Source organism: Papilio machaon, chromosome 22, assembly GCF_912999745.1.
Source record: "Papilio machaon chromosome 22, ilPapMach1.1, whole genome shotgun sequence".
NCBI lineage: Eukaryota > Metazoa > Arthropoda > Insecta > Lepidoptera > Papilionidae > Papilio > Papilio machaon.
The window spans coordinates 2,163,735-2,235,823 of NC_060007.1; the positions used below are offsets into that span (position 1 = coordinate 2,163,735).

A 72,089-nucleotide genomic window follows, 5' to 3' on the forward strand; every position below is an offset into this window, starting at 1 on the left:
TGAATTGTCTAATTCATAGTATAATTTTATGTGGTCATAAGATGATAAAAGTTATGATGACAAATTAAAAACATTTCATGGTCACATATATATTTAATGTTTATAGAAACGGGATAAGCGAGCGTGCAAGGGATCGCGGTATTTTTCTCGCTTATAGAGATTATCCGTCGGGACAGAACAATAACCCTCGTTTACAGAGGTTTCTCGCTTCTTCAGGTACGACTGTATTAAGTCAAACCATTGAATAAATGTAGAACCCAGGTACTTTAGCTGATTTCTTAAATTAAGCAAGTTATTTGCTTTTTATTTCCAATTCAAATAATAATTGAATAGTTCACCTATTCAATTTGTAATTTTTACTTTCATTGAAAAGTTTCCAGAATGTAGTATAACTATTGTACTAACATGTTGTCTTATTTCTTATTTTTAAAGGCTTCCAGTAGTCGAATATCTTCGTGTCTTTTTCTCCCGGAGATTGAATAAGGCTGAAGTGAAGTCGAGTCTGGATTTATGAGGATTCTCGCCGACGCCGCACTCCTCCGATTGCCAGTTTATTTTGTGTCAAAGTGCGTGTGATGCCGGATTGGCTTGAAACTCCCTAGCTTAATCGCTTCTTGTTTGAATTAAAATTTACATTTAAAATTCCAGAATTAAAGTACTTCATTTTTTGTTTTACGTTTTTAAACTTTTGTACCATGTGATGGAAAATAATATCGTAAAATATGTTTTTTTTTTATGAAAAACGTAGAAAAATTCTTCACCTTCTTCCTGACAAATTCTAAAAATTACATTACGATAAGATTATTATAATCGGATTTTTTTAATCCTTAATAACTTAATAACTTTGGATAATATAAGTTATTCTATATAAAAATCGTCTTTTATTACGAAAATATGTGTATTTTTTCATATAAAAAGCAATGTCAATGAACACACTTTGCAATCTCAGTTCGAAGGCGACAGTTCGACGACAGCTTGCGCGGACATTTTATGGTCTTCATAAAATAAACGTCGGTTATTACTTACGGCTGCACCTTTCACCTGTCTTTAATGCATGTAACACAACCTTTATATTCTTTACAATAACACTATGATACACAAAGTACGACAACTATCGTGAAGTTTTCTATTACAAAACAAATTAATGATTTTTAGATAAAGCTATCGTTAAAATTGACTGTGATTCAAGTAATTTTATTCATAACTTAAAAGAAACAATTCAATTCATTTTAACTTTTGAATTTAGATAGCTTAGTATGTCTGCTAGTAAGTTGTCTGATGTTTATAAAAGTATTGCCTTGTTTAAAGTCGATGAAAACTTTTGATAAAATGTCAGACTTAAAAAATTATAGTCCTGTCAGTCGGGCGAAAACCTTCATGTAAGTCAATAAAAATATTGTAATATTGAAGGCGAAAGAACGTCAACGCGGCATTTCTGAGTCGTTGTCAAAAGCCATATTCGTAGCTCCCGGCCCCCGCCTCGAGGCGCGTTATCTAATCTCCCAATGCATAGAGAAGGGTACTCGTCATCTCGACGAATATTTTTTTATCTCTCCCCAACGATCCACTCGACAAAGGATCGGCCATTTTTCCGGTAATTTCAGACTAGAGAGGGCATTACGTGAAGTTATGTGTGTGATTGTATAATACATTTTACGATCGCATAACTGTGAAATAAAATAAAGGGTGCGACATTTACGGTCCATTTTGTAAATTAAAATGTTTAGTGCCGTCGACAGACTGTACTGATTTGTAAGTATAAATAATATAAGTAGGTATACGCTAAAAATATTAACTTCAAACATTTACTTAACTGTGACCCCGCTAAAGTTAAGGATTGAATAGTATAGGAAAATTTAACTCAAAAAAATATCTACAAACAATATTTTTATCTTGAAGTAAATCTAAATTTTGTTTAGTTTACTAAAACTTCCTTAAGAAGAAATCTAGTTGTAAAAAAGGGCTCGTCCGGGATTTGAACCCGGGACCTCTCACACCCGAAGCGAGAATCATACCACTAGACCAACGAGCCGGGTGGCTTTTAGAATAAAAGTATACAGTTAGCTTAATCAGGAGACTAAATATAGTATAACAAAAACTTGAATCAAATTTGTGTTTTTTCTTGTTAGAGGGCTGTAATATAACCCATTCCCTTCTGCGGGTATAGAAAAAAAATCGATTGGCACTTATGCTTCAAAAATACATTTTTAAGAAGAAATACATTTTTTTTATTGCATTGTTGGTTAAAATATATTTTATTTAAGGGTTACATTTTCCAAGAATCTTTGAAACCGCACTAGTCAAGTTCATCTCGAGTGGCTATTTGTTTTAGTGGGAAGAGCGCTGGACCGAGGCACCGCGTGTTTGTGACTGTACAGATTATAAAACTTTTAGTAAGTGGACACGACTGTACCGTCAATTTTATATCAGTTTTATTATTCGATTCAAAATTAAGCCTTTGAAAATACCGTGGATAAGAGTTCTTACACTGCATATTTAATGTAAGAAAATAATAGCAATTAAATTGTATTAGCCGAATAAAACTTTTAATTTAGATGTCTAGAGATTTAACAACCATGTAAAAAGACTGATTTTCGGTTCATAATTATAAATATAAAGTAATTTTAACAATTTTCACCATTCACCTAATGTATAGTCGAATTAATTGGAAATGTGAAATAATATTTACAAATTTAATTGGCTGACAATATCATTGTCTATGGATTAAGTTCTATTGTTAGAATTAGTACTATAAAAAGGTCTATTTTAATAAGTCGGTGATTACAGTCATATAAAGGTAAAATGAGTACATAGGTTTCTTAAAATTTCTCATTTCTATTGAATTCAACAAATTACAAATAATAGCTAATGCAAATACTCTTTGAAAACTAAGTTACTTCAAATGTAAAATTCTATGAAAGCCGAAAGGAAATAGAAGTGAAACAATTAAAAGCATTGAATTAATTCTTTTCAAATGTAAACTGTATTCGTAGCGGAATAAAAGCGTACAAGTTTCATTTGAAATTTAAAAGTTAAATTAAAATTCTTATTATTAACTCCTTGTTCATTAAGTATTAGGTCTCTCGTTTAGAAGTTGTACTTGGTGTACAAAAAATTTCTAGGAACATCTCTTATGAAATGACTTGAATGTGACTTGTTCAATTGCAATACACTTTTTTACAAACATATTGATTGTTATTTTTATTTCTTTAAAGAGAACGAGCGTCTTATGTGAAATGCCTTAATTTAGTTATAAGAAATGTATTTTGAAGAAAATTTTTAGAAGATTTGAAGATTTTTATTTAAACGTGATTTGATAAATTCAATCCTAAATTAGGCTTGAACCCCTCACTGAGGGCATGTAAGCTGACCACTAAAATAATGAAGTACTTTTAAAAATACTATAAAATGTAACATTTTACAAGTTTTTTTTTTAATTCTTTTATATAAAACATGAGAAAACATTTGCCGGAACGTAAGTTATCAAATCTTGTGCAAGTGACGTGAAGAGGTACGAAGGAAAAACAGTGTATTTTATATTCCTACAGTGGCTGGAACATCTAGAATTTATTTTTATATTTCTAAAGGGGTTGAAACATCTAGGTAAAGCCGAGCGTCGAAAAAAAAACGTCGAAAAAGAAACTGCATTAAACGTGTCATGTGCAAGCTACTTTTAAATGCAAATGCTTACTTATTTTAGAAATGCTTGTTTTTCACGTGTATTTATTTCGCTTATTTATCTGATTTGAGTTGTGAAAATCTCTTTTAATTTTCAGTACTTTTAAAATAAACAAAATTTTCATTCCATTTGCAAGTTTTATTTGAATTATTTTTGATTACATATAGAAGGTTCTCAATTTATCTGTTTGTTTTATTTTGTAAGACGAAAAACACACAAAAATATTGGTAATGATAATTCCAAGTTATTTAAAAAAAAAATATATTCCATAATTCTCGGTGTTCCAGCCACTCCTTTGCCCCTTTTCTTATAAAAAAAATTCGATGCGAAGTCAAAGTTGAATAATGAATTCATTTTTAACAATGAATATTTTCATCGCCTTACAATCAAATAAAAAGCACTGTGGCTCCGCGACACTGAATTGATTTTAAACTTTCACAGTCTTTAACATTGATTCCGGTTTAACAATGCCCTTAAAATTTTAACTAAGTTTATTTCAATATTATGAGATTACAGTTAAGTACAAAAACGTATGAACTTAACATTTGCCCGACTGAATAAAGAGTAACGTTTTAGAGAATATCTAAGTATGTTTTTTATGTGTGAGTTTCTAATAAAGTAAATTTAATATTGTATTTTTTTCATTTGTTTATTCTAATACTTAATACTCATCTGCTAATGTTGTGTTTACATAACAAAGTCTAAAGAAAATCGCATAAAATTCCTACCAAGAGAGCGATATACAAAGAAATAGTATAATCAATTTACGAGACTGGTAAATTCTGGTTAATTAATGCCTGTAAAAATATACGAGCATATTAAAACTCAACATGTTTATTTATTTAACACTAAAATTAGTAAGTTACTAACGTACTTGACTAATAAAGTAATGTTAGTCATCGTTTTTTTTTCTAATTTTTAACTTGAGACGGACCACAGCTTTGGCTGATAGTTCAGTATTAATTCAGTATACAACTATACTTCCAACTGTTACTTCAATAACTACTTTGTTCTTGTTAAACAAAAGTTCGACGTTCATTTTGAAATCAAACATTGTTTTGCTTGATTTAATCATGTTGTCTTTGTCTTTTACTTCCCTTCCGAGAAAACTTTATTACGAGTTGTGTATATTTGTTATGTTTTAAATCTAGTTTTTAGTAATATTTTTCCTTTACATTCTTAATCTTTTGAACCGTAGTAAATAACCTACTTCTTCACCTACTTACTTAATCCATCTGTGAGATTTTAAGAAGGAATGTTTTTTGTTGATTAAATTTACCGTTGGTTTCTGAGACCAAAATATCCGTTTAAAACATATCGTTATCTCTGTTTTGTTAAAGATAATGACAAGGATGTCGATGAGTTTAATAGAAACATTTTGGTCTCAGAAACCTACGGTTAGTATTCAAGTTAAATTTATATAGTACTATTACGCATAAGATTAGGAATATTTTATATCTTACTCAACGAATAAATTATCCATAGTTAATCTTCCATATAATTCGTTACGAAGCAAACATCTCGCGATAAGATTTTTCTTGTCTTAAGTAAATAAAAATCCAATCAGACGCAAATTCAATTTTCATTCCGCCGTCTGCTGGATTCATCCGAGAATCTCCTGCCCTCATTTTTTTAACGCTCCTTTTTCATTTCCACACTATTTCATTTAGACGGTATCTTTTTAAAATGCACAGCTAAGTTTAATACGCGAAGTTCAATCTTTGTTTTGGCATTTTAGTATAAGTTATATTTTGTGTAACTTAATTATTCAAAGTTTAATAAATAATAATTTCAGAAATAATAAATACGAAACGTGACAGCAAAGTTAGTTAACAAAATTTATGTGACATTTTATCACCTAAGTGCATCGTTACTTAGTTAAGTGTTCCGTATTTTGTTTGTATTTATGTATTAGTAGTGCTTATATATAATTATCAGATAATTCACCTTTATATATTCACTACTTCCAAAAGACTAGTTATGTTTATATGTTATTTTTTAATTTAAGGAGCGGATTTTACGTCCGAATTATTACGAGTAAAACAAAAAAATCGTTCCGTGTTCGTTTTAAATTAAGGTCACTTCGTTTATTCTTGGGATATAAATTTCCTCACAGTTATTTATGGTAGATAGAATTTAAAAATGCGTTAATTTTAATGAGAGTTTTATTTCGTAAGGACAATATTTTACCAGATACAGTTGTATTTTTTACACCGCGTACATTGTTACATTCTCTGAATTAAGAAGTTATTATATTTTTTTGTAAAATCTATTTTTTTTTTTTTGTAATATGTCAGAAAAATTTTACAATTTATCAGGCTACTTTACCAAAGCCACATTAAAGTAATTGTTCTTTATAATAGAACAGTCAAAATTGTAGCAATTTCACCAAACCCGTTCAAAGGGGAGGAGTACCAATTAGTAATTGAGATGCGTGGCTCGGATTCCGCAGAACAAAAGGGGTACAAATAAGCGAAAAACATCTATAAGTGTTCAGGCTTTGAGTTCCGTTGGCGTGTAATTGCTTAGCCCAGGGCGGAATTGGCAAAGATTAAACCACTGTACAGATATGACATTTAAGACGGTAACTGTTACATAGTGGTAGTGCTACGGTGGGCGTAGCATAGCTACGGAATTCACGGCTGTACTATGTACGGCGTAGCATACATACAGAAAACGGTAGCATTACTTATTTCAGAATGTTACTACAAGTCGGTTTTATATATACAATGTTCATACGTATTAGCTAAAATGGAGGTGTTATGTAGTGAATATAATGGTTTTTAATTATTCTAAAGTTGTAAGTAATTTGTAATTGTAATTAATGAATGATTATAACCTTATTTGGTATTGGTACCCTACCAATCGGTTATCTAATCTCTGAAATATTGACGAGCTTAGCTTCCATCGTAAGATGCCTACTTAAGAATCAATCAAAGAAAACCTCGTTTTAAAACATGAAACCTTTCACGCAATTAGTATAATGTTTGGGAATTGTTTGTTTTTTTTTATAATTGATTTATTAGAACAAAAGTCAAAATTTTATTCTCTTTGCAATAACTGTGAAAAGTCACAAGAATTATACTACAATATCTCATCTTATTTACATATTATGTAACATTGTAATGTGAAACTTTAGATTGATATTTCTTAACACTAACTCCAAATCGGCTAAACTGATGTGCGTGAAATTTGGCACAGAGATAGATCGACTTGAACAGTGCAGACGCTGCGGTCAAAAGCTATTTTTTTATAGATTCAATGTTTTAATTCAAGAGTGTTATTGTTTTGGCGCGTTAACGCCGTGTTCGCGGTTAGGTCGCGGCGTATGCGGAGCGGCGGTGCGTGAATGACGGCTGTCGACCGCTTTTATTGAAATACAAATTTATTTGTGGTTGAATTTTAAATACTATTTTCATATATTCTAACTCTTAGGAAAGTTCTTTAATTAAATTCCTTTTTATGATTTAATGTGAACATATTTCAATGTTCTAATCGATAATATATCATACAGATCCAACATACAATCTTACTAATATTATAAATGCGAATGTTTAGATAGATGGATGGATTGATGGATGGCTGTTTATTTGAAGGTATCTTCGGAACGACTCAACGGATCTTGATGAAATTTGGCACAGATATAGAACATAGTCTAGAAGAACACATAGGCTACTTATTTAGTTTTTATTTAATTCCAACAACAGCAACAGCTAGTATACCATATATTCTTCAGATACGAAAAAGTGTGTACATTTCTTTCTTAATTATTTCTTTTGAGCCTAACATTTGTGTATATTGTTTTAGCTGAATTTAAATAAAATAAAATCATAAATTGTTACCGAACTGTTATCTGTGACGTGATATTGCCGCGCATTTCCATAATATCCGTTTTATGGTGATCAGGAAATCGCATTCGGTTTTTTTAATAACGATATTGTGATATTTCATTTGCTGTGTAAAAAATTAATATTTTTTACGGTTTATATACAATGACACACGTATAAAATATGTAGATTTTTTAAACCTATTCTATTGTTCAGTTAATTTTTCACTATTTGGTTCTTTATTTTGATTTGATTATTTCTATTATAAATATTGAAACATACTCGAAGTACAAACTGAATTAGTTAGTTTAGGCATAATTAGTGTACATTTTTGATCACTATTTTTTTTATAAAAAGTTTAAACGTAACATTGATTTGAATTGTAGTATATTCTCGGTTTTAATGATATTTTAACATCTAGATTTTGTATACCATAGGTTTAACTTTAGTATAAATGAATCGATGTTTCATTAAGGTAAGTCCCCCTGGGCATCGCCTCCCAGTCACCGGACGAACTTTGAAAAATTCTCAACTGGTTTATTTTGCTGAGACTGTACAGTGTTCAGAACTAAACTAAGTTAAGGAATAAGTTACCACATGGCTCCTGTGTTCTAGAAATTTCATTATTAAGTCTTCTAACTTTCGCAATGATGATATTATAGGTATTATATAGAAATAGTATGGATTACATAAAATCTTTACAATATCCGAGTCTCATTTATCTCTTTTTAATTTATCTCAGAAAGGATTACAACAAAAAGTAAAACAAAAAATATGTTGAAATGTCATACGACTTTTATTCGTATAACCGCTAATTTTATAAATCTTTCCCGTGCAAATTAATTAATTTTTAAATTAAAACATCGCAGTATGAAAATATGTTGCCGACAGTCAAAAATTCTGTTATATTTTAATTAGTAAGGCTTTAAAATATAACGATAAATGTATGTATATAATTCTCAATTTATACTAAAGTACATATTACGCTTGGGTTATCAATTTATTTTCGTATTACGTATTACAACTCAGGTTGAAGTTTCAAGTAATTATTCTATACGTAATTCAAACTGTCACATTGGTATTATACGTAATTAAACCGGAGATAGTTGTACAGCAATACATATGTATTGACAATGCTAAAGTGTTACAAACTGTTTAACAATCTTAACGACAATATTGTAACGCATAATTGTACTTGAGACAATTTGACACAAATTAAATTGTGTATCTTGCTTTCACTTCACGTCTGTCTTCTATGTGGTCGTGGTATTTAATCTATTCGTGCACCCAACAAATATTGTTGTTGCGGGATCTGCTACAGTAAAGCTAGTTATAAATTAAATTAAAACGAGTGAATTTACGCAAAAAAAAATATTTAATCTTTCAACATGCTCAATAAAGAAGCAGTGAAGATTAACCGAGGCCCGGTAGCTTAGTTTGTTCATTTTTATTCATTCAGCATTCACGCCGACGTTGCCAAATGTATTCATGAGTAAATTCAGTGGAAAATTTTGCTACGAGTTTCATTTCGAATTCCTGTTTAGTTGTTCGCACTTAGAAGGTACATTGTATGTATTTTTAAAGTTATTTAAGCTTTATTTTCCACTTAACAATGTAATAAATATAAAACAGATTATATACTAAAACTAGTTGTTTTTCATCTATTTGTTGTGTGGTATTGTTATTGGGTAAAAGACTCCTCCACCCATTTCCATTTTTGAAGCTATATAGATACATAGATATAGATTTTTGTTACCAATACTTACTGCCATACTCAGAGTCTAATAACGCAAATCGTTGCTCAATGTTAAAAAACATAAAACAAAATATGACTTGACTTTAAGCATATTTTCAAGCAATAACTTATGTAAAGATACACGGAAAAATAACTTAGCTTTAACTATTGAGTAAATTATTCATTTCTATTTCATTGTCTTGTGAGTCAATAGTATACTACAGCAAGTATAGAACTTTATCTTAATACAAAATAAATGAGAGCTTATGTTATTAATCTAAGGTTGTTGTCAAGTAATCCAGTTTGCGAAGCCGGTATCGTCACATCCGGGTACTGCGAGCTTCGACTAAGTGCACCATAAACTGATTATGTTCTCAGTCGCCCTTAGCTCAAATATTATAAATTCTATTTACTTATTTTGTATTAATTTTACTATATTTATATTGATATCAAATGAAAAAAGTATGTATTTTATGAAAGATGAAATGTATCTGAAGGAAGCGATTTCAGATACAAGGATAGATAGAGATGTATGGAAAGAAAGTACAACTGACCTTTTGTCGGAAAAAGGAGATGATGTTATTGGGAACTATATATACGAAACAATTTATTCTTAATATATATAAATCTCGTGTCACAATGTTTGTCCTCAATGGACTCCTAAACCACTTAACCGATTATAATAAAATTCGCACACGATGTGCAGTTCGATCCAACTTGAGAGATAGGATAGTTTAAATCTCAAATTATAGTCGCAATTTTAATTTATTGCTAATTATTTGTCTGTTATTATTTGACAGTCACAATTATCTGTTAACTCCAAATGATTCTAACAGATGTCGATACCTTTCGACTGGGTTGAGTAAGTAATCAATAGATGACGCTACTATGGTAAATCTAACTAACGTGTCATATAAGCTTATTAACTGCGCGCGGACGGTTTCGCGGGCGACAGCTAGTGTTATTAATAGAAACCTATTTTGAATTAAGCTATCTTGTATTTAGATTATGAACTAACCCGTGAAATATATTCAGGAAATCGAATATGGCTTCTGAGTATAACATACGTGTCTGAACATCCGGCTATTGAATAGCTGGACCAGAGTTCGATTTCCTATGTACATTGCTATGTATACTGGCTACTTGTTTAGTATGTAATAAAAGTTGATTCAGTATTACTTACATATTACGACGGTAGACGATTACACGTTATATTGTAAATAAATTAAATATTAGCATCGCGTAAATATATTTTCGAATTTTATAATTTCGAATTACTAATATGTTTTTCGATTTATTCGATGCTTATTCGACGTTTTTACGGTGAAAGAAAACATTATGACCATGAAATATCTGTGAAGAAATTCAATGATACGAGTATGTGTGAAGTCAATCAAGTCGCAATGAGCCAGCGTGGTTGACTAGGGGCTAGTCACCATATTACCTTCTAGTAGATTAATTTAATAAGCCATATTAATTATAGGTATTAGTTAATGTCTTTTCTTGAACTAAGACATTTATTCGTTGTTTTCGGAGAATAGCAATAAACAGATCATATAAGAATTCTCAGAATAAAAGATTGCATGTATATCTCATGTTCATATCGACAAGTCTTGGAAGTCCCTTTGTACTGAACTAAACTATGTTGAGATTAAACGTGTGATATGATATGCAATGTATTTAATATCAAAATACTATATTGTATCTAGAACACTAATTACTCCATCTATATATTAGGTCCTTACATATGAAATTGGCGTTTTTCGTACTGGCCACTTTAATCACGAATTTCTCCTCTTTGGTAAGGAATTCCAAATTCAAATTTGTACAGCTATAGACTCATGTATTTGTGGTTCGATGAGCGTCATTCATTTGTTTTTTTTCTTCTGTTTTTTTCTGTTTGCGTCACTCATTTTACAAAATGGAAAACTTAAAATATCGCATTATTTACGAGTACGAGTTCCGCCGTGGTACTAGTGCTGCGGAAACGACTCGAAGGGTGAATGATGTGTATGGCGGTCGTGTTGCAAAAGAAAACACAGTTCGTTTTTGGTTCCAACGTTTTCGTTCTGGAAATTTCGATCTGCAGAACAAGCCCCGTGGACGGCCTAAGACTCAAGTTGATAATGAAGAGTTGAAGGCTATTGTGGAAGCGGATCCATCGCAAACCACGTCCGAGTTAGCTGCAGGCTGCGATGTTAGTGATAAAACTGTTTTAATTCACTTGAAGCAAATTGGGAAGATTAAAAAGCTTGAAAGGTGGGTACCTCACGAATTGACTGAAGCAAACCGGCAAACGCGCGTCGACTGTTGCGTTACATTACTGAACCGGCACAATAATGAAGGTATTTTAAACCGAATCATTATCTGTGGTGAAAAATGGGTTCTTTACGATAATCGGAAGCGCTCAGCGCAATGGTTGGATCCTGGCCAGCCAGCCAAATCCTGCCCCAAGCGAAAATTAACCCCAAAAAAGTTACTTGTAAGCGTTTGGTGGATTAGTGCCGGTATTGTTCATTACAGTTTTCTCAAATCTGGCCAGACTATTACGGCTGATGTCTATTGTCAGCAATTGCAAACCATGATGGAAAAGCTAGCGGCTAAACAACCTAGGCTGGTCAATCGCTCCACGCCACTGCTGCTTCACGACAACGCTAGACCACACACTGCGCAACAGACGGCTACTAAATTAGAAGAGCTTCAATTGGAAAGTCTAAGACATCCTCCGTACTCCCCGGACCTTGCTCCAACAGATTACCATTTTTTTCGAAATTTGGATAACTTCTTGCAAGGGAAAAAATTCAACTCCGATGGGGCAGTCCAAATCGCCTTCAAAGATTTTATTGATTCCCGTCCGACTGGTTTTTTTAGTAAAGGGATCAATGAACTACCTATGAGATGGCAAAAGTGCATAGAAAATAATGGTTCATACTTTGATTAATTAAATATATTATATTAAAAAATATTCGACTTTTTGTTCCTCCCATACAAAACGCCAATTTCATATGTAAGGACCTAATATATAAAAGAAAGTCGTGTTAGTTACACTATTTATAACTCAAGATCGGTCGAACTGATTTAGCTGAAAATTGATGGGGAGGTAGCTTAGAACTAGGAGACGGACATAGGAACTTTTTTATCTTGTGTGCATTTTTTTTTTATTCCGCGCGGACGGAGTCGCGGGTAAAAGCTAGTTTTAAATGATTAAAATAATATTTATTCAGCCATTTCGTAACATTATTACAACTGTTAAAATAATAATATATATTTATTAATTCTATGTATTATTGTTAATTCTATGTAATGATTAATTTATTTTCATCCGTTTTGTTAAATAACAAAAAATATAATTCATCATTAATCATAGGAAGAAACCTGCGGAGCATTTCAATATCAAAGCGATACGATTTCAGCTTCAAAGACCATTCTAGAATCTTCCTCTTGGAATCGATAAGTTAGTCAGTGTAACCCTGGGATTCCATGGTCGAACTCGTATACAAAAACCTATTGATACCTATATTTTTCAAAGATAATAAGGGATTTGTATCATTCTGCTTTTTAAAACTGTTTAGACCTCGCGGGCATTCACGATGGAACTTTCGAAATTATCTGTTGCGATAAAAACTGAAGGAATATAAGAATGAAAAAATAAAGAAACGTCAATTTTAGTAACAATTTTGGTTCCTCTGGTGCTGCATCCATGGGCAATGTATAACCTAAAATTATTCCTTACTCCTTTCTCCTCCAAAAAATGCAGCGCTTTAAAAAATAAGTGACAAAAAAGGCCTAGTTTCGGTGGTGGAAACTCATAGAAACTATTCGGAAAGCACAACGCACAGCGAGTTTATGCTACAGTCGTATTCAATTTAGTGTGAAACTACAATTCGGTTTATGGTAGTCTCGAACTGTATGTCCCTGGGGCGGCCGTTGTGCATCCGCTATAACTGCGTTCAATTGAAATTTGTGGTAAAAACTTATGTACACGAGGCCAGAAACATTTCAATATATGCAGATTACGTGATGCCTCTTTGATATGTATGAGTCTTCACGCTTCAATTACGTGTTTGTTTTGATGATTGGATGCTTATATTCCGCTATGAGAGATTTTTTTTAATAAATCTACATAACAGACACTGGTTCTGTTTTAAACATCAATAAGTAACTATTATTTGGTACCAAATGTCATGTTTTAATAATAAATTTCCAGACGTGAATTGCTTTTACAGTTTTAAGTTTGCGTGCGTATGGTACAAGTCCAGGGCTTTTCATTTTTTTAGGTATAGTATATACTATATCTTCTATTACAAATAATTATAACTACTCTAATTCCAAACGGATAAGCAGAGACAGAGTGCGAAACAGTCAGCCAAGGCAAGATTCATTTTGGTTCACTGCGCCAGTGGATTAAGTAGTGCGAATATTTATCGATAGAGATATTTTAAAATGTCCATCTCTTCTTTATAATTTATAAAATAAAAAAAATCAAATACAACCTTTCGCTAAAAATTAATAGAATCAGAATAAAGGTTATCATAGCAAAGCTTACATATCAAATGTAAAAGGTATTAGTTGGCAGCACACTTGAGTGTAGAGGGTATATATTTTCACTTTGAAGTGTCCGCTTACGCCGCGCCGCTGTGCGACTGACTGCTGGAGTTATTGCTCTTCAAACGAGTACGTTCGGAACATGTTTTATAGCGGTATCAGACACTGCTTCGCTCTAGACGTTAGTAGACGTTATTTTTGCTATCGTGCTGATGAGGTATTTTTACGAGTTTTAACTTCGTGATAAATGAATCGTTTTAATTTTTGTCAATGTGTATTTTATATAACAAAAGATTTAAAATTAGATAGCGTATGAATTTTTAAAATTTTTGGTAACGTTTTAAGGAAGTGAAGCAGTTTTTGGAAACTTAATTATGTGGATAGATATTTTACTTAACTAGACTAGATCATTTCATTTACAATCAGCAAAAGTTGGATTTTTTAGTTCTTTAAAAACCAGCGAACAAGTTTTGTGACTAATTGAGATGGAACAAAGTTACCATAGTTAGGGCAAAGTTGGTCGTGTGCGGTCGTGTCGCTGGGAAAGTTTAAAAATTCCCAACGAATTTAGAAAAACTTTGAGGTCAAAGGTAAAGAAGTAACATGAGATTTAACGAAGCTTCACATTCGTCGAATATAAACGTACAGCGATGTTTAGTTTTCAAGCGAAAACCTAAGTAATGTTTGATCGCTTACACAGTAGCACGGATAAAAAGGAACGGAACAATAATTTATTAAGCTACTCGTAGATTTGTAAGCTACAAAATTTTATGCATACGTAAAAAACCTTATTATTTTTTTTACTTAAATTTAAATTTATATATAACTATCATAATAAATGACGTAATTAAAAACAGAATTACTCAAAGTTGAGATGACGTTTAAAATTATTCGATCAATTATGACACAGTGCTTTTAACGAAAACACTGTAAAGTCATCAATTAAGTTCATTACAAACGCAATATTACGCTGACTGTTCATATCTCGTGACAGATCCATCAAAATATTATTTCTGATGCTTTGTTAATGTTAAAACTATAGACTAGCTGTTGCCCGCAACTTTGATACGTTGAATTAAAAAAGCTGTATTTCGTCCCTGGTTTTATTTTGTGAAAATCAAAAATAAAGTCTACGTAGCCGTGATGTAGCCATGACGTAGACATAACGTAGACGTAGCATAGACGTAGATGTATACATAGAATATGAAATTTAATAAGGTATAGTCGACAAGTTAATTAAAAACCGACGTTGGTCGAGCTAAATAAGACAAAGTTTCTATCGAGGTGACGAAGTTCTGTTGAATTGGATAAAAGTTTCACAGTCATGTCGTAAGGAAAGTTTTAAAAAATTCTAGACCAGTTCATTGTCTACAAGCTGAACTGTGTGTGAAAAAGAAAGTTTGTAAAGTTAATTTAAATTACATTTAACTTATTTCAAGCTTATTTATCGTAATTTCGTTGAATAATTTATACGATTGACAGTATATTTATAATTATAACTTCTTTAACCTGAGCCAATTTAATTATCTCTGTTTATTTCAGAGAGAGTAAGAGGGATGACAACGTGTTTATGTTGAGCGTTTCGACGTTCGAGACCCAAGGTTAAACTAGTCTTACTTGTGTTAAATATTATGTCCAGTATTCCTTCAGTATTATTGAATATCAAAATGCTAATAAATACACATTCTGTTGAATAGATAACTAATCGCTAAAAGCGCAATCGTATGGCAATAATGAATACATCGCCAAAGCTAGACACAATAGATCATATTTCATGTTCTAGTGAATTGAATATTGGAATAGTTAAATCACGTATTACCGTTGAATACATATACGTTAGTACATAAAGACTATTAGTATATAAAAAATAATGCTTACATAACATATTTATAATTCTTTAATACAAAAAAAATAACATTTCAATTTACCTTCAAATAATGACATTAACATTTAATTTACGACTGTGAAACAATGAACATATTATTAATTTGACATTCTTGATATATCAATTCGGCTTGTTCTCGTATACAATGTATTTAAAATTAATTTAAAAAAGATATTCTGTTTTTCAATTTAAATACAAATAAGAGTAGAATTTAAAATCTGTTTCATTTGTTAACGTTATTTATTGTATGGTCCCATTAAAACGTTGCAACAATTTTGTAAAGCCTGCAAATTAGATCGCACACATTTGGTGCACCGCAGCGGTCGCGATACAATTTCATTTTCTGATGCATTGAAATATGCACCCACGTATTGATTGAGATACTCTTTACTATATATGTTACTAACATAGTGAATACTTGGTCATTTATCATAATATATGGGTATATCTATCTATATATATAAAAGAAAGTCGTGTTAGTTACACTATTTATAACTCAAGAACGGCTGAATCGATTTGACTGAAAATTGGTGGGCAGGTAGCTTAGAACCAGGAAACGGACATAGGAAAATTTTTACCCCGTTTTCTATTTTTTTATTCCGCGCGGACGGAGTCGCGGGTAAAAGCTAGTTTATAATAAATTACCTTTATCCTAGTAGCGTAAGTTTTGTAACAAAATAACGCCCATCTTGGGTGATTTAAAAAACGGATTTTTTAAACTAACAAATATCAAAAGATATTTAAATTTGTCTGTGCCTTACTTAGTTTATTTACATATTACTTCTCACCCTCACATTCGTATGTATTTACGAGTATTAAGTTGATATCGCCTTGGTAGGAGTTCTACTGTGCTCTCTGATGAAAATATGATTTTCAATGCGTAAAAGCGGTCAAATATTATTTACAATATGAAAAGCTACATCTAATATTCAAAAAGCTGCTTTAACAGGCAATGTTGCGATACAGAAGGCTTTCATTTCCGGACAAAGCCGCGGGCGCGCCGCCCATCGACACCGAAGCAGATAAATATTTTTGCGGCCACTACATAAATAATCTATAATGGATTTCCTTTTCGTGACTTGTTGAAAGGAAATGCTAAAGCTTAAAAATTTCGAGAAGTGACATATTCTTTTCATTTATTATCATTAGTCGAAATCTTCTAAATAACTAAAGGCTTGCTACAGTATTGTATCGGTAGGTTAGGTTACCATTATCCAATAATTTCTTCCCTTTTGACCTTCAGTAGACAGTTAATTTTTTGAGAAGACCACCTGCGATGTATCGGCTTGTGTGATGAGCATAGTGGTGTCTAGGACTTTTTGGATTTGAGTTAAATTCTATTGCCACTTGTATAATACAATTATTTCATCATCATCAGCTCACTATACGTCCCCACCGAGGGGCTCGGAGCCTACCCCAAGTTAGGGGTGACTAGGCCATAGTCAACCACGCTGGCCAAGTGCGGGTTGGTTGACAATACAATTATTTAGCAGCTTCGTAACTGCCGATGACAAATACATGACTCATTTAGTGTTATATAATGTACATCGCTGTTTTCCTTTATTTGATTTTCAGTCAGCATTACGTAAATGGCGGTACAACCAAATAGCTACTGTATAAAAATAATATCACTCAAACTTGGTGTTATGTTATCTTCTATCTCCGTTTTTTTTATCCATATAATAATTTTTAGATGCTCTTTCTAATCGAAACTAAAAAGGTATGAATTAGTCAAACTTTCGTGAGACATTATCATAAACACACAATATACGTGGGACACTCAGAAAGTTTTGCGACACTAAAAAAAAATGTTCTATAGGTAAATATATTTTTATTACATCTTTTAAAAGTACTCTTCACCAGTCTCTATACAAAGTTTCATGCGTCTGAACCAGTTTTCGAAACACTTTTTCTAGTCCGCCGCAGACACCTCGTTTACAGCCTGCTCGAACGCTGAGAGCGCATCATCCGGCGACGAAAATTGAATCCCTTTGAGTTGATTTTTTATTTTTGGGAATAAGAAGAAGTCACACGGTGCTAGGTTAAGGTTGTAAGGAGGGTGACACAGGAGTTTGACCAGTGTGCTGTCTAGGAAGTCCCTCGTTTTGATTGCGGTGTGGGCGGGCGCATTATCGCGGTGGAGCAGTAGCCCGCTTTTGGTCGCTTGTTGCTCACAACAGAGAAAACTTCTGCCAAGCATTTGGTAGTATACAATTCGGCGTAAATGGTTCTTTGGTTTCGTAAAGGAATTGACACCAAGTAGCCAGTCAAATTGAAAAAGTTCGCGATCAAAATCTTCCCCCCGCTTCTAGCTTGCTTTACTTTGGTAGGCTTTGATTCGTTTTGAAACACCAAAACCCTCGACTGGCGCTTTGTTTCTGGATCGAATTGATAAATCCAGGATTCATCACCTTTAACGATGTCGTAAACACGCCGAGACTAGCCTGCTTCAAATTTGTCTATCATATCATGGCACCAATCCACCCTTGCCTGCTTTTGAACATCGGTGAGGTTGTGCGGCACCCTGCGTGAAACTATGCTCGGCACCCGTAGATGCACGTGTAGAAACCCGTTAAGGCTTCCTGATCCAATCTGCAGTATATGCTGAATCTCTTGATATGTAATTCGTCTATGGTCTTGGACCAAATTTTTCAGTGCTAGCACGTCTCCTTCCGTAACAACTGTCAAAGGGCGACCACTTCTTTCTTCATCCCCCAAAGTTAGTCGACCTCGCTTAAATTCATTATATCAATGATACACGGTTGCCTTAGAAGGGTCTTCATCCAATAATACCATTTGAAGTCTATCGTACGATTCGTCCGGTTTCAGGCGACATTTAAAATCGTAAAAAATCATAGCGCGAAAATGTTCTCGACGCAAATCTATTTTTCAATGAGACACGGTAATTTTAATACGCTCGCAGAAAATGTGTAGGGCAGTTTTGAATTTAGAACGTACCTATTTTTACTTATAAATAATCATATTTTTAAATAAATTATAACAGACCAGTCTCACATACATAAAAACTTTTTTTCGCAATACTTTCTGAGTGACCTGGTACGAGTTTCACTCACCTTGATTAAGGACCCTTGTGGGCTCGAAACTAATCGGTGCCGATACCGGACAAGTATACGTGAGTATTATATTCGTTTAGATAATAGTTTAAAAATATATTTTGATACTCTGTATGTTATAGTAATACTCGTACACATTACCTGAACTAAACTTTTTATTCCTGTTTCTTTAAAACATGAAACCATAAAGTCGTGGTAGAGATGCGAGCATGTCACGACTTTTCAATCCTGAGGCTTACAACTTCGCGTCTTTCTATTGAATAACAATTCAATGGAATCGTACTGCGTAAAATATTGTAAATTTGTTTGTTTTATATTAATGTTTTCAAATATTCACTTACATTGTAAATAAAACATTCATTTTGATAAAGACACATTAAACTGAAAAAAAGTTATTATTTTAACTTAAACATGATGTTCAATAAAAACATTTTCAATGTTATTTATCACGTTAGGTAACGAAACTGCGCATTAACATATTTTTCCAGTTAATTTTAAGTCGTATAGTTGTTTTTACTCGTTTATTTAAAATCGATGTGTGTATTACTTGAGTACAAAGAATAAACAACACCAAGTTTGAAGAAGTAATACTAGAAAGAAATCCTTACCTAAACCTAATTCAATCAACTTAATTCGGACTAAGCGCATCTCTTGTGAAATAAAACCAGCTGAAGCGAGACACTCGTGTGAAGAGCGATAACTCCCAGTCGTCGTGTCTGTCTGCAGGACACTCTCTGTGGAAATATTAACTACTCGAATGCTGACCGCAGAGATTTTTCCTTCATTTAGAAGTACGTATAAAATTATTTTTGTCTGAGAATTAAAATATGTAGTTTAATTAAGAAAAAGTATCTTTGCTAACACTTTTTTGTAAGGTAAAAATTTATCAAAACAAAACATAATTAATCGAAACACAGTTTACAATAAAAATAACTAAGAAAATTTTAAGTCGAATCCGAAATGAAAGTAAGTGTATCTTTTGGAAGGTATATAGAAGGTAATAGAAATTTAAGCTTCTTCAAGAATGTAAATTAGATAAACGACGAAACACTTTTTGTTATTACGGCCGCTGAAACAAAGTACAACCTTTTGCCTTATTAACTTTAATTTTTAATATTCGCGCGCAAGCCGCGTAAAATTGCAATCTACGTTTGAATGAAGCAGCCTTTTTTGGGTACTCTGGTGTAATTTAAAATCACAATTACGCGTTAATACTCGGGTACAACATCTTTTTAGAATTATCATATACATCTAACAAAGTATTTAAGGTAGTTAATTTTTTTAACCCTCATGTTAGACTCTTTGTATAATATTACCGCTGACTCTATTTTTTAAAGAGAATGTACGGCACAACGCTATGTGTCAATTCGAGTATCCCGCAGTTAGACCAAGCAGAAAATAAGTTTTCTAATATACCGTTTAACGTTTTTTAATAATTTTTTTATGGTTTAATAAACTGGTATATAAACAGCTAAACACTCAGGTATTTGTCCGGTGTCGACACTGACTAGTTTATTCGGCTTATTGTTTTGTTTGGTTACAATACTTTTTTTTATAGTAAGGCCCTATACGTTTCAATATTCCATTCAAACTGTATTTTATCCAAAATACACCGTATATTTTTATTAGTAGATATGAGATATCTTCAATATGAAATTACTCATCCATATCATGGCTATGATGGATCGAGAAAGAAAATTAAAAGCCAAGCAAAGCAATGGATCGATACATCATCTTTGAACTTGCAAGAATTTATTCAAATAAGATAAAGATAGAAACCACTCGATCATGGAACATTGTGTTGCATAAAGTTAACTAACTTTAACATCATAACATACTTGCAAATTTAAAAGAATTAAATAAAATTGACGAACCTTCCTAACATCGCCTCCAAACCTTAAACATCATTTTGAGGAAAGTGATTTTTGTTATTTAATTACTTTAGTTTTTGCCAAGGCAGAGATCAGTAGCGGCCGACATGAAGACAGTCAAGCTGACAAAGCCCAAGATCAGACGTAGAGCCCAGGATAGAGTGAGCTAGCGGCGTACTTTGGATTACCTCTGTCCCACTAAGAGGAAATATAACATTAAGTCGTGATAATTTTTGTTGATTATAACAATCTATTAAATAACTAAAATAAAGCAATTATTTCTATCATATTCTAATTAAAGTCATATTTACTTTAATGTCTTTCAAATATTTATGTTCTTTGCAAATATAATTCTGTATTGCCGAAGCGATCTATCGATCCACAAATCTCAAAGGGACATGATGTAACATATTGCACTGCACAACTTCGAGTGCATAAGTTCTCTCCATATATTTCAATCCGACACCGTCATAGATGCGTCACTACCGATGTAGTGTTTGAAACTACATTTATCTAAATGTACGATTTGTCAAAGGAACTTATCAAAGTATAGAAGACTGAATGTTAAAATCGTTAAACGTTAAATTAAAGAAATTAATAATAAAGATAGAACTTAGTGTAGATCTATACTTAAGAGATCACAACGTCTCTGACTGCCGTAGAAACGAAGATAAATCGATATTTCGATAAACAAGGGTTAACCGATGACTTAATAAATTTAAAAAAAAAACAAGGGTTAACAGTTGACAGTCTATTGGTTAACATAAAGGTGGTTAAGCTAATGCGCTTAAATTAATAATAATTTAATATTTAAAAAGCAAAACTATTACTCTGAACTTAAGAAACTATTTTACTTATTCGAAATAGTATTAGTATTTCTGGGTCTTTTACTGTTTAGTAAAAAAAACAAATAGATGCGTTTAAAGAATACATACTACAAATTTATTTCTTACTTGAATAATTTATATATAAAACTAAACTAAACTTAATTTTATATTAAATTAAACTTAAATATAAAGTTGTTTCTATAAAAAAAATATTTGTAAGTAAAACTTATGAACCGGAAACTGTAGTCCGACGTTCGGGTCTATGGAAACTTGTTAGCGACAGTTACTGCGATATTTTATTAGCGTCATAAAATAAAAGTTTTCGCTGGCAAGTTCTGGCGCACCTCCATGCACCTTTGATGTCGACATCTTTTTAAACTTGTATCGAGAAGTTCCATAAAGTTGAAATGCGAAACAGATTTCAGAAACCTATTTATATATTTTTAACTTTAAATAAAGTTATAATAGTATCGTGTAGGTAGTTTTGTAATTATAGCATGAACTTGTGGTAGAAAAGACACTTTAATAACTGGAATTTGGACTTTCTATGAGTTACTAAACATTTTATTTGTTTACGAACTAGGTAAATAAACGTTATCATATCCAATAACTAGATGGCGTTGTATTATAAATCTTAATACGTATTGAAATCAAATTATTCTGCTCCAGGGACAAGCTCATGAAATTTTTTACAGCCATCAGTTCTTTTACAATTATTTTTTGTTATTGTTTATACATTACAAAATTGATTTTACTTTAAAAGATGTAATAAAATATATGAATACTTTGTTAAAATTTAAGATTGAATGTACAAAACTAGTCTTCATTGAGATGTTACTTTGAACAATTTTAATTTGCAGCGTCGCCGGTCGGGCGGCGGTTTTAGCGTGATTAAAGCGTCGAAGCCGTTTGATGTTTTCCGAATATCTTTCAGCAGCCGCTGTTGGCTGCGCGCTCTGATAAAACTTACAATTTAATACCTTTCGAGAATCGTTAAATAGGAATCGAATTCACTATTTTGTTTTAAAAGTTTTTATATCATAAGAAATCACGGTCTTAAATCAGAAAGCAGTTCAAATTATGTTTCACTTTACGAAAAGTATTTTACTTTATAAAAAGAAGAGGTGTATAAAGACAAGTGGGGGTTGAAAATGTTTACATCACATTTCCTTAATGTCTTTTTGTTTTTGTAATGCTCGAATATTTTTATCTAAAGTTTTTTTTTTATTTCATCGAAATAGAACCTTGTGTCAAAAAGCAATTAAATTATGTGGCCTCAATTGTAGCTTCGGCGAGATAAAAGCCTGTAACCGCCTTTGAAGCTTCCGAGGCTATCGAGACCGACGTTTCCTTTGATATTTAAATGCCTTCATGGATTTCTTTTTACTTGTAGTGCGGAAGATACTTGAAAACTTTTTTATATGTAGGTCCCATTCTTTCCAAGGCAGGGTTTTTTATTTCTTTTTTTTTTATAATTTTCTTACACTTCCTTCCTTACCACTTATATAATACTAGCTGTGGCCCGCAACTCTGTCTGCGTGGAACTAAAAAATTCTTCCAGACTATGTTCACAAGTTCCGTTGAGCCGTTCCGAAGATACCTTCAAAGAAACATCAATCCATCTATGTAAACATTCGCATTTATAATATTAGTAAGAAGTAAGAAGTAAGATTGAGAAGTGAACTATTTAATAAAATTACCAACCTTACCCATCACTTTGTAAATCTAATTCCACTGAATTCCGGATTTTATTCAAAAAGGGATAAATTATGAACAAAGATAGTCTTTGGGGTACCTCACTTGATTCAATAGAGATTTATTAACGTAAGCGCATTAAAAAACGATTAATTGCGTTCGATTAGTGAGAATTATTCGTAGCTTCTAAATCCAAAGGATTTTTAATTGGGACGTTATCGTAATGCACAGAAAGTTAACCGAGTCTTTAGAAAGCTTTTAAAGAAATTAAATATTTTACATTTACTATTTTTAATTATAAATTTGGAATTATGTACATTAATATGTGATTGTACGTTTGTAGCAAATAAACTCAAAACTACTTAAGTGATTGCAAAAATTCTTTCACCACTAGAACGTTACATGATTCCCCAGAACACAAGCTAAATATTTACAATACTAGCTGTCGCCTGCGACTCTGTCCGAGCAGCATTAAACAAACTAAATAAGTAGCCTATGTATTCTTCCAGACTTTGTTCTAAATCTGTGTCAAATTTCACCATGATCCGTTGAGCCGTTCCGGAGATACCTTCATACAAACATCCATCCATGAAAAAATCGTCTTCAGTTTGAACTTGTTCGAAAGCATTAAATCGGTTCGTTTATCGTACTTTCATTCCTGCGGTGAGCTTAAAAGGAATGAAAACATCAAATAGATTCCGAACCTTAATCACCGGTAAACCACGGGCTCTTTGCACAAACGCTTCTCTTACTTTATTTTATGTTGGATTTATTCACTATAGTAAAGTCTTTTACAAAATACTTAGTTAATTGTACATGTCGAAAAATAATTGTGAAATTAATCACTTCTATCTAATCAGACTAGGTACATAACGATTGTCAGGAAATTGTAAACTAAACTTATCAATTCAAATTGAAACTTTGGTATGATTGTCAAACGCAACTTAGGCTTTCTGATGATGACTGAGTGTTTAATACTGTAGATTTCGACTGCTGTGACATACTCTTTAAATAAAACAGAGTCACCAATACTTTTCAATGCAAGTATCCGAACAGTCGAAACCCACTATACTATAAATTTTACAGATATCTTTTTTTATTTATAATTACAAGCTTAGATTTACGATAAACTTCTATCTAAGCATATATCTGTTCCTAAAGTTTAATTTGACACACTATAAAGTTTTCTAACCAATAGGGACGCTTGGAAACTTCGAGTCCATCTGTGATAAGTTTTCGATTAGTTTGTCTGTCGGTTCTCGAATATAATATAATATTTAATATACAACTTTTATGAATTCTGATTATACATAAAAAAAGGATATGCCATAGAAAAGTATTCGTAACTGAATATAAATAATAGCTTACTTTTATGTACATAACTTCTCCTCCATAATAATTTAAACCGTATTAAATTTCACGTTCATTTGTTTGCGAAATTTCCTTAAAAAGGGTGTCGGCACCGACTAGTTTCGAGCCCATCGGGGGCCCTTCATCAGGGTGAGTGGGACTGGTATTATTTCGCGGGCGCGGTCCGTCAATCACTGAGTATAAAGTTTTTTTTATTCGCATAATAAATAAGTGACAGTGGATATAAACAGCTGCTATAGCAGTATTTACTTCCAATCTGCTATTTCTAATATCAGAGCACAGTCAATACAGTCAGTGCTGTCGGTCACAAACTTATGTCGCACCTTCCGCACGGTCCACCAATTGTTATCGAACTTAATTCAATGATTCAAACCGTTAATACACGAATGTAAAGTGAATCTAGCCAAATGTGACACAGTATTAATAATATTTAAGGTATAAAATAAACATTTGCTACCTGATTCGATTTTTTGACGCAAATTGAGAGTCGAAGATGCGTCACGCTGAACATATATTGTAACATGATAGAGTAGAAAGATATGACGGTGTTGATGTAAAAGAGTGGCGCAAAATTCTCCTAACAGTTGATACAGAGTTAAAAGCTGTATTTAAACCACACTAATTAGTTTTGTTAATTTATTTGATATCTCATAACGACTTTTATCGTTTTATTATCAAACTTCTACGCAAGAACAAAACATGTTAATACATGTTTGTTAAGCGTAAAAATCAAATGTTAAATAGTTTCATTTCTATTTTAGTATAAATGCCAAGTCATTTTAAAAATCTGTTGCAAGTCCGCTTACGTCACATCCATTAGTATTTAATGAGAGATATCTTTGTAGACAGAGCACGTTTCGTCTACTAACAGCTTCCGACAAAGCCGGATTTGTGAATGAGGGCCAGATTTGGGAACAGTCCAGATTTCACACGCAATTAAAACTTAGTAGTACAGATCTGAATAAGCTTCTGTTTTCGAAATATCCTATCTTCAGTATGGGTATGGGCAACTGTGAAATGGCTTGGCAAGAAAATATATTTATAAGTTCGACTATGCTTTATTGAACACCCTTAAATTACCCTTAACTTTTGTGTAACATTTAAAACTTTATATAAAGAACTTTTCGAGGTGTTTATATTTGAAATCACAGTAAAATTTTCAATAACCAATGCACAAATGTTGTTTTCGAAATTCAATGCATTTCGCAAGTAAAGTTGCCAGCCCCACGTTGGGCGCCAAAGTGTCCCGGCGGTACAAATTGACTACGCCACCTCGCTTGGGCCGCTTGAATAGTGCAGCGGAGCAACATTCCGTGACCGAACTCCACGATGAACGGACGTGTCACGTTGTAACGAAATATACTAAGACATGCACGAACACTCCATGAATGTAGAAAACATATACTTACAGTTCTTAACATAAATGCATTTCTTTTAAACAATAATGCAAACATTTTTAGTGTGTTAAAATGCATATCTTTTTTTAGGATGTATGAGAAAGAAATTGTCCTTTCATTATCAGGATTCCTATGGACATAACATATTTAGATGTAATTTAAAATAGCTATTAAAAATACTTTCAGTCAATATTTAGACTAAAAAATAATGTAAGATAAACGATGTATTTAAATACTACAAAGTCTATAAACTTTCATTAAAAAAACTTTGATTTTATTTTTAAATCATATTTGATTTTATTTGTACTAAATATGCCTCTGTCAACTGATACACTTAACATACTCACACAAATTCTCAAACTAATGCATTTATTTTCCAATGACTCTGTTTGTATGTAACTAAATCTGTATTATCACTAATATTATAATGCTTTAATTAATTTTAATTAATTTTATCTCGAGGAAGGCTCAACGTATCTCAACGAAATTTGGCATGGATGTAGAAGATAGTGTGGAAGAAGACATAGGTTACTAATTAAGTTTTATTTTTTTATCCTGCACGAACGGAGTCGCGGGCGACAGTTAGTGTTGTATAAAGATTTAATTTAACTTGTTTAAGAAAAGAAAATGCTCACATCTTATTCTTAAGATTTCAAGTTGGCGCATGCGTCGACTGAAGCCACGCCTTCTATCGAAAGAGATAACATTTGGTCGCTGCTTTCATTCAGTTCTATCTGATTTGAAGTACAATTGATTTTAGATAAAGTATTTGTTGCTATCGGAATCAGAATTATTTCATGATTTATAAAGTACGAGTAATATATTGTGTGCTGTTTACATAAAGCGGACGAATCTTAGAAAAAACGACATAACATTTTCTTTGTTACTTTTTGGACTCAATGAGTCAACACATTTTCATTGTTTCTTATGGATTTAAATGTATACTAAATACTTACATAATACAACAAACATATAGACACGTAAGAAATTAATTAATGTCATTAGTGAGAATAAATCTATGTCAAATTTTAGTAATTAAAAATTACTTATATATTCTGTGCTAGTCTTATGATTTTCTTTATGGTGGTTATTAAAAATAAATATTTAAATACAGATTAAAATAATCGGTTTCTTATGAACTTATTGTAATATAAGTACTAGCCAATCATAATCCAGCTAAAATCTTGATGTTGGCTGTCGAATGTAAATTTTTATATTTCTATTTAGTATATCACAAATTTGATCAACATAAGTTCCAAGGATTGACACCAAGACAGGTCTAACTTTGGTATTTTTCTAATTATTTATCAAAGCAATTGAAGAGAAACCTATTTTATTTATTTTTTCATTTATTTTTTTGTTTTCATTGTACTATAATTTTCTTTTTTTGTTACTAAGTTTATTTACCCTACCACCTAAGTGCAAATGGTGTGTGTGCAAAGGCGCCTGTTGAAAACCAGCTCAGGGAGGGCCGATGTCGTCCCTGTATCAGCTGAGCTGGCCACCTTTTGCCACGTCTTAATCTTTTTTTTTAATTAGTTCATAACTTTCTTTTGTGTGGCAATAAACGTTTATTCTATTCTATTCTATTTATAATACAGTGTTAACCTTAGCAATGCAACTAAGTCCCAGAAAACTATTTAAAATAATTAGACTGTAGGATCAAAAATTATAACACAATGTTTACAGTTTTATGGTACACTTTACTAAATAACTATTGCTCTTTCAGATTTGAACTTTGGCACAGTAATTTTAATTTATTACCAAATGTGTTATTTAACATAATAATTCTATTTTATCATAAAAAATAATAGGGTTCATTTAATTACAATTTTATTGAATTTATAACGCCATCTGTTAGAAAATTATAAAACCAATAAGGTTTGTATAACGTCCAATATTAGTAAGTATGACAAGCTAGACTTTTGCTGGTTTATTATTGGTTTCATAACATCTCATCATCATCACCTCCTTATCCTTTGATCAGCGCATAAGGTTTTCGAACTTCCGTCAGTCACCTCAGTCGTCACTCTCTTCTCATGTCAACCTTAAAATCTCATTATTTTTATAAGACGACAGAATTATACGAACTTTTAAGGACCTTAAATAATAGAAACTTGATCATCTCGCTGCCCTATTTTAATTAATGATACGAATTTTAAGACAGCAATAAGATAAAAACAAACACTAATTTGGTAAAATACGTGTACAACATAAAAAAGTCGGATGTTTTTTCATATGTGTTTTTACGCAGTGTAAACTGACGGTTACGTTATATTACATTATAGTTACTTTAATGGAATTACCAACTTTTGTACTTACATTGTGTTGAATTGAAAAGTATAAAAAACACATTTTGTGGAATTTTAGTAAAATAGACACGAATAACAAAACTACTGCAAAAGCTTTACCCTGAAATATATCGAACATCCAAATAACTTTCTTTTTCATACTGACATCCCTTTCATGAAGACTAATCACGCTCCTCGGATAGCGAAGGTGTCTTTTTCACTTTTTTTCTGGAAACTTCAATTCATTACACATTGAAACTACGAAAAGTTCCTGTTTTAATTAAAGATATTCACTGAAAACCCGCCCCTGAAGCCTTAACTCACTGAGACGCGGTTGGCTTATTTTTTTTTTCAGTACACTCATTCCCGCCTCTGTGACCCTCCCAAACAAACAGCTAAGTACTTTAAAAACAATACGTTGCTTGACTGATTTTGATCTTTATTTATGTTTAGTATAAAGTCTAGTTTCGCTTGAATGATTTAATTTCTTAATTCTTTATTGAATTGTGATACAGCATTCAGTTCATTTCATGAAAGAGGAGACAAGCAACCAAGATACGTTCAGTTACCCGCGGATTTTCGCGAGGACGGACGTGTCCGGGAACAGTTTGCTCTCCCAATGATATAAGTCGAAAAACTTTACGTGTTATTTACAATTGACTTTAATGTAATTATAATTCGTAATAAATTTGGTCAGCTTTATTCTGTACAACAAGAAGTTAGAAAAGATTTTCGGAGGTACGTAATTTCTACATTTAAGATAATTGAATTAATTTCGTTTGTATTTCGTTTATATGATTTTGTAAACTTTTAATAACACATTTTGCCAATTTTTCTTGATACATGACTCTTAAACTATTTTACATTATTGTATTTTTTTATTGTTTTACACGAAATAATTTTTAAATTTCTTAAACATAAAAATATCATGACAATTTAAAGTTAATCTATAAACTAAATACGCAGATAAATAAAACTACGACTAAAAAGCCAACCATCTATATAGTACGTACGCTCACATAAATTGATCGCTTTTACATTGAAACGCAATCAAATATTACTAGTTTTATAACTGTCTATGGTCATATCTACTGGAATTCTTGGTCCATTAAAATAATTTTAGGCACATGAACTACTGTCTAGTATGTCGGTTAGAGGACTTTAAATATAAATTAAAGTGGACACTAATCATATCCAATGAGGTATAAATTTTTCTGATTTTTACAAATAAGTATTTACTTTGGGTAATATCTTTTTAGAAATTTAAAAGTGTACTAGCTGACGCCCGCGACTCCGTCCGCGCGGAATTAAAAAAAAATAAGTAGCCTTTGAGTTCTCGCAGACTATGTTCTACATCTGTGCCAAATTTCATCAATATCCATTTAAACTTTCGCATTTGTAATATAATAAGAAGATAGTGCATTTCATTTTAGTCGCTTGCTATTTGAAAGTTTTAAAAATAATAAAATGAAATGATAGCTCTTATTTGTATATTTATCTAAGTAATTATTAAAAAAATACTTCAATGAAAGTCTATAAAACTTTAAAAAAAATTATCATTACAATACACTTTAATATATAACGATTATTATATAAGTCATATGTGTAGTTTTGTAAATTTAATTATTAATAATTCACTTACCTAAACCTTCGTGAGTCATTATTATAAATCGGTAATAAACTAGTCGGTGCCAACACCGGCTATACATACGAGTGAGTGTTAGCCGTTCCATATTTTGTTTATAATTAATTTTATCTTTTATTAGTATCACAAAATTTAATTTTGGAACTCAATCTTTGTGAATTATTTCATTCACAATTAAATCATTATTTCATTATTATTTCAAATAATTAATTACAATTATTTAACCTTGCAGATATGAATTTATATTTTTGACCCGCAAGAGACCTTTTACGATTGTGTTTATCACATTAAAGTTATCTAAGGTCATTCATAATAAATATTATTGCATTGAATATACAATTTAAACATACTTAGTGTATGTTATTTAAAAATTAAAATAATTAATTAAAATAATTATTCGGATTAACTAAGCATCTAGCTTTATATTAATTTATTAAATTTCTATGTTTACAAAGATACTTATGGAAAAGAAAAATAATAAGATTCAACTAAGAAAAGAATAAAAGCATACAGAATAATTAAGAACCTCCTTCATATGGAAGTCGATTAAAAATAATAATTTAAGTTATATTTATGTTACATAAATAAGTGACAGTATCGATTGAACATTTACTAGAGTAACTACGCGTTATTAACAACTTCAATATGTCTATATTACGTTATTAATGATTGCTCTAGAGCACGAATCAATATTTCTTAATTACTTAAAACTTTTCGAGTATTAGTTCAATTTACCATCGAACGATATCACCAATTCATCGAACCACAAAATGCTATTGTTAAATTACTTCATTATCACTGTATTCACGATTTTGTTTATCATACCAAATAATGGATTAGGATAAATTATGTCTAAGGAAATTACAAAAATAAATAGTGATTTGACATTCAGTGGCTTCCATATGAAAAACCACCATATATCCCCAAAATTTGCTTGTTGAATTTATGTATTTCTAAATTTTATCACTCAGGACATCTAGCTATGTTTAAGAGCGCTGTTTTTCATATTGATTGACCTGTTTTTCAATTTAGATACATCTTTTTCATGAACTAACCTCGTAAAACTTCGTAACTACGACCCTCTGATGTAAATTAATGGATCATCCGCATGATAAGGTTAATACCGGATTGAAAACTTCGAGAAAAGTCGTCTAATTTTTGAATTTCAAGCACGTTAAAGAGACTTGGTCGGATTAACATATTTTAGGAGCGATTCGCACCTGCTTCGTAGCAAAGTTGTCCCGACGTCGCGGCGGCCTGGCGCTTCAAGTGTTAATTCCGGAAAGTTGTTTTACCTCTGTTCACAGATTGGAGAGTTCCGAATGATATTTAATTAAGATCTCTCAACGACTTGATTGTATTATTAATTAACGTTTATACTGTTTAGAAACATAAATTAGTATTAACTTAATAATATATGTTTTAGTTACGCTGGGTTCATCGCATGTCATTTGTCTTACACACGCACACAAATCGCGCATGCCTCAAACACACACACGGATGCACGAACACAGACACACTTATTCAAACTGACATTCAGAGGAAAAGAAAATTATGTAAAAAAACAAAAATATTGTTGTAATTTTATAAGTAAAATCGACGTAATATTTGTTAAATGGATTGTTTGACACTAAAGTTGAATATTATATTGTGTAAGGGAAGTCAAGGCAACCAGTAGGTTCTTATAATTTAAAGTTATTCAGAAACTTCATTACTTCGCGTATTGTAAGAAAAAGTATTTAAAGTTAGAAGATATTACGAAATTTACGTACCTTCATTCCAGCCGCGGGTTGCTCCATAAAACGGCCGACCTGCAAAAAGTTGACGTGTGAAAGTTTGGCATATTCCTCGCAAGTCTGAGGTGAACAGATGAGCCGTTATATTAAACAGCGGGGCGCCGCACTTCATTTCATAGCGAACTTATAAACGCCTTTTTTTAATGGATATACGAAGATGTTGGATGCGGCATTTCTTTTGATTTACTAATATGTTTAAAATATTTAATGTGACAAGGAATTTTACTTTTCCTAGCAACGTTACATTGAAAACAGAACCTTACGTCCCATTGCTTGAAAAAATTACCAGGTGGAATTTATATGCATTCTATTCTGTATTTTTAAACACAAATATAATATTATCGAGGCTTTTATATCTGCTCTATTTGACTGATCACGATAAAGAACTTAATACATAGCTTGCATGAAAGATTTTTCAGTTACATTTTATTTATTTAATTATTTTTGTCACATACAATTCATTGTTGTATATAATGTACAACTTTCTCAGGTGAAACGTCCAATTTTTTTATTTTCCATCTAACTTATGTTTCCATTCTATGTTATATAAGTACGGATCCATTTTTTCGAATATCCTTGTAAAGGAACGAGTAACTTTCCGACGCAGTCACGGCAAAGAGGCTCTTTGTAAAAGAGTGTTCTTTTTGAAAGAAAGTTATAGCTTATGGATTAAATTTTCTTCCTCTTGCTTTAATACTCCGACGTCTTGCAAACTGGAAGGCATGAAATAAAGTGCGCTTTTACACGTGTTCCAACATGATTTATTTATGTATTTCTTTACTGAATCAAATTACTGAAATGTAAGTGAAATCAAAGCCATTTTGCTTTTTGTAATAAATGCAATGATTAATATCACGCCTACAATCACGTATATATAGTGCGACAAAGTAGTTTCCGACCAGTCGTCTTTTATCAATCAAAATGTCTCACAAAAAATTCAGGAACATAGTAGTAACTAGTACATGTGAAAAGTATACATTTTGCGCCATTAAAACATTTTCGATGGCTGCATTCTTAAATCAAAATTCTATCCAAATAAATTATCATAAATGTACGCTATTTTACAATTATTTATCTTTAAATGTCGACAAGTTTCATACACAAACAAGTTCGCTTTGGTCTGCACATTAATGTTATTATAACCGCGGACTAATCAAGGAAATGAGGTGAACCAACAAAGGGTATCCGTTTACGCGGCCTTTGTGCTTCGCCGCCAGTACCCGCTTACATTTGAAAGTAATTAACAAAGTATTTTAATGTTATTATAGCCGAAACAATTGAATGGAACGCAATGAAACCTAAAGATACATAGAAATAATGTAGGAGTATATAATTACAGTCAAACCTTTTTGATTCGCCAATAGTCTAAAACCGCGGGCGTGGGTTCGAATCAAGCCATTTGACTATTGTCATGAACCATAGATAGTATTATAGAACCGTAGAAGTACGAGCTTTCCGATTACAACTATTTAAAATTGTTTCAAGAAATAACAGAAAAGTAAAAAAATCTTCTAATATTTTCAATAACCATGAGAACGGTTATTACGACATACGGTTACTCTGACCAAAACCTTAAGTTCCGGTCGTACATAACTGCTTTAAAAGTATACCTACCACTTTTATCGAAACTGTCTAAAAAGGCATACTGATTTTAGAGAACAGATTTGATTTATAATTGTAAAAAATTATACTTTTATATAGAACTAATTGCAAGACAAATAGGAATAGATACAGTGTATTTAAATTCAGACATTACCAGTATGTGATACTAAATGATTCAATCATTAATCATATCAACTAAAACACAGTGATGTAAAGAAATCCCAAGTCATTCAGACGCCGTTATGATAAGTGTAATTAAAATTAATCATCAACCTTTTTAATGCTCTTATGATTTACTGAACAATGTATAATTTTTGCTAAGTCAGAGGCTATGAATTAATCTCTATTAATCTTTACACGCGAATATTAATTCAATGTTTTGTTTTTTCTTTTTTTTAGGGACCAGACATTTTTATTTCTAGTTTCTTTGAGTTTAGGAGCGTAGAATGTTTAAATGTTAAAATTAAATCTGTTATTTAAAAGAGTTAAAGATAAAATATTTGATTGTAATAAAATTGAAAATCTCATATAATGTTCGTAAGAAACGGGATTCTTACCACGATTAAGCTGTTTGAGCTCCCTATATTTCGATATTTATAAGAATCCCGTTTCTTACGAACATTATATTAGTAAAAGCCACGAAAGTTTAAAGTTATATATTGAAAATCTCAGTCTTAGAGCATTGAACCACAACTGATTATTATCAACACCATAATCATTTAATTAATTTCATATTCTCGCAAATTCCCGACATTTGGTGATAAATTATAGTAAACAATTTCAACCATCGATGTATGTACTTTTTTATTAGGCCTAAAACAATTTATATAAATAATAATAACATATATGGAAGTATATTTCGCTAAGGAATGTTATCTCAACAAGTTAACGTAATTTACTCAAGCTTAATGTACAGTTAATCTCATCAAGTTAGATGTTTCGAGATGTTCATGCCACGGTAACGCAACGTCTAACATCACCCAACTAATCTCGGATAATTAGAGTGTGCAATATTAACAAGAACATAGTCTTACTGACTCTGTATTATTCAAGGGAGCGCCAAGAAAATGGCCATTCGAAATCGCCAAACTTAATGAACAACACTATACTTTTTTTTTCATTGAATTATTTTTAAACAGCATGCAGAGTATATAATCAGACAGTACGCATTTAAAAATCAAACTGGCTATTATTACAATTACTTGGAAGTAAATCATTCAATAAATACTATTTTAAACGAACTCTTTTCATATAATCACAATGTAGAATGTAATGAATTCTAAATCGTTTTTTATTTATCTATAAAATATTTTATAAGTTAATTACTGTCCAATTAAACGTTTTTGAAGTTAAAAGTATGTGTACAGTAAAAACTGGGATTTAAGTATTTATAACAAATAATTTTAATTGTATACTACGAAAACTTTAATATTTCATTGTCTATATTCCGGACGATCGATCGATTTTTAAACAGCTTTTAAGTTACATGAATTTTTAATCACCGAACTTGACTAGGCGATAAAAGATATGTATGTTTTTTATAAACTCGACTTACACATCAAAAATACATTCATATTTTATTATTTAATTGAAAAGAAATTATAGATAATTAATTTAATTAAAAAAACTTGAGAGGTGTCAAGGGACACCCGGATGGAACGAAGTTCCTTTCGATTAATTAGTGAAGGAACCAATGTTAATTCTATGAATAAAAAACTTAAGTCTTCACAAGAAGTACATTTTATTTCTATGAATTTTCGTGAAGTAGCGCTCATTCGTCGTTAACATACTTACTATAGCAAAAAGTGTCGTGACAACTTTTCGTAAGAATTTTTTCCGTCTAGCCCCCTTTCACAACGCGCGATAAGGAACTTCGTTCCAAAAATAATTAAATCGTAGATGAAATAGCGTAGTTTTGTGAGTAGCACAAAAGTTCAACTGTATCCCGTTCCAACTTCACAAAGAAAAGCGTGTAAACAATTTGTTAAATAAGCAACGAAACAATCTAGTTGCAATGCCATTCCGCCGCGCTTGCGGTATAAATATTAAATTTTACTGCGCATCCCCGCGCGTACGGCTGAGGGCAATCACATCACACCTGCCAACGCATAATTACAAATACTAAAATTGCTACATCATTGTCATGTTGCAGTTACAAAAGATTGACTGATCTCTGTACACTTTCAAAATTTTGTTTCCAAAATTAAAAATATAACAAACAAGCGGCCACTTGATTGGCCGAAATAACGAAGCGACCGCTGCCCATAGACATCCGCAATTGCAGATGCGTTTCCCACAGCTACCGTACAGAAATAAAATATTTCCCTTACCTATGCGCCCCGTCCTCCGTAAAATCCACTGCACTTCCCATCCTTTTCCTATCAGGGTAACATTAGGCCTCCGGCACCACACTCATCATGCTAAACTTCCACTTGACGCCTGTCTTCTGTGTGGTCGTGTTATTGCACCGGGCATGCCGACACATTCGTGCAACAGATGTTGTTGTTGCTGGCGTTTACCACTGTTAAACTTTTTAAAGTAAAATTTACATTGTGTGTAAATGTGTAGTTTTATTCTTTATAAATCCGCAGTTCGATTCTCGTCAAACTGCGTCATCAAACATTACCCAATTCGAAAAAAATTACTAATATCATGCTTTTAGTTTACTCGTGTCATCAACATGTCACACATATCTCAATTCGATGCGAATACGGATAGCAATTGCTGAAACTGATTACTGTGTTGATATGAATCAGAGCGTTGAACACTTAAGATTTAAAATATTTGGTAAAAGTTCAACGCTAGTTCATCTAAGTACCAAATAAATATCCAATTGAATTTTATACTTATCTATATTTCTAAGCCTTTTTAAGCTTATGGAATGACTCTGGAGCGTACTTGGATATCAGCTTTAAGTGCTAAAGTATCCGCCGTTAGGAAACTATAAAATGCAAACTTAACCGTAACGTTCAAACATGAAATTGCTATACACTCGTGGTTATAATATCTACTTAAACCTAACTGCAGAGATATATCTACGAATGATTGTAAGGAATAGGTTGCTTGCTTGCAAATCAATAAATTCTTTATGATTTTTCAATGAAAAATATAGACTCTTGGACAACTTTGTCTACTTAGACTTGTAAAATAAATCAAACTAGGACTGATTTTTGTAAACGGAGGTTTACTAAATGCTCTTCGAAAAATCAATATCGATTATTATATTACTAGCTGTCGCCCGCGTCTCCGTCCATGCGGTAAAAAAAAACTTAATTAGTAGTTATGTGTTCTTCCAGAGTATGTTCTACATATATGACAAATTTCATCGAGATCCGTTGAGCCGTTATGCAGACACCTTCAAACAAACTTACCTCCATACATCTAAACATTCGCATTTATAATATTAGTAAGAATAAGATTTTGTTTAAATCAGTATTTGTTGAAAATAGACGGTGATCTTTTCAAACTTTTCGCACCCGTTTCGCAACTAAATAGAAATCGTTTAAAGTACATAACCTCAAAAGTATATCGACGTGACTATGTTATTCATAATTTAATTTACTTTAGGCTTTTTATGTTGCTTGATTTGGATATAAATCAGTTAATATCTTTCTAAATGTCATTTCGACTATTAAGTTTATTTATAGAGTAGAAACAAATCTTTAGTTCAAAGAACAGTTATTCTTCAAGTTTAATACCATTAAGCCGGCACGCTCGGTCGGCGATAAACAAGCGATGACAATGCACGAGCAAACCCACTCTACTAAATTAACTCACCACTACCTATACTTGTTACTTGCATTGGTACAAGCTTTACATCGTTGCGTAATATATGACATTTTTCTAGTACTAATTTGCTCACTGATAAAAAAGTACTAAAGCCATGTTTTGACGTGTTTTAGCCATTCATCAGGTTTTGTCGCCTGTCATTTTTTCAATAGTATTTTCTATACCTTTCAGAATTTTTTAGCAATAAAATTACTAACGTAAATAAACTAAATACACTAGTCAAGGTTTCGTGAGTCCAATAGATAAGCAATAAATATAAAAGCAAGAAATCAGCCTTAATGTCAATTCTTTGTTGTTGTTTATGTTCTTATCAGTAATTTTCAGTTGGATGAGAAAGGGAACTTATCTTAAATACATTAAGTACATTAATATGATATTATAAATCTGTACTGTGTTATCTAATGTAACTCTTAGAAATTGCATTTTATAAAAATAACTACCGCTTCACTTGAAGTAAGTAAAACGTTACAAGTTAGGAAAATTCTTCTTTTAAAAAATGTCATTACATTACGGTGTGTAGGGCGACAAAATGTTATATTTGTATTTCGGGGCTGAATTCGATACGTTATCCCTCCAATATATTCTGATAAATTTGTTTGATTGGATTGGTTTGAAAATCTTACCGCAAATTTTTTGAATAAAAATATACGTGCTGTATTGTTGTTTTCCATTCAGGAGCGTAATCCAATTTTTAATAAATCAGACGTTGATCGGAAATAGAATGGAAATTAAAGCTTTTAGTAATGTCACAATCGAACATATACTTAATAATGAAAGAATTTTTTTCGTTACAATTAAAAAAAAAACTGTTTATTAACCAAAAAAAGACTAAGCTAATGCTACCTCCAGCTTTATTCTGCATCTTACTTAATTTACCAACAATAATTTACAAACCATTACAAACCAAACCAAGCTGCGATTTGATTGATTTCTGTGAACAATGTTCTTTCCACTCTCAGCCGGCATGCACATATATATCTTTCGTCGTCATCAGTTCAATATACGTTCCCACTGAGCGAATCGAAGCCTTTCCTGAGTGAGGGGTGATTAGGACATTGTCAACAACGCTGGCCCAGTGCGGGTAGGTTGACTTTACACATGAATTTCTTCTCAGATATGTGCAGGCTGCATCCCGATGTTTTTCTTTGCCGTAACAACGTCGGATAAATGTGAATTGAAAAACACATGAGTACATGCCGAGATTTGAACCCAGGGCCTGTAGATTGTCAAGACAAGTCAAGTGGTATCCACTGAGCCACCGACGCTCTTGGTACATACCTTTACTAAAAACAAAAGACTACAATTCTATATTTCTCTTTAAAAATTCATAGTAAATATGTATGTAGATATTAACATATTAATTAAATTGTTATCATATTAGCAACTTCTAAGCCATGAATTTCGATTAGAATGATAAGTTTTTGTTTATAAAGACTACAGTCTTTACTGCGGTGTAACCTAAACAGTCCGCCCTAATGAATAAATTCTTACGTTCGCATGCTCCAAGGCGATTAACACGGCTAATTCATATTTGTCTTCGTTGAAAGCTAGCACCAGTTAATTGCTATACTTCACTGATTCACTGTATTATAGCAATACGGTAAATAACGAGCTCGTGATTTAATCAGTTTTAATGATTACGGTATATCTTTTGTGTCCAATTTGTAGATTGTTTGATCTCGACTTATTTTGTAAAATTATTTTTCTCCATCTTCTTTTTTTATATATTTGAACTATTCTTTATTTAATTGTATAAAAATACTCTTCAATAGATGTTACATTTTGATATACTGTCGATTTAAAAAAAAATAGATTCCTCTGTTTATCTCTACCATAATTTTCTAACACATTTAACTATATAAGAGAGTTGTTGTATCCACAAAAAAGGATAGAACTCGAAAGAGGAAATTACATTCTTATCTTAAGCCAGTGACCGCAATCTACTAGAGATAACGCTAATGTCGGCCGAATTGTACTCTTGTAAGCTTTATTTTTGTTAATTATCATTGGATTTTATGCCTGTTACTGCTACACGCAGAGCCCTTTTAAGTAACCATAAGCAGTCCGGTAGTGGAGATTTCTCATTCTAGCTGTCGCAGAGTTACTAAGGTTTTCTCAAAAAAAAGGATTTTTCAAAACAAATTGTCATCAATCTCATTCTATTTATTTCCGAAATAAGTTTTGACTGCAAAAACTCACAATTTTACACACTTCGCTACGAGCTACGAGCTACGATCCTGCTACGAGCTACGATCCCGCTACGAGCTACCAGCGCAGGCTACGAGATACGTGTTTCTAAATATCAGTTATTAAGTGTGTATTTCGTTGATTAAATAACTACGTACTACCTCAAAACTTAATATTAATCCATAAAGAATTTATGTTGATAGTGAACCATCAAATTATATTGTCAAAAATTCGTAATACAGTTTATATAAAACTGCGTTTATACATACCCACAGCAGACCTTACGGCTACAATCTAGTTCGGGAGATGCAGACTCCGTGGCGCCGGACAGACTGGCGTCGGAGGGGCGACGCCAAATGTTATTGATAACTATGGGGGAGCTTGTTTTGTTACTTAGGGCTGCCAACGTTCAATGTACATAGAAACGTTGGCTAAAAAAACAGACACTTCTCAAGTCTAGCTCCTTGTCGCACAATAATCCTTCGTGGCGACGCAAGAAAACGTCGTCAAACGACTCCTTTTAGACAACCCTACAGTGATGTTAAACTTAGCCCGAAAATGTATCATTCAAACCGGAAGAGTTGACAACCCTAGCTACAATTCTCTTTGCGAACATTATCAAATGAAGTCCGCATTTAATAGTTTAGTTCTACTTTAACTATTTGTAACTATAGTAGAACTTTCTATGACAATAATTATTTAATTATTTAAAAGTTCTCTATTGAAAATTGGTTTAATTTTTCTACTAAAATCGGACATTTTCAGACTTATTTACGCGCTTTAAAAATGAAATTTGGAATATTTCATGTCAATTAATTCTGTGTCTGAAAACTTCTTAAATGCGCTTCACAATTCTTACATATTCTAAAAATATTACGTTAATTATAATCTAAAAATTCCTTTAAAAACATGATTTATGTAATGTTTTAGCGTAAGCAAACAATAACAACAAAATGAATGGTTCATTAAATATGAACTTTTCCCCAACGAAAAAGAAGTATTGTGAAAAATACATTTGCGAAATGCATAAATCTAAACTGGCTTCGAATATATTTATCCAAAAATGATACTTATTCCTATGTACATACGGTTGATAGTTGTATATCATTTAGTTTAGTCGTTAAAAGTATACGGAGCCAAACAGGAAGCGAACAGCGGTTGGTAGACAAAGCTCGTTGCTCACCGGATGTGGGTGTATCTGAAAGTTGCGTTTCCAGTTAATGTGGAAAGTGCTTATGTTGACTACGATGTTGTTTAAAAAAAACTAATTATTTTAAAAGTTAGTCTTGCTGGCATAACAGGAACGCAGCGGGAGGTTTTGCTGAATTACGGTCACATTCTAACTCTAGATGTTAGTTGTAATACGTGCATTACATTAGATTATTGAAACTTATCTCCCACGAAAACAAATCGCGATTTAAAGAGACAGTGGTGCTAGACAAAGTAACATTAGAAAAGCGAAGTCACTAATTGCAAAGTCCAAAATGTATGGCAGTGACAATAACTTTCGATATGTCACGTACATGTCACATATCTTTCCTATACATTTGGACACATTTTGTCGATTCTACTAGTGATAGCTATAATCGAATATTACATTGTCTAGATCCAGTGGTGTCGATTCTTTTCGATCCGATTCGTATCCTTTCCTAAAACTTCAAACTAATAAGGACTTTTACCAACATTATACTAACTATACTTTGTTTTACAACTGTGCCTATTGTCTACAGACCAGATGCGGGGCCCGTAGTGAACTGAGTCAAAATGCTGCAGTGGTCGTTGCTGTTCCTCACACTGTTATGTCTTACAATAAAAGGTAAATTAATCCATTGTATTGTATATTAAGTTAGTCTTGTATAAAATTATATGTTTTCTTTAAGTCTTAAATAGTATCCTACATATGGAATTTGAAGATTATTAAAATGCTTGTAAATAATATTATTCAAGTTCACAAAAACCTTTTCTTCGGTCTATTAATTTAGTTAGTTTTTTCTCGAAAATGAGGAATGTTTTGTTGGTTGTTTATTTAAATACGACATATTTTTCAGATATAACAGGCAGTTGGGAGGAATGGTGGACATACGATGGAATATCAGGTGAGCTTTAAGACGTTTCGTACATTCGTCCTGAACAACTTTATATGCATTGAAACCTTATTTGAAATCTATAGGTACTAGTAATAATAATAAAATTGAAGTGAACGGATGTGATATCAAAAAAATGTCATGTTTAATATACACGATGTATTTGTGTTAGTGACAGCGAAAAACCAATTTTGAAAATTTTTGTCAGTCTGTCTTTCTGCAAGGCCGCATTTGTTTCGGGTAATCACCGAAACTGATTTTGATAGAATTTGACGTTAAGATAGCTGATGCACGCGGGCACATTATAGGAATTTTTTATGTTATACATCTATGCCAAATTACAACGAGACCTTCTAACAAATATCTATTCATCTAAACATTCGCATTTATAATATTAGTAAGATAGTAACAGTAAGATTAAAATAATTAAAACATATTAAAGTCTGGACTCAAATTACAATAGTCGAGTCAATGACTTCAGCTCCCAAAATTAAGCTTCCAAAAACCCTTGTGATAAACATGTTAAAAATTATCAACAGTGGGTTTTTATCCGTCATTCGAAAGTAGGGCATACGCTACATATCCGCGTAATGACACCGGGTAATGACCGTAGATAGTATCTTAATGATAGTGCGCGCTCACTTGTGTCATTACATTGAATAGTCAGTCTACGACCGATGCGACCGTACTTAGCTATCTATTTTCCGTTTTCCGACTCCACTTAACATTAACAAGTTATTTGGACATTCTTACATGAATAGACAACAAAATAAAGAGCGTAATGGTTAGTTAATTAAGCGAATGTATTACGTAATTATATTCCATTATTAACTATTAAAATCATATTGACAATTATAAAAAATATATGTCGTTATTTATTTGTGAGATTAACCGTTTCAAGATTGTTCGAAAACATTAGATTTTACAGCATTAACGGAACAATATTCATTGTTAAATATACCAAGAACAAAAACAATATTAATTTAATTTCGTTACTCAAAACCATGTTAATAAAAGTTAGTACTTAACTAAATATCAGAAAATAATTTTTTGTTTTGATAAATTGCATCTAATTTGTGGCACTATAGTTGTTCAAATAGCGCAATATAAAATAGTGTACAAATTCGTTAAAATTTCAATATAAAGGAGCATACACTAATACGTCTCACTGGACATGATTACATCGTACTGTAACATTACTCACGAACCAGTGCACTGCGATGACCAAATTTTGCGTCGTCCCGAATTTCTATTCAATTCTATGGAACTATTTAAGGGCATTGAATAGGGCTCTTTATATTTGAGTAACGTAATATGTAACGAATTTTGATTCGTCATTGTGATCATATTAATCTAAATAAGGGAGATTATACATATAGCTCAATTAGTCATGAAGCGTAAATATATTTTACTACGACCCAAACGCACCTTATCCGAAAATGTACATACCTACTTCTCCTTTTATTAGTAAGTCGTTAATTTGATACTGTTTAGCCCTTAGTGTAGATTCATCATAGTTAATCTACAATCAAGGCTTAAGTAACCGTTGAACAGAGTTATAAGTAAGGCTAAAGTTAATTGTTGTTTTTCGCCACAGGTCCAGGATTCTGGGGGCTGATTAACCCGCAATGGAGTATGTGCAACAAAGGTCGTCGTCAAAGCCCTGTCAATGTCGAGCCAGAGAAGTTGCTATTTGACCCCTGGCTGAGGGACATACAATTTGATAAGCACAAGGTAATACAGTCAAAGCTATACTATAAGTATAAGGTCGTGGCACATGTATTATAGGCTTAATTGATATTTTACTGTTTATATGATGTTCAACCAAGTTTCGAGTTTAGATAATCCGAAAAGGATTCATTATTCAATACATTATCTACGCCATCGAGTCCATCTCCATTCTAATGTATCCTAAAGGTGTTGGATGGGAAGGAGGATTTGTCTTATGCCAAATATAATGGAAGTCATCGCCATAAATTAATTGCATTTATAAATCATCTCGAAAACTATCCAATCATTTATTCACATTTGAATTATATTCGTATACCTGCTGATATATCAAAACACGGAATACGAAACAAATTAAAATTTAAAATCACACACGCGACGGAGTGTTGAAAATCTGTGTAAAGCCGGCAAAATGTGCGAATTAACATTGCAACCAGAGTGTAATCCCGCTCTAAAACATGCTAAGCTTGCCGTGATAGACGCATTTACTCTCATTGAAAGAGACACGACTCGAGTTACGAGTTATGTTTAACTGCCTGCGAAAGTATTCAATAAAAGTATTTTTAATTACCACCTTGTAAATGATTAAAAGTAGCTATGTCTTTAGTTTTAAAATGTTAACTGAAGTATTAGAAAACACGGTGTTTTAACTAAGTTAATTTGTTTATTTTTATTTGGGTCCCATTTAGATTAAAGTCTAGCAACTTAAACAAACAAAGTTATATATTTTTACACTCAATGTTTATGAAAATTCTCACAAGATTTCATTATTTTAGCCGCAAAGCAACATTTTCTTGCTTTGGGCCCAAGGTTATAAACCTTAATGTTTTCGCTTAATTTTTTTACAGCAGACTGTCTGCTTACTGCTTGCCTTTCGTCTCCCCTACTTGGTAGGATAAATAAAAATATTTTCTTACTCTATCTTTTCTCTTATCTCTAACATATAAATTGCCGAAAATTTACTAACAGTATTTAACTACGATTTACTATAGGTTTAAAAAGCGTAATAGTTTTACATTTCTCGAATTTACGGTTCCGTTATTTGAAATCAACGTATCACCTTTCTAAACACGCAGCCCAATGAATATTCCAAGTGGGGCCGTGCGTAATTATTCATTTAGACTGAATTACAGCCCGGTAATGTCATGGAAATATATGCGAAGCGATAGACTATCGCTAGCGACTATCGCAAACTTTTTGCAACATACATTGCCGGTCCCGTTCTACACTAGAGTGAGGGTGCTTTAGTTTTTGCCGCATTACACTAACGCTTTGTCCTTTGCAATTCTAATTACATTACCAAATTGACCACGTAATATTCCACTTGACCTCGTAAGATAAGTGTGGTGATACAAGTAATTTGTATAGTACAGTTTTCATTTAAAAACCCACCGGTTTCTGGTACAAAATATTGTAATTTAGGAAAATTTAAAATAGAGGGCGCTGTAACTAGTTTGTAAAATAAAACTAATATTTAGACTCGAAATTTGGCTATAAAAATTTTTGTATCAAAATTTCCCTTGTTCTATTCGCGTGTGTAAAGGTAATCCGTCATCTGTAGTCAAAGCGCAGTAAGTTTCAAGGTTGTAATCAAGGTGGGCCCATTGATTGATAGGATCGCCTAGCCGCGGGGCAACCACTCGTTTCACACCCTGATTCATTCGATGTTACACGCCTTAATGAATTTTGATCAACATAAAAATGTGTTGAATCTATTACTAGATAACACGCATAAGAATACAAGGAATAGATTACTTATAAATTATTTGATAAAAGTTCGATGAGTATTTAAGGGAAACAGTTCAATTAATTTCAATGGAATTAAAGACTGTAGAAACCACTTGATCATCGGTGAACAAAACCGTACTTTATAAACAACTAGCGACCCGCCCCGGCTTCGCACGGGTGCAATGCAAAATATACCTACTACAGAATAAATGCACAATTTATTTAAGGTACTTAAATGGATAAGGATTAATGCTGTATTGTTTAAAATCACTTCGTAAAAGAATAAAAATGGTTATGCTGGGTTATCCCTAAGAGATAGACATATACCATCGCGGACTTTTTTGTTGAACTTTTTAAGGTGAACAATACTGTAGTACATTATTTTGGTCTATCTCGTAGGGTTCAGCCAGCGTTTGCAATATAAGCGCAAAAAACGTGCTTATTTACGACATCACATTAGAAAACTTTAAATTTATCAGTGTTTCTCTACTATATTATGCATTTATTATACATACAAACCTTCCTTAAGAATCACTCTATCTATTAAAAAAAAACCGCGTCAAAATCCGTTGCGTAGTTTTAAAGATCTAAGCATACATACGGACATACAGCGAAAGCGACTTTGTTTTATACTATGTATTGATGCAATTTGGGTTATAAAGATTATCCCTTAATAAAAATTAATATTGTTGTTCTCTTAAATGTCATTACAATCGTTCTTGATAACAATCATTATTAAAAAAGTAGCAAGATTCTTGTTTGTTTATCACTTCCTTTATTTTTTTTTTGTAAAATATTAGCAGATTCTAGTTAATTAACTAATATGACTTGAATTCCAATTATGCTTGAGCTAGAAATGGTTTACGATACTAATTGAATAACGGGATTCGAACCCACGACCAATTGATCGGACGTCCGTACCCTTAACCGTTATGCTATTGACGCTTACATATCGAATTAACGATTACAGTATAATCTTGTTCTACAGGTGAGCGGAGTTCTTCAAAACACCGGCCAATCTTTGGTGTTCCGTGTCGACAAGGACTCTAAACACCAGGTGAACATAAGTGGTGGACCGCTATCATATCGGTACCAATTCGAGGAGATCTACTTCCACTACGGCCTTGAGGATCATCGTGGATCAGAGCATCAGATAGATCATCATACGTTTCCCGGGGAGGTATGTTTTTTAAAGTTTTTATCATTCGTAAATATATTAACACTTAAAAATGTTCTGTCGTCTAAGAAATATGAATGTAAAGAATTAATTAACATTAGTTACAATTTGATTTGGTAATTCATTTCATAGGTTTAGATTATCATTTTATCTAAAACAAATGTAACTGCACTTAACAAATGTTGTATTTAGTTTGACTCAATATATTCGAGTCAATTGGCAGACCTTGTGTTCCTTTGTATAAAATCACGATCATAATTTGAAATTCAATCAATGCTGAAAATAACCTTCGGCCTTTTAATCTTTAACTTTTGTTTGTAAGAGTATAAATCTGTTTTTGTACTTCGAGTGAATTTACACAAGAATTAATATTAAACAATTAATTAAACCTGACCACAACAATGTGAACAATGCAGACAGTCTGGCGATCTCGCTAACTATGCCGACTCGCCCGCAATCCGCGCTCACCAAGATACCATCTTCCATTTTAATTTATTTTAAATTTATTATACATTCAAGAATTCCACATCGAAATTTGTACACTTAAATATTTGTACCTATAAATAACATATTTAAAATTTCGCATTTATAATAAGAATATTTGAATGACGTTCTTAGTAAATAACTGGTAACTAGTTATGAGCTCGTCATTTTTTTTTTTAACAAAACTAACTAGACATTATAACTAAAATTAGTCTTATATCATCATCTCCCTGGTCTTTTCCAACTAACGTGGGGTCGGCACAGGTTTTAACCTTAATGTTTTGGCTTAAGTTTTTACGCCCAGCCGCCTGCCTTTCGCCAACCCTACTTGGGAGGAATTTCTTAAAATTAAATATAATATAAAATAAAAATTATTCTTATATGTGTTTTAAAAAAATACACCATGAGAGTAAACTTAAAAATTCATCCTTAGTTATTATTAGTTATTATTCCTTAATTATTATTATTCCTTAGTTATTCAATGATGAATAAACCTGATCGAAATTTCTAAAACATTATATTATATCAGTGTCACCAACTTTCTTACTCTCCTGCATTACAAATTAACACCTCAAAGTTCTTGTCATTATCGGGAAAGTCGTTATTAGTCCCTCGAGGAATAAACTTGCAAACTTCAGCTATTTTAACCTCTTCTGTTTGGATACGATTGTTCAATGGTTATTATCATTGGAAGTCGAGGTTTGTACCAATTATTTCAATAGACCTCTTTCTATTGTACATGTTTTGTGTAATTTTAACTTGTTTTGTTTTAAATTTTGAATACTAAATACTTTTATATATTGCTTATTTCTTAATAATATCAACATTTATTTTCTTTGATATTGGATTACTTTTCTGTGCCTAATGACGTGGTTTCATATACGAAACCAAACCAATCAGTTAATTATCAAACAGTTGTCGGTTGCGGTACTTGCGGTTTCTTATATTAGCTCCGTAAACTGGATTGTTCCAGCAAATGACAATCGGCGTCGCAAAATAACACATTATTATGGTCTATTAATTTAATTTCTCTAATCTTATTGTCTCAAGTCATATTGTTAGTGAACTCTATCTAGAAGTTTCCACTCTCAAAATACTTGTTTAAAAAAATTTGTGTGACTTAAAAATTATGCTATTATGCAACTAAATTTGACTCTCTTAAGTATGCTGCTGATGTAAAGGAAGAAGTTTCTTAATGGAAAAACTATTCTAAAAAATTATTCGACTGATTGCAGATAAAGCCTACAGAAAAAAAATTGTCTTTCATCTCATTCTCTTTTCTTTGGCAGTCGAATTTAACAAACAAGGATTTCTGACGGGTTCAAATCTTGTCCATACTTCAGTTTAATTAATGTAATATTTACAATTCTTTGAATTTTTAATAATCTTTATATTTTTTGTTTTAGATCCAACTTTATGGATTCAACAAGGAATTGTATCATAACATGTCCGAAGCTCAACACAAGTCGCAAGGTGTAGTCGGTATATCCCTCATGGTTCAAGTGAGTTTGCAACGTATTAAATACAACACGTTCAGTGCCACTGCTCTCCGAATTTGTTCTCGTCTGCGTTGATAAAATAAAAGAAAATCAGGGACATGATCGCTTCGCTATTTCGTCGCATTCTGATTGCCGCTTGTTCGTTTGTCAACATTAAAAAATCACTTTAGTACGTTAAAAATCTTTGTGGCATTGAATATGTTAAAATAAATGTAACTTATTGAATTTAAGTTTTAACATTACGTTGAAATAATATTGAAATGTGTTACAGATCGGCGAACCAATAAACAAAGACCTGAGATTGATCACAAGCGCTTTCAGTAATGTACGATTTAGAGGTAAGAAAAAACGTTATTATTATTATTATTTTTTTTTTCATGAATTAATTATTATGCAAATTGTGACTGTTTAAATAATATTTCTATAGAAGGAATCTATCGGTATGCATCAATGCATCTTTCAATAAGTTAAGCAAATCAAACAGTGTAGTGGAGCAAAACTGAGTCCCGAACTTCCAAGAATCTACGTATGTTTGTAGCTTTATTATATCAACCGTAAATAGAACAGACGTACGCTGGGTGGTAATTAATTCCAGGAAGTCACATTTGTATTAAACGATTTCACAGAAAATACTTATTAAAAAGTTCTTTGCTATTTTATAATAGTGTACTGTCATATGGGGTGAATGGAAATTATGAGATGAAAAGACACGAAACCAGAAAAGTCCCTAAGTACCCAGAAAAAAAGAAGATACTTCACGCATCTGAGGTCCCTCTGGTGTTGCGGATATCTGTGGTTGTCGTTTTTTGCTTTTCAGGATCTCAGTGCTCGTTTATTTCCTCATATAAAAGAAAAATATCAATTATTTTAGTTTATAAAACAACTATTTTCTAAAATGATTTTACTGCATTGAAAATCATTGAATGTTTGACTGTATCAAGTATGCGGATTTTATTATTAATCTAAAATTTGTTTAGGAAGCTCATTCCCGATCAAACATTTACCACTGAGTTCTCTGCTACCGGACACCCAACAGTATCTCACATATGAAGGCTCGACCACACACCCTGGTTGCTGGGAGACGGCCGTCTGGATTATCTTTAACAAACCGATTTATATTTCTAAACAGGAAGTAAGTTAACTCAAAATAAATCTAAGAAATAATTGAGCTACTTCTTAAATAATTACTTAAGTTAAACTTATACTTATTAAAAGAATTATACAGTAAATGATAACAATTGCCATACATACTTCCGCACTCAGAGTCTTTCATAGTGTAGAATTAGTAAAATAATTATAGGAAGGGGAAATGGATTTAATAGAGGATATATATTAAGGTGAAATATCCTCCTTCTGTCTATTCTTTCGATTAAAGTTAGATAACGCATCTTCAAATTCGGTTGTCTTTAAGCGGTCAATTCGTTATTTTGCTGAATTTAGGTGGTCGCTTGCTCATTTCAATAAAACCAAGCAACACCTAAAGTAGCCATTAAAGAACTACAAGTGCGGGAGTTAGTCATTGATTATATAACTTAAGCAGTCCGTGTAGATTTGACTCGATATCTACACTAAGGAGTCGCTTATTGACTATTGAACTTCTGTGTCTTAGATGTACGCCATCCGTCGTCTTATGCAAGGGTCGCAGATATCCCCGAAAGCTCCGCTTGGCAACAACGCGAGACCCGTACAGCCTCTACACCATCGCACTGTTAGGACCAACATTAACTTCAACAAACAGGGAGTACCCGTAAGTAACAGTAACATTTGAAATGATTTTCTTAATGATGAAGAAAGAAAAGTAATAAATAAATAGTAATAAGTTTCTAGCAATTATTCTCTTTTTGAGTGGGATAGTGATCAAGCAAAGCTTTTTACGCGAAACAAAAGGAACAAAAGAATTAAATAACGCACAAATTGTTTTAGAATACCACAAAATCTTATCACTTGCTTTTAATAAATTAATCGATATTATAAAATGGTTGGTAAACTGACAATGCCATAGATTTTTTTACATAATTCAAATCTTACAACCTTTAAATATATTTATATGTTTTTTGCAAAATATACTTCTATTAGACTCATACGTTAATTAGTGATAAACAAATTTATAGAGTTTCAAGTAAATATCGTTAGGTAAAGTGGAAAGCACTGAAGTTTAAACTTACAGGATGCACTTTCATAAATTTACCGCTTTTAGTTTTTGAGCCGTTCATTTTAAAGATAAGCGTTGCACATTAAACTGGGTGCAGCAAGATATTTATATTACATAGCCGACGTTCACTGCCGTTTAGAAATTTGCTTTAATATTATTCACATGTTTTTTTTAAATTTCTAAACACTAAAAGTATTCATGAAATTTTTCCGATGATTCGAGATTATGATAGAATACGGATAGAAATAGGTACTAAATTAATTTGGTAAAAAAATAATAATTAGTATTTGTCTGTGCAAAGTCTGCATTTATAGATATGATACATTTGACACTAGTGAATATTTTTGTGATAATTATGAGATCGTATTAGTAACGCAAACGACAAAGTTCGTATTAGATTTGTTGGTGTACTTTATGCCCGGTAGGAGTGCTGTACAAATTTTATTATCAAATAGCTGCTTACTGAAAAACCAAATAAATAAATAAAAATAAAAATAAAATAAAATACTGGCCGTAATCCCATTTTCAACTATAAAAAATAAGAAAATCTCTATTAATATTGATGTAGGTCAATTAATAACATGACAATTAATACTCAATTTATCTTCAACCAAGTTACGGCTGCTTAAACAAGATTAAACTTCATGTCGGTGCCGTTGCATCTAGGTACAATAAATCGCTGCTGGATCTTAGTGTACACTAGGCTTGCACAGACAAGCTGTTAGATAATTTATTTACACAACACCTCCATTAGCTAAATTAATGCGAACCGAACTATGCGGTCTAAGGACTAAGCGACTGTGAACGATAAACTATAAATGAACATTGTTCATTACAACTATGTTAAATAAAATAGGATTACTAGAAATATCAATACATTGTTTATAATATGTGATATTTTTTTTTAATTCAATTTGAAAAGAAAATGCAAAGAAGGCAACATTATTAAATCATTATTAAACATAATTAGTAAATCATTACAATGTTTATATGTAAAAGGATAAAAAAAAAACTTGAGAGGTGTCAAGGGACACCCGGATGGAACGAAGTTCCTTTCAATTAGTTAGTGGAGGAACCAATGTTTATTCTATGCATAAAAAAGTCTTCACAAGAAGTACATTTTATTTCTATGAATTTTCGTTATATATTGTCACGTCGTTGCCATGGTGATATAGCAAAAAGTGTCGTGACAACTTTTCGTAAGAATTTTTTCCGTCTAGCCCCCTTTCACAACGCGCGATAAGGAACTTCGTTCCAATTGTCTTAAAAATACCTTTAAGATACTGCAAATAAGTGTTTAACAATATGATAAATAAGTTAAAAACGTTTTATTTATTCTTATAGTTGTAGTAGTATTAATTATATTTTATATTTGCAGGTATCGAGCAACTGTCCTGATATGTACAGAAACATGCATTACACTGGTAAATTAATACTTTTTAATTATTTTCACAACAAATTAGATATGTGCATGAAAATGCATCCAATCTCTATACCTTTTTTTTAATTATTCTAATTACAAATAGTAATCTACTTCTAATCTTCTTACTAATATTATAAATGCGAATGTTTAGATGGATGGATGGATATTTGTTTGAAGGTATCTTCAAAAGCGCTCGACGGATCTCTATGAAATTTAGCATAGATATAGAGCATAGTCTGAAAGAACAATTCGGCTACTAATTAAATTTTTCATACCCGTGTAGATGGAGTCACGCGCGACAGTTAATTTTATATTAAATTCTCTTGGTGTTATTTAATCTTTGCCTACAAATAGTAATTTCTTAGAAATGTATAGATAAATGAAATCATTATATCTGAAATATGAAACTAACAATGCTCTTGCGTACTAATTAAACATCACGTATCAAATTATATCGTGGTAATTAAAATGAAAATTCTACGAACTAACTAATTTCTGTCGCCTGTATAAAATCTGTTGATACACAGATAGCATACTTTTATTCCTACAACTTTGCCGATCTTTATTTTTAGGCGCGTAACATCAGCGGGTCTATCACGAATATTATTAACTATTTACTATTACTATTTTTAAAAATCTCATACAAATTCAATATATGACGTTACGAATACGTACTCACAATGTCACGCAAATATTCTTGATAGGCGCTCAGGTGTAATTTAGTTAGCGTCAATGTTTACGATTAAAAAATCTACATGATAAAGTTCTGTCTTAAAACTTCATTGAAAGTTATAATTTATTGTTATACATAACTTAACCAAACTTAATTTAATGTAATTTCAGCACGTTTTTCTCGCAAGGCACGTTCGAAAAAAAGTCTTGCATGCAATAGAAAGAATGTTACTAAGATATGTCACAAGAAATAGGTATAGTTTGTTGCACACCTTTCTTCATTACAACTTTCGCTTTTAGCATAAATTTAGAAATTTTTATACTTATCAAACGTATGCTGTTTCTTATTATTGTAGTCTTCTATTTCAGTATTGTCTTTGATTTTATTATGGGCATGTTTTTTTTTTTTTTTTTATAAGAGAAGGGGGCAAACGAGCAGCGGGAACACCAAGGTGTTCATCGACGCCCATGGACATCTGCAATACCAGAGGAATCGCAAATGCGTTGCCGGCCTTTGAGATGGTGATACGCTCGCTTCTTGAAGGACCCTAAGTCGTACTGGTTTGGAAATACCGCCGAGGACAGACCATTCCACAACGCGGCCGTGCGCGGCAAGAAATTTCGCGAGAACCGCACTGTTGTGGAATGCCAGCCGTCCAGATGGTATGGATGGTACCTGGCGGTCTGTCGGGTCGTCCGATGACGAAACTCGGCGGCAGGAATCGTTCCAAACAGTTCTTCGGAACACTCCCCGTGGTATAAACGATAAAAAATGCAGAGGGAACTGACGTCCCTCCGCAAGGCCAGAGTATCAAGCCGATCGGTAAGAGCTCGGTCGTTGACGATTCGAGTCGCTCTCCGTTGTATGCGGTCAAATGGAAGAAGCTGGTATTGGGGTGCTCCCGCCCAGAGGTGCGAGCAGTATTCCATGTGGGGCCGAACTTGCGCCTTGTACAGTTGTAGGCGGTGGCCCGGCTGGAAATACTGCTTCGCCCTACTGAGCACACCCAGCTTTTTGGAGGCCAGCTTTGCCTTGTCTTCCAAGTGACCGCGAAACTGAACGTCACTCGATATGTCAACGCCGAGAATACCGATGCTGGCTGAGGCAACCAGGGGAGTGCCCTCAAAACGAAGATTTACGACAAAGGGTTGTTTTTTAGCGGTAATGGCGCACACTTGTGTCTTTTTGGGATTGAATTCAACGAGATTTCGTCGACCCCAATCCGAAACTTCACCCAGTAGGGTCTCCAGTTCAGACACAAGTTTGGTCCGGTTCTCATCGGCAGTAGCCCGAGAAACATTGGCACGGGCCGTGTACAGTGCGTCACACGTGCTATCGTCTGCATAACAATGAATGTTGCTGAATTGCAGCATGTCATTGATATGCAGAAGAAACAAGGTGGGCGACAGTACACAGCCCTGTGGGACACCAGCGTTGATTGGTTTCGGGTCAGAGTACGCACCGTCAACAACGACCTTGATGCTCCGACCCTCCAAGAAGCTAGAAATCCAGGCGCATAGTTTCTCGGGCAGCCCGTAGGAAGGCAACTTCGCAAGAAGTGCTTTGTGCCACACCCGATCAAAAGCTTTGGCCACGTCCAAACTAACCGCCAGGGCCTCCCCCTTGCCCTCGATTGCCTCCGACCATCGGTGCGTGAGGTACGCAAGAAGATCACCAGCTGAGCGACGTTGTCGGAAACCGTACTGACGATCGCTAATCAGCTGATGCTCCTCTAGGTACCTCATAAGTTGGCAATTGATGGTCGTTTCCATGACTTTCGAGAACAAGGTGGTAATGGCGATCGGCCTGTAGTTGGACGGATCTGAGCCATCGCCTTTTTTTGGGATCGGGTGGATTATGGCAGTCTTCCATGATTTGTGTTTTCATGTGTTTTTTTGCTAGATATACAATTTAAATTAAATACGACAGCTTGTATTTTTGTGTGTACATTAGTGCTTTATAATAATATTTGTTACATACTTCATTATGTTAGAAAAATAGTTAGAAATAGTTCATATAGTTATAGCTATACCAGTACAAAGCTATCTTATTATTAGTTTACATCTTTGAATATAGCGATATCTAAATTGAAAAACATCAGTAAAAGAAAGTGTTGACTGTTTCAATACCAGTACAATGTTGTACCCTTGTTGTCAACATTTTTTTAACAAATTATTCATTTTTATCGTAACCATGAGTTCCACTACAATATTGCTTGAGCAAAAATATTTATAACATTGTCTATTTTTAAAGAGAATGAAAAAGATTATTACATATCTTATCAGTGGAAACTTACGGTTATAAATTGATTACATGAACTAAAATTATTTTTTTTTCAGCTACGCAATGGCCGCGTGAACACAGCATGAGATATCGAAGTGCTGACGATATGTCAATGTTATCACTTACTTAAACATTATTATAACTTTGATAACATGTTAATAACTTTAATTTAATTTTAACCTATATTTTTAATTCGTTGTCAATCAATTGTATATAAGATTATTTTAAATTTATAATCCAAATTTTATGTAAAATTCGTTCACAATTTAATTTTTTTTTTTTTTATAAAAATTAATTTTGATACAAATCCTTTCAGGCAATTGTTTTAATTTTTAATAGTTTATGTAGAAAATAAATAAATATAACAATCTATCTATAGGTAATGAGTTACTGTAGAAACATATTTAACGTGCTTTCTGTTCTAATGTTTCTAAACCGTCAATTGTGTAGACAATATCTTCCTTTATATACTCTTTTAAGCAAAATAATAATATTAAGCTTATACAAATATATTTCATACAAAAAAAAATCTTCGCTAAAATATGTACTACTAAAATATAGAATCGTAGATGTAAATTTGTATATAAATGTTATATAAAACTTAAAATGGAATATCCTAATACGTCCACGGTGTTAATTATATACCGATATATAAAATAAAAGTATTGCAACGGCTATTTTCTCGCCTCTTATATTTCAATATGTTTGCTTGTAAATGATAAGTCACATGTACATCGGAAGCGAAGCGGCGGCGAGCGATATTTTAATTTATGTAATGAATCCATTAAGAAAAATATTGCAAGATATGTTATCACCTCATGATCACTGCGTTTGTGTGGAACAAGCTTTTATTGTGATTAAAACAAGTATCTATGACATTTTTAGCTTAAATAAAACTCAATTTTATCATGAGAACGCATTACGGTATTGGACTTTTTGAACTTGAATAAAAATTGTAAAAAAAAAACTTTTACAATCAAAACAGTAAATTGTGAGTTGTTTGTGTAAGTTTGTGTAGTAAATACATAAGAATAATATTAAATACCATATTGGATTATAAATGTCTATGTAATATATAGTGTATAAAAAGCTTATGATTAGAGAATTAAATATACCAATAATGTAGTATTTTAAATTTGCTATTAAAATTATTTTAAAATGTAACATAACATTCCAGGCGTGTATATTCCATATTATGAAACATAATATTAGGTGTTGTTACTGCAATATGTTTAAATAGTTACCTAAGTATTTATATAGCGTATATGTTATCATAAATTATTAAATGTTTTCAAATATAGCATTGTTAACGTAACTGTAATGTACCTATGGAATTTAACATTTTAGAATAGACGCCAGTGTTATAATAAATTATAAATAAAGCATTTATCATAGTAACCTCAATTTTTATTTTTCCGGTCCTTTGTACCACATTAGATAATTAAGTAAGTGTAATTTATTATTTAACTGAAAAATTAAATAAACTATTACTATTAGCTACAGAATATATAGTATACGGCGTAGACGTATGCTACGCCGTAGATCTCTACATCCTTGTAAGCGCTACCTCCGGCGGAAACGGGGGTCGCTACTGCGCCACCGTCGGACACTTCCGGTGTCACTTCCTCTTGGGTAGGCTGTACTGCAAAGTTTCCCACTTTCTTGTTTTATTGCTTATCTAGCAAACATAACTCTGCAACTTTGTCACTACGACACTCGATTTTGCATAAAATAATAAGTGTATAATCTATTTTTTTCTTTTTCGGTTAATAGTTTTATATAACAAAAAATATATTTTTGTAATAAAAAGCAAGTTTTCTGTTTCTTTTCATGCTGATTCAGAATTAGAGAAACTTGCTTTTGTATGGAAACAGGTACACGGTCTTCAATTTACGAAAAAAAAATCTAAATATAAGTCTATTTAGGAGTAAATAAATATATTTGAAACATACAAGCTATTAGAATATATCTTAGTATGTTACTAATGTTCCTTTGAAAGGTCTCCGTAACAGGAAATTCCGCAGGAGGAAGTGGCCGGCGGCCATGTTGTCTGCGGCTCAACTTCCGTTTCCGTAGCAGCCGGTTGTCTTTCTTGAAACTTTTAGCTTTCAGCTGCCTATGAACACTAAAACATTTTTCTTTCAAACATAAAAGCCTTGCGAAATACAAATGCAAATAGTTAGTGTCACAAGTCGTACAGTGTGCAGCAATAAATTGTTTTTGATACAAATACTACGTTCAGAAATAATTTCATAAAACATAATTTTTATGAAATCAATATACCAAATTGATTACTTTATCGCTTAAAAATAATATATTCTTTTTAGAAATGTTCCGCAATAAAACCGATATTAGATTCTAAAAATGTCTATAATTTCATCTCGCGTCAGCGACGGACGAAATAATGCGAGTAGCGTTGGCAAAATTAATATTTCTAAGTAAAAGGTAAAAAAAACGTATACTAAAAACATACTATCCATAAAAAAGGAGGAATTTGAAAACATTAGTAGTGCAGAATATTTTGTTCTAATTTTGCCTCATACTATTTTAGACCATGTAGTAATAAAATAATGATGAAGCCTTCAACAATAACATAATCTTGTAGTAATGAGTCAACTTTATCCGGAAGGTAAAAATATCATATTACTTATCCAAACAAACAAAATATTCCTATTGCAAAAAGATATTAATATAGCAAATGCTTTTCAAATATGTTTTTTTTCAAGCTTTTCGACAATGTAAACCCGTTAGCATAACAAATAAAAAAGCCGATCTTATTTTGCCGTCGCTACATTCCCCGTCGGGAACTGAGTTAGTGTTCATTGACAGCGTAATGCACGGCGCACCACTTATTGCTCCTAAAACAACTCACTTTGTACTGAAGTAGCGATCGCATGCCTCCTACAATATGCGGCCTAATATACAGAGAAGAAATAGAGCCTATAAAGTCTTGTACGTACATACTTTATATTCAATCAAGAAGTGTATGTACTACTTAAACATGCGCGACTATTTTGAAAATGTTGACATGATTTAGACAATAATTACAAAAATTAACATCTTGTACTATTTGTCATGTTATGTCTAGATTTGTAAAGCATTAAATATAATGAAAGAAACTGTGGATAATTTGAAATTATTTTGGTATTTGAAAAATTTATCACAATATGAAAATCTTTAAATAAATTGTTTTATAATTTTTACAAATTACTTCTCATTTAAAATTATATATTTAGTCTATGTTACCTCTAGATTTAAGCATTACTTGAATTAATAAAACGTTATCTCTAACCTTAAGTACCCTATGGTTATCTATCCCTTGCTATAGTCACATTAAGAAACCGCGATCCCCAGTCTTAGCTCATTGCGTTGTCGCGCCGCATACTCCACTAATTAGGTGTTAAATCACTGGCAACGACTGAGTCCCGACGTAACAGTGGGAACAACGACTCTCTGCTAACAGTGATTTACACTTGTGAATACTCTGTGCCAGTTTAGGGAGACATTTTGTTAGAGTTAGAAACTGGATAGTTTGGAAACATTATCTCTGATTTAATTATTATTTTACTTTTACACAAACATCGCATAAATTCATATATTGTATGAATAATGAAAATTCTCTTTTTAACTGTTAAAAAAGAAGTTCGCATACCTAAAACTTTTTTTTTTACAAAATTCTAGTATTTCGATAATATTTTAAATTAAAGGAACATAACAGAAACTATAGCATAAAATTATTGCACGTATTCTATGTTCTATATCATATATAATTGGATAGTTCAAAATTAAAATCCGCTTGATCGCTAACTAGAGACACAGTCTGCAAATAATCCGAGCCTAGCCGCGGTCGTCCGCCGCCCAAATGGAATTGAAGCTGTGACAATCCAGTTTGCGGCCCACAATTTTTCTTTTGCACCCAACTCAAATTGATTGAGTCCATCCGCAATTTACACTGACGCTTTACGAGAAAATCTGCCTTAATTTTCGTTTGCTATATGCAGCGTTTTTGACATTTTGTGTAGTAAGATGCAATGTTAAAATTACGTGTATTGTGAATCCAAATTTATATATTGTTACTTTTTATTCTTCTTCTTCTTTTTTAACCACGTGACAACCATTTTTTAATTTAACTTAAATCAATGTGGATGTGGATTATTTTTCTTTTACCATAAAACATAGGTACAAAGATAGGAAAAGGAAAGATAAAAGATTTAGATAAAAGATCATCAATCCCATTTACAAGTTAAAGATATATAAAGAAAAACATATAAACGTTTGCTTAAGATAAACTCGTACTTCCTCGTAATTCAATTCTTTCAGAATAGCAGTACGGTCCACAAATCATGTCAGATTTGGACAAGATAACAAAACAAGGCAGAGGTAAAGAAAACAATTAGGACTGACATAGAGAGCCGCTATTAAGTACAGAACACAAACGTATCTGAGGCAGTAATGGCGAGTACTTCAAACAGTGGGGGGATTCAAAGAAATCATTATTCCACGAGTTTCCTCGCGCGACCACTTGGAAAAATAGTGATGGCCGCTAATATATTAGTTTCATATAAATATAAGTCGCTAATATATAAAAATGCTTTAAAAACGATCAATTCTATAAATATTGATTTATATAATTTATTTACTTAAATAATTTTACACTGTTAATACTTTAAAATAATTAATTAAATTACAGTATTAATCAGTTGTTTTTTATTGGTTTTTAAATGTGTGTGTTTTATTATTTACTGATTTTTTTAAATTCAGTGTAAAGTCTCTTAAATACTCATATTAGTATTTTCAATACAGTCAAATATTGCAAAAAATCATTGTTTAAATTATTTTGATTTTCATAGATATTCACATATAGAAATAGTATTGAATAAAAAAAATATACGTGACAAATAAGTCATTTTCAAATCTATAGAAATCTTGATTTTAATATTTCTAGTCTTTATGATAATATTTAAAAGTATCGATAGTTGAATAGCCATCCCTATTTCAGGTATGCGCTTCTTTGCGCGATAACGAAGCTAATCTGTGCTCAAGTGTCGACAATTTGAGGCGTAACAACAGAAAATAAGCAAGACTTAACCGCCTTATGTTTCGCTTAATCCACAATACAAACGGACTTAGCGAGAATCGGTATAATGATCCGGTTTTGTTTATGCTTTCCTAAAAGGGCCTTTACATAGTACAATTAAATACAGCATACTATGTTCTCTACTGGGTCTATTTATTATTTTCATAGTAATAGAAATACCACCAAAATTAAAGAAACCCGAGTTAATATTAATAAAATTTAGTAGTAATAATTAATTTGATACACAAATAAATATAATATGTATAAAAACTAATTACACTTAATTATAATTCACCTTATATCTAATGTATGAGATTAAATGAATTTATCTATTAATTTATTATTAAATAAACTCAATAAACATTCGTGAGACATAATTGTCTCACGAAAGTTTAAACAATTTAACGTATGAGATATTTGAGAATCGAAGCCGCCTTCATCTGTTACTAAGTCGTTAATTTAACATCAAGTTACGGCTCTAAAACCAAAACTGAGCAATTCATATTCAATTTAAACATATAAAGAAAATATTTTAGCTATAAATTTCCACTTGAATACATTTTTCTGCGACAGTCGGTTATTTTGCGAAATGAAACGCATAAATTACAATAGGATACGCCCAACGAAAAAGTTTTACTATGTTAGTTTGCGATATGTAAACAATAGCAATTGTTTCGGATTAAAATGTTGAAACTGAAGACTTAAAAATAAACTCTATTATAATTTTCTCATGATTACCAAGAATTTCATTTTTTTGGAAAAAATACATAACGTGGTATTATGACTCGAATGTAACAAAAGACATTACACTTGAGATGTTTGTAAACATTCTAAGACACAGATACTTACTGTCCGTGGCAGCATTATCGTTCAGTATCACTCTTAACTGTAGCACGAACGCTTTAAGATTTAAGTGATTAAGAAATTATTAAATTTCGATGAAAATTATCCGAAGTAAAACATCAAGAATGTTTCAAAGTAAACGCTTAGTTAAATTTTGTGATATAATAATTATAAAAAATTGTGTCTTCGTTACTTTCTTAATATTCATGATAACAATGTGTTTATTTTTGAATATGATGATCAAAGAAAGTGAAGAGGTTTTAGAAGATCGTGTGATGAGATTGCCAACGGACTTGAAATACATTCTTTTCTGGAGGAAAGATACAGATTTAGTTGACGAAATTTATCGAAAGTATCGATATAAACTATTGGAAGGACAAACTTTATTTATTAATCAAAAATGCAAATTTATAAATTGTTTTATCACGTACGATAAAAATTTACTCCGAGGCAACCCTAAAAATTTTGACGCGGTCGTTTTTAATGTTAAAGAAATAGACAATGTCAAGCAAAAATATTTGAAACTACCTAGATCTCCATATCAATTGTATATATTCAATTCAATGGATTCATCTGAGTTATTTCCTGTCTGTTTACCTGTGTATGATAATTTCTTCAATTTAACATGGACTTATAGATTAGATTCAGATATACCTAATCCATTTTTTGATATATACGATTCGAATAAATCATTAATAGGTCCAAAAAGTGAAATGAACTGGCTTGTTAATATGACACATACAGATGAACATAAAAATATAACACGTAAAAAAACAAAAGCAGTAGCTTGGATTGTTAATAAATGTAGATCTATAACCAAGCATAATCAACTTATAATGGATCTTGTAGAAGAGCTTGGTGGTTACAATTATACCGTTGATATATTCGGACATTGCGGTGCAAGGAAATGTGCAAACAATGACACCTTAAACTGTTATAAAATAATTGAAAGAGATTATTATTTTAACCTGGTTTTAGAAGATTCGGTAGCAATAGACCATATCACAGAAAGAATGGCGCTTGCAATGATGCACTATTCTATACCTCTTGTTAAAGGTGGGAAGGAATACGAAAGGTAATGTCTAATTTCAATATACTTTCAATACTTCTATCTATCTAATACTAGCTTATACCCGCGACTCCGACCGCTCGGAAAAAAATAAATAGAAAACGGGGTAAAAATTATCCTATGTCCGTTTCCTGGTTCTAAGCTACCTGCTTACCAATTTTCAGTCAAATCGATTCAGCCGTTCTTGAGTTATAAATAGTGTAACTAACACAACTTTCTTTTATATATATAAGATATGAAATATCATATTGTGAATTTCTATAACTGTCATAATTCTTCGACTTTTTCCTTTTCCCTACGAGGTTGATCATACATCTCTATCAGCTGTCATCTAAATTCACTCTTCTCCTGTCTTTGCAGCCATCTACATTCAATCTCCATACTTTCTTGTGTTTTTATAAATATTTACTAACACTTATTTCTAATTATTTGTACTAATTTGTTTCAGATATTTACCTCCCGGTTCTTACATCAACATTAATAATCAAACTCTAAAAGAGTTGGGTGCCATTATAGACTATCTCATCAGGAATCCTGATGTTTACGAATATTTCTTTGATTGGAAACAATATTATTCTTACGCGCTTAGACCAAAAGATTACGTTTGTGACTTGTGTGAATTCCTCAATAAAAATAAAATTACACAAAGGATTGAAGATTTTAGAGGATGGTGGAATCCTTTTTATTTTGTTGAATGCCATCAGAAGAAAATGTTTGATATGTTCAACATAAATTATGACTAAACGTATCATTAGTATAGTTTTATAATTAGTTCAGATTGAATAAAGCATGTAAATTGTTGTAAATATGACTTTTCATTTTAAAAATTATTATGACTCACTTTTTCTTATTAAACGAGTTGAGGAATTAATTGAATTTATCAACTCTTTGTCTCTTCCTACTTCGAAATATTTGTTTCTATACAATCTTACTAATATTATTAATGCGAATGTTTAGATGGATGGATGGATGTTTGTTTGAAGGTATCTCATCTCAGGGCCGTGATAAATTTGGCACAGATGTAGAACATAATCTGGAAGAACACATAGGCTACTTATTAAGTTTCTTTTCATTCCGCGCGGACGGAATCGCGAGCGACAGCTAGTCTTTCATATAATTTAACAAAGTTCCTACTGTAATTTATTACAGATATATTTGACTTTCTTTATAAAGGGGTGTCGATTTAGGCGGATAACATCTGTGATTGACGGCTCTTGAAACAGATTTATTGAATACTTTTTATCTCACTTTTTCCTGTCAATAGAATAGGGACTCGTCCATCTTCGTTGTATGGAAAGGAACGTTTGGATTTTTTTTTGTTATGTTCTTAGTGTTTATTGAGTTTATACTCCACTTACTTAATTATAAACAATGTGCTAAAAGCATTAATATTTGCTTACTGTCTGCTGAATCATTTGGCATGGTTTCTTATTCAATAAATATTTATTATTATTATTTAACAAACTTTAAAAATTCCGATCAACAACCATGACTGTAAATAAAATAACATTTTTAGTATGAAAATTCGATATTGTATTATCCCTCTCAACAAAGTTTATTGACCTTTGTGAATCTATCACGGAATAGCACGCCGGGGATTTGATTCATTATTTAACTCTGTCAGCGGCGGCCCCATCATTATTCATTTAAACTCAATTTTCAATGTTTATTTTTTTATGATCAATAAAGTAAATAAGCTTTACAACCTGACTAAACTTAATAAAACCTCAACTTGGTACACCTCACATATTGTTCCTTCTTAGTTTAATAAAAAAAATTATATCAATATAGAATATAATAATTGTTAGATTCCTAAATTTGTCTCACAAACTAATTAAGTGTTATATAACCTATGCCAGTAACCGGTGCAATTTAAATAGTTTGCGAAGTTTAAACACCCGAAACTGCAGACCCAGGTGCGTGTTGGTCACAGTAAATGCTATTTATGCAGTGCCCTTACTACGAACTAACATGTTTATATTTAATTTCTAAAACAAATTGTTGATGTAACAAGTCTACAACTACAATTCAGGGACTATTCTAGAACATGAGTTATAAGGGTGTTCTAAAAACAAACTTACTTTGATTTTTTATCAACGAGATTTACCACCAACCAGTGTCTCAATCTAACAGTGTAATAAAATGTAAATTGATGCATATTTTATTTGCAACTTCATTAGTGTAATTGAAGTAGAATTATTTTTTTCTACATTACACTTCATTCGAGTTTGTAGCAAATGAGTTTTCAATTTGTATAGTTCGAGTTTGTAGAAAATGGTTCGGGATTTTAAAGAACATCGTATTGGTGCATCAGGTGCTTTGAGCTTCGTTAACACCAATCGACTTGGATATATCGCACGGCCTGCATCTGAATACAATTCCAACGCCTGATTGTGTGTACAGTTTACGTTTAATAGTGATTGAAGCTTATACAATTGCTACGTAAATATCAATTTCAAGTACTTAAAACAACTTTAATAAAACAAAATATATTACTCTTTTCAATCCATTATTAGTTATTTCCTAATCTTCTTTCTAATGTCAATAAAAAGAAAAGTGTAGCTTTAAAATTCTGGCCAGTGGGATCCACTACTAATTAAAAGAAGAAGAAGAAGAAAATTCTGGCGACATATCTGTATAAGTAATACATGTTGTGTGTACATAGGCAACGAATCTTGATGTTGATCTAATCCAAATAAAGCTATTAAATACATTTCAAAATGTATTATATTATTAATCAAGTTATAAGTATTAGTAAAAAATGCTAACTAGACCCAAACTATATATCTATCGTGATAAAATGTAGTGTAGTCGTTTAAGTAGCTGACGGGGCATAATTCAAATCACCGCCGGTTCAGTGACACACTCTGCTCTGAATGGCACTGAAAGTGTCATCGCGCCTTTTAGAATATTCATCAGGCAGACTAGATTACGTCCTACTACCTACTTACCTAGATGTCTAGATGTCTAGTTTTATTGAAATGAAACGGGGTAAAAATTATCCTATGTTTTTTTCTGGTTCTAAGCTACCTGCCCACCAATTTTCAGTCAAATCGATTCAGCCGTTCTTGAGTTATAAATAGTGTAACTAGCACGACTTTCTTTTTCAATTCGACTGTATTTTTTTTTATATATACCTATATAGATAGATATCCAAGATCTACGCAAAGATCACTATAAAATGATCAGATATTTTCCAATAGAAGTAAGAGTCAAGTTTCATAAAGAAAAATAAGAAATTATTTACATCCTTAAATATTCCATACCTCTATTGATCCATTATGTAATCATTAGTTAAAGAAACAAAATTATCCACATATGAAAATGGAGAAGAGTTTGAAATAAATAGACAGTTTATTTTATTTTCATGCACGTCTTCACATTCTTATTCACTTGTAACATAGGTATAACAGATAGATTAAAATGCAAATCACTAAAGCAGTAGCGAAAAGTAAATAGGGCAGAGAGCACATAAACATATTTGAAATATGCCAGGCTTGAGTTGTAAATTTCGTGCAGGAGTATAAGGCGACTCGAGTGGCCCGCCCAACTGGTTAGCATATCGCCGAGTTCGTCGCCTGCTGCTCGCATATTCAACAGCTCTTTGTTTCTGACCCTACTTATTCGCTCCTTCACTATGCAAATCAATTACGTCACTTGTTTATTGGGACACTTCGATTGGTTCGCAAATTCCATTTGATATTGTCACGTGTAGAGATAGTAGAGATTTAACTATCGCAGATAGATTTTACTGGAAGTTTGTGTTTTGATAAAAAAAATCACGAACAAATTCATAGTCGTTAGTAATTTTACTACCAGAATAAAAAACCGTAATACTTGTACGTTGATTAATAACAACAAAATTTTCTTTCTAAAATGTCATTAGTTGTTCGTTAGCCAACTAAAATGTTAAGCTTTAGACAATATGTAACCTTTTAGTACAAAGAAGGGTAAAAATAAAAGGGTAAAAGTATACTTTGGTATAAAACTTTCATAGAAAAATCTTATCAACATAACACACTTATTAATATTTATTTATCATCTTTGGTTTGTAAGTGATACTTTTTTTTAAGACCATAATAATAAGACTTGAGATCTGATTCTTTTAAAGTAAGTCGTGTACGTTCAGATGGATCAGGTTCTATCTTACAATTTTCATATTTAGAACCATAATACCACCAATGTCTAAAATTTCGAACAGCACTTCTTGTTTTAAATATTCTTTTGTTATTAAGATTACTGCATAAATCACAGATACCTTCAAGTTGTCTTGTTTGTTTGATAACATAATGTTGTCGCCAATTGTGAAAACTGTTATATTTGGATGGATTTTCTATTATTGTTTCAATTGTTTCTGCTAATTTATAAACAGTTAGATTGCGAGCGTTAATGTATGATCCATCTGGTAGAAAACTGAAAAGAAAAAGAAATAGTTTTATATTGGTAGTTCATAAAAATCCTTTTTAAGTAAAATATCAAGATTTCTTGTTAATCTGTTAATATGAGGCCCTATTTCACAATTTTACAAAATACTTAAATTCCTTGATGATTTCACACAGACAGGTTCGAACTAACAATTAATGATTTTATTAAAAAAAATCGCTAATATGACTATGTCAAAGCAAGTAATATATTTTAGTATAAATAAAGAGATTGTTGTACTCAAGTTTATGCCATCAAGGAAGAAGAAAATTATAATATCAAATAGACACTTACTTATGATAATTTGCACCTCCCATAATAATTGGAATGGCACCAGAATCATACGCCTTAATAACTTCAGCACTAACATAATCTATCGCAAAACTATCTTCATACACTAAATAAAAATTATAATTATTTTTAATTTCATTTAAACAATCATTAGAACATTTTAGAAATTGACATCCATATATATCTAGGACAAGTGCTTTTTGATCTAAGATTGCTTTTAATTTCTTCGCGTACTCAATTGTTTCATTCTTAGTTTGACAATTAATAATAATAGCCACATCTTTTTTAGTACGTTTCATTTGGGTATTTTTATTTGATTTAATGGAATCAGTAGACCATTTAACATTTTCACTTGGTGCTACAACTTCATTATTCATATTTCGTACTTCAATCAAAGGTCTGAGTATATCAGAACTTAATTTGTACGTCCATGTCCAGTTAAAATAATTCTCTGCACATATATTACACATGGGAGCTGAATCTGAAGGTAATTCGCTATAAAAAACAAATTTCTGTCTTGGTGATCTTCTGTCCGGAATATTTTTTTCATCCCACGAAGTAAAAATACTCGCATTTAGAATTATAGCTTCGAAATTTCTGTAATCTCCATTTAAAAGATACTTATTACTTGTTAAGTAACAATTAATATACGTACAATTGTAATTAATAAATACACTTTGTCCGTCTTCGACTAATTTATTTGTTACATTGGCTATCGGCCATAGGAGAATGTATTTTAAATCATTAGTAAATCTGTCTTCTAATAAATTATCTGTGGTTGCATTATTCTGTATTCGTTCACGGAACTTTTGTACTTGAGATATCGAAGTATACGCTGTATGGAAAGTATAAAAAGCTAGAACTACATACATCAGAAGTCCAGTACAGCTAACTAGAAAAAACAGCTTCGCAAATGTTTCTGTCTTAAGCATTTTCCGTTCAAAAGCACTTCACACTTTATATGTTCAGTCGATTATGATCCTGACGACGTTTTGTCAGTCATTAAATATCACTGAATGCCCAACAGATTGTGTTGGCCAACATTACACAAACAATGTTTGTTGATAAACAAACATCGTCAGAGTGTACATAATTTGCATGTTTATAATTCGAGGTATTCGTAAGGATCAAATTAAGAAAATGAGATAAAAAACGTGCTCAGGATGTTGATAGAGAACAGTAAATATAACTTTAATACAAAATTTCAACATTGTTAATAATGTACACATAAACAATTACTTCAAACTAGCTTTTACCCACGACTCCATCCGCGCGGAATAAAAAAATTGCACATAAAATAGAAAAGTTCCTATGTCCGTCTCCTAGTTCTAAGCCCCATCAATTTTCAGCTTAATCAGTTCGACTGAACTTGAGTTATAAATAGTGTAACTAACACGACTTTCTTTTATATATATAGATATATTATATGTGTAAATTATTTCATATTTGCGACAATTCAAAGAGTTCCCTGTCTTTTCACCGTCAGAAGTCTTGTATAAAATTTTTCTATCATTCGATGTCTCCCTCTATTTGCTTAGAGCTGTTTCGTTAAAGGCAGCGTTCGTTTCCATTGTGAAAAGTTTCATAGTATAAAGAATACTACAATAAAAATATGATATGACTGAAATCTACTCGTTTGGAAAAATCTTAGTTTCGAGCTCATGTAGGACCCTTCCTTTCCCATTCACCCTTAACAAAAGATGGACTCGATGTTGAGATGAGATGTTAACCGTCAATTTTAAGTTTATAATAATGTCTTACGTCAGTTTAAACCGTTGGAGTAAAAAGTATCATCTATCATATTTTTCATTAGATATGAAATTCTATGAATTGTTATATACCTTTGAGTTAAAACTAAAATTTTCTATAATAATTTCAGAGTTAATTCAATTATTTTTTTTTGATTTTTTAAAAATAAACGTAAATGCCGCCATACACGTACTACCTAATCGAAAGCGGTAACTTTAAGTAGTCCGTGTACAACGATCCTAAGGCACAACGGAAACGGGGCATGCTCTTTGCATGTAGGACGTTGAGACTTCGGCAAATATGGACATCGCGTATGAAGTCAAACAAAATTACGTATTCCATAAAAATATACCCTCACGGTGCACGTGACAAGAAGAACGTGATGACTATCGGGTGAAGACATTTCATATATTATATTATGTCTTTTACATATTTCTATAGCCCTGTTACTTATAGTCTTTATTAACTTAAGAGAGACAAGGAAAAGAGGAAGAGTACCTTCTGATATTGAATGGTACTAAACAGAACAGAAAGTGAACAAAGCCGACAAGAGCTGGACAATATACATCAAGATAAAAGAATGATTGTATTAGATATAACTTAAGATATATACAATGGTATATTAAATGTCTACAAAACAACATTATGCAACAAATGACAATGTATAAGTAAAAGATCCATTCATCAAGTAAGATAATTAGGGTCCAGATAGCACCTGCACCGACTTAATCTGTCCGAAGGAAGATTTGTGCTAATCCGTTTAATACCATACTACGAATGTATTCACTTGTGTAAATTGTAGACAATTAAATTGAACAATAGTCTAACTATTGACTAATATTGAGACGCTATATAAATTTAGCATAATATCAATTAACACTGACAATTGAATATCTATTTGCAATCTATTGCTTACTCACATTTTTTAGCAAAGAGAGCTTTACCATGACACATTTCACAGATTAATTCTTTTAAAAAAAAATAAACCGATTGATAAATAACACAATGCACAAGAAGAAGGCACAAATAATTAACATCCACTTGTAGTAAATTCTTACTGGGTCAATTGAAGGTCAATTGAAATTCTCGGTCCAGTTTTTAAAGTTTAATTTCCTCGGAAATGCCTTGTGAAGCTGCCAAAGGCCACTTGCCAACAATATAAAATTAAAGGGTGTGAAACTTGAAACTTTACAATTACAAAGATCATATAATATAATGTAACAAAAATACCAATTAATGCCACAAAGGTAAGCATTCTACTTTTCACTAATAGCACTTTAATATCTTCTTAAAGTGACAACTTCTTTCAAAGATCGGCAATCTGCAGTCTCGAAACCGCGACCCTGAGTAATGAACGCATGCTCTTTCCAAACCGGTGTAGGTTTTTCAGCCAGGATATCCTTTTTGCATCAAATTTGTTTTCCCGAAATCTTGAACCCCTTGAACAATGATCTGTAGCAGTGCTCATTTTGCATTCGTAATTATACATATATTTATGGTCTAAATATTGCAGCTTTCTTTTCTTAAGTACCTCCAATCTTTTCTTCTTTTATTGTAGTGCAAGTTGTATAGTTTTTAAATTTCATTATTTGGAAAGCAATTGTAAAATCGATCATATGTTTCACCTAAACGTTTCAATATATGTTTATGTATCTCTAAAATACATGAAATTCATATCCTCAATAGCAAATGATTACTTAATACTGTTTTGTTTTTTTATTAAAGATAAGTTATTGAAAAAGATAAGTCGTTCAATGAAAATTAAATATGTTTTTACATATTAACAATCATCAGATTACATTTGTTATTGTTGATTAATCCTCTATCAAATCCGAAATTGCTATCTGATGTTCAATTAGGTTGTACGAATGATATCAAAGCCTATCAAAATTGCTCAATGGTTTGACTAAATTCGTAACGCTAGAGTAGTCATTATGATTACATTTACTAACTTTAACTTAAGCAAATAAACGCAACGAATAAATTACATAAATATCCACCTATATATTATTTTTTTTAATTATACAAAACACTTCTAGACTCAAATTAATTTAACAGTTACTGAAGCAGTATGTCTTAACATTGGCTACTAAAGTTTTTGAATATTTTATTAGGTCTTTGTCTTACTATCTTTTGCTCGCGATTTCGTCCATGTGGAATCGAGAAAAAACTTAATATAACTATACGCTACTACAGACAGTAATCTAACTTTGTGCCAATCTAAATCTCATCAAGATCTGTTTATCAATCCAACTTCCAACAATCCAGGTTTTGCCTGCGAAACTTCCGACAAAAATTTAATAAGCCTATATGTTCTTTCAGACTATGATCTACATCTACGACAAATTTCAGCAATTTTTTAGCTGTTCTGGAGATACAAAATAACAAACATTTATCCATCCATGCATCTAAAATTTCACGTTGATAACATTTATAAGATAATCCGGTCAGAACTAGCTACGATCCACAGCACAGCAAAGGGAAACCTTTATTATTCTCTATCTAGTAATTTTTGCTACCAGTCTCTTATTAGAGTGAAGTATTTTAATATTATTGTTATTTATGACAACGCTAATCATTAAAACATGGCGGATCATCTCGATACTACGCGGTCTCTTCGGCATTCGAAACACCTCGACTATCTCGATTTGGCATTCGACTGCCAGTATTCGCGTGCCGATGGTTAGCCAATGCCATTCTATGAGACAAAATTTCCCATCTATTACCGATCAAAAATTTCATCAATTTACGGAACTTCGAGGATATGAAAATTACATAATAACTTCAAAATAATAAGTTTCTATATGAAATAAATTACTTTGAAACGTAAGTAATAACTTAAGTAATATGTTCTATGGAGGATTTGTAGAAGTAAAAGATTATTTACAACAAAGTAATACGAGTATATTGACAAAAAAGAATTTGTTAACTTAAATGTCCGTTGCAAGGACGGTTTTCAATTTGCTTTTAACTATAAATTTAGTTTGCTCATATTATATAAGTCATACAATTATCTAAATTCCGACATCAAAGCAATATTGCTATTCCATTTCATACGATGCATTTCACGCTGGGAAAGATTAAAACAGTAGTCAAAAGCATCTCCTTGTGGAAATTCAGATACTCTAATTTCCATTTACACGATTTTCATTACGTCTACAGGCGATATTAAAGTACATTCATTTAATTTATCACCACAAGATGGCGGTAGGAAATTACGATAAAAGCAATAAAACATTTTTATCCTATTACTTTAAGTTATTAGAATAATATAAAAACGTTTTGATTCTATTAACCTAAGTTTTTTTATGTTTATTTATAACTTATTTCTTCTGGTTACAGTGCGTAAAGAATATATATTGTGATTCTTTTTGTTTGAGCAATTTTATTTATTGTTAAATATAAAAATAAGTTATAAGTAAAAAACACACTCTCTACAAGTGCATTAAGTCCCAACAAATTGAAAAAGGTGGTTAGTTAAAATATAAGAGGAAATAATTTCTATTAAAGTGAGTAAAAATCACTGAGCGCACAATGTAAGGTGTAAGTGGCGAGGCGTGCCATAAATCGTCTGAACATCTTCGAGCCGTGGACCAATTAGTACAAGATGGTGCCGTAGACCTGTACGGACGGTGTTATGCAGGAGCTATTTAAAGTTAGTAGTTTATTATTAAAGTCCTTTAGTGTGATATACGTATAATGATTCTACTTTAGTATTTATTCAGTCATCTGTTGTTGTATTTTAATCCTGAACATCGTTCTCTTCAGCATAGGTTGAGCTTTGAAATAATTACATTTTTGAATAACAGGGAAACAAATATAAATTTCTATTTACTTACAAGAGACCATCCAAAGACTTGTTTTGTAGCCTAAATTCAATTCGATTAGTATCTAGATCTATAGATCTTCCCAGGTGTGTCATAGAAGCAATCTTATACAAGCCTGTTTCCTTTAAAAATAAAAAATAAATAAAAAAATCGCTTAATCATTTAGGCTTACAAAAACGCTGATGGTAAAGGAACGAACAAAGATACTAACAAGGAGAAATATTAAAACTAGTGGGGCGAAAGAAACTCTCATTTAGTCGAAACAAAGAATTAAAAATGATTTAAATGAATTAAATATCAAATTATTTCATTAGTCATTTATGCATAATGCGATTCGCACTGCTGGCATTGCTACAGCCGAGTGT

The 72,089-nt window shown here is 31.9% G+C and overlaps 1 protein-coding gene and 1 non-coding gene across 2 annotated transcripts; one reads left to right on the forward strand and one right to left on the reverse strand.

Annotated features, from left to right (window-relative positions):
* Positions 1–1,960: 1,960 nt before the first annotated feature.
* On the reverse strand, positions 1,961–2,032 carry Trnap-cgg. The gene has a single exon. It is a non-coding gene; the product is annotated as a tRNA-Pro (tRNA).
* Positions 2,033–28,773: 26,741 nt separating this feature from the next.
* Positions 28,774–54,576, forward strand: LOC106712561 (carbonic anhydrase-related protein 10). The gene is made up of 11 exons (XM_045683431.1): positions 28,774–28,935; positions 40,947–41,032; positions 41,265–41,312; positions 42,898–43,034; positions 45,745–45,936; positions 47,823–47,918; positions 48,187–48,253; positions 48,893–49,047; positions 49,525–49,662; positions 51,446–51,491; positions 54,503–54,576. Exons 2-11 carry the CDS (start codon positions 40,981–40,983, stop codon positions 54,574–54,576), a joined length of 1,005 nt encoding a protein of 334 aa, XP_045539387.1. The 5' UTR covers positions 28,774–28,935; positions 40,947–40,980.
* The last annotated feature ends 17,513 nt before the right edge of the window (positions 54,577–72,089 follow it).

Bases quoted from the DNA above. Each gene is read 5' to 3' on its own strand.
- LOC106712561 (XM_045683431.1), top strand. From the start codon at position 40,981: ATGCTGCAGTGGTCGTTGCTGTTCCTCACACTGTTATGTCTTACAATA. The intron at 47,919-48,186 runs GTGAGTTTGCAA...AATGTGTTACAG, and splicing joins GTATATCCCTCATGGTTCAA to ATCGGCGAACCAATAAACAA. The intron at 48,254-48,892 runs GTAAGAAAAAAC...AAATTTGTTTAG, and splicing joins CAGTAATGTACGATTTAGAG to GAAGCTCATTCCCGATCAAA.